At 37.1% G+C, this 72089-nt stretch overlaps 3 protein-coding genes across 21 annotated transcripts in view; 1 reads left to right on the forward strand and 2 right to left on the reverse strand.

Annotated features, from left to right (window-relative positions):
• Positions 1-815: 815 nt before the first annotated feature.
• otud6b (OTU deubiquitinase 6B) lies at positions 816-6989 on the reverse strand. 2 transcript variants are annotated; one of them, NM_200225.1, is given in 7 exon segments: positions 816-1208; positions 1304-1410; positions 1508-1569; positions 3945-4257; positions 4608-4712; positions 4814-4953; positions 6727-6964. In NM_200225.1, coding segments are annotated over 7 exon segments (882 nt in total). In that variant the 5' UTR covers positions 6797-6964; the 3' UTR covers positions 816-1123.
• Positions 6990-7574: 585 nt separating this feature from the next.
• pex1 (peroxisomal biogenesis factor 1) lies at positions 7575-31474 on the forward strand. The gene is given in 24 exon segments (NM_001170835.1): positions 7575-7682; positions 7807-7947; positions 8921-9004; positions 10777-10891; positions 10989-11665; positions 13050-13169; positions 13253-13376; positions 13475-13575; positions 15360-15451; positions 15571-15703; positions 17066-17162; positions 17241-17411; positions 17500-17654; positions 17792-17963; positions 18037-18197; positions 20204-20338; positions 21827-21891; positions 21972-22114; positions 24434-24537; positions 24624-24800; positions 27790-28011; positions 28837-29031; positions 31123-31259; positions 31390-31474. Coding segments are annotated over 24 exon segments (3714 nt in total).
• An 11808-nt stretch (positions 31475-43282) lies between these two features.
• The window catches only part of elmo1 (engulfment and cell motility 1 (ced-12 homolog, C. elegans)), a 178399-nt gene continuing 149592 nt past the window's right edge, over positions 43283-72089 (reverse strand). For 15 of the 18 annotated variants that reach the window (XM_009294313.5, XM_009294310.5, XM_009294311.5 and 12 more), the window contains 6 exons: positions 58228-58391; positions 55732-55844; positions 48667-48774; positions 48496-48578; positions 44556-44633; positions 43288-44441 (listed from right to left, as the gene is read on the reverse strand). In XM_009294313.5, coding sequence (XP_009292588.1) covers positions 44241-44441; positions 44556-44633; positions 48496-48578; positions 48667-48774; positions 55732-55844; positions 58228-58391 — 747 coding nt within the window. In that variant the 3' untranslated portion in view covers positions 43288-44240. 18 annotated transcript variants of the gene reach the window in all.

Raw genomic sequence — 72089 nt, forward strand, 5'->3', positions numbered from 1 at the left:
GTCCTTCTAGTTAATCATTTGGTATCAGAAGTGACTTATATGAAAGACAAAGGCCTCTAGATATGCTTATTTTACTGAAATAAATAGGACTGCATCCATACATCTCTGGAACGACTCAAAAACATATAAATAAAGTTATCTGGAATAGCAAAGAAAGCGTTCTTGCAAGACTCCCAGGGTTAATCAAGATACTTTGGATTCATCTTCAATGCCTCCTCCATCTTACCCCAGACATGCTCAATAATGTTCATTTCTGGTGACTGGGCTGGCCATTCCTGGAGCACCTTGACCTTCTTTGCTTTCAGGAACTTTAATGTGGAGGCTGAAGTATGAGAAGGAGCGCTATCCTGCTGAAGAGTTTGCCCTCTTCTGTGGTTTGTAATGTAATGGGCAGCACAAATGTCTTGATACCTCAGGCTGTTGATGTTAACATCCACTCTGCAGATCTCTCATATGCCTCAATACTGAATGTTACCCCAAACCATGATTTTTCCTTTACCAAACTTGACTGACTTCTATGAGAATCTTGGGTCTATGTGGGTTCCAATAGGTGTTTTGCAGTATTTGTGATGATCGGCATGCAGTTCAACAGATGATTCATCAAGAAATCTACCTTCTGACACTTCCAAATGATCAAGAAGTCAAGTTACTATTTGTTGCTCTTATAACTGGAATCGACGACAAGACTTTTGTCAGGTGCTCTATGTGTAATTTACAATATACACTCTTTAAAATACATCCATGATTTTATCACATCAGTCTGTATTTGTAGGCACATTAGAATAACATTTTCACATCCCAAAAACAAAAGCTTATTATTGATAAAGTTTTTATTCAATGGCCTATGAGCCCGATCCAGCAGCTTTTAGAGCAAATGACTTGCAGATATGTGGTTTTATAAGAACACAAAGCACACAGTTTATTCATGAACAACTCTGTTATATTAAGTTTGTCCACTGCAACTGAAGTGACCAGAGGGGGTTATTTCAGGATCTTCAGTGAGCATCTGACCGAACAACCTCAATTCTGCAGATCCTAGCAAAATGGAATCCAATTCCACACGGCCCATTTCTACAGGCTAATTATGCACAGATGCATAAATTAATGCGTGTCAGTGACCGGGTCAGCCCTCTTCCTCGTTTGCCAAATCTTTCAGAGGCTCCACAGAGTTGTAATGCTCTCCAAGTCCATACGCATGCCGCATATAACTGAAATAGAACAAAGCAGAGGAAATTATATGTACAATATTATTATTATTATCATTATTATTGTTATTTAACTACATAAAAGTTCAGTTATTTACATGAGTGTGATTTTTGGCTTGTCGTATTCTTCACCAATAGTAATACACGGGGAATCTGCCTGGATGACCTCTATGGGTAGCTGGAGGACCTGGGAAAGGGCTTTCAACTAAAAGTATGAAGAAAAGAAATCAGAGAAATAGTCTATTGTAATATGCAACACTTTAATGTTTGTTGTTTGGATGAATCTAAATGATAAATCTTACCTCTAACTGTCCGCCCCATGCAGCGGTGTCTGCAACATCACTGCAGTATTTCTCAAACTCCTCTAAAATTGAAATGAACCCACAGTCACCAACAGAAAATATTTCTCTCGTTCAACAAAAAAGCATTTTGATTTGTGTCCTTCTATATCATTATTATTATTATTATAGTATTCAGCTTAAAGTGCCATTTAAAGGCTAAAGTAGGTTAATTAGGTTAAATAGGCAAGTAGTTATGGTACAAGTCATTGTTCTGTAGAGAATCGAAAAAATATTGCTCAACCCTTTTCGGTACACTCCTTGAACAGAATTATTTTTGGCCCACATCTTGTATTGAGTATGTTGACACAACTCTGATAAATAGTGAGCAATTAAATAAGCAATTAATGTAATAATGATAACCTATGGATAAAAGGTCAACTAGGTGGTTATGATGCCTGTTAAAGTAGCTAATAATATTGACCTTAAAATAAAAATAAAAAAAATGTATTCTAACCGAAATAAAAGAAATAAGACTTTCTCCAGAACAAAAATTATTATAAGAAATACTGTGGAAAAAAAATCCTTGCTCTGTTAAACATCATATGGCAAATCATTAAAAAAAAAAAAAAAAAAAAAAAAAAAAAAAAATATATATATATATATATATATATATATATATATATATATATATATATATATATATATATATATATATATATATATATATTTATTTTTAGGAAATGCATTTGTTTGGCAAAAATAATATTAAATCAAACAGATCTTTTTCAGATTGTTATAATTGTTCAATTATTTTACATATTAGAATGATTTCTAAAAAAAAAAGCTTAATACTAGGATTAGGCATTGGTTGGTAAAAGATTCTGACAGTATAATAACCTTGGATAAAAATATGACGGTTATATGGTATTGTTATTACTGCTCAAAAATATGTTCTTTTAAATTGTCTAAGTAAAAAGCAAAAACTTTTTCCCCTTTTGAACACAATATATTTTTTTTTGAGAAACCTAAAAAATATTTTGGAACAGTAAACATGTCAAGCTAAATAATTCAAAATATCATTGACTTCATTAGTTTCAAAAACACGGATTTCTTTACAATTTAAAACAACATCTTAAGGTATCTTTTCTGCTGGAGATAGCTGTCCTAAAAACACACAAAAAAATTCTTTTAAAATACTTACACCGTAGAATACCTTGAAAACGGTTATCATCCCATGGCTAACTAGGATAATGAATCACTTTTGAAAATATGTACAACAGAAAACAGTTGTTTCAATTTGTAATGACATATATTATTTCTGAATTTTACTTTTACTATTATGCTGCTACTATACAAAACGTCCAATATTGGCGTCCACGTTAAATTAAATAGTACAAACACGACTCATAGACTCATTATAGACCATTTTGAGAAATGTAAACAATAACACTTTACAATAAGGTTGTATTAGTTAATGCATACTAACATGAAAAAACTGTAAACAACACATTTTTTATAGTATTTACTCATGTTAGTTAGTTAAGCAAAATACAGTGGTTCATTGTTAGTTCATGTTATCTCACAATGTATTATCTAATGTTAACAAGAATGAACTTGGATGTTCCAGGAGGGCCGCAGCTCTGCACAGTTTAGTTCCATTCCTGCTTCAACACTCACTTGAAGGCTTCAAACAAGCCTGAAGGACTCAATTTGTTTAACCAGGTGCGTTTCATTAGGGTTGGAACTAAACTGCGCAGAGCTGCGGCTCTCCAGAAACTGGCTATGAAACCTGTTGTTTATGGGCTACACTGAGTAATAAAGTCTTTAATAAAATCAAAAGATTCTGAATATGCCTGTAATCTCTTCTGTGAATCATTGTAAAATGTATGACGTGAGCCACCTTTCCAATGCAAACAACAAACGACAGACAGGAATTCATTCATTTCAAATGCAGAGTAGTCTGAGAGCTGGGCTGAGTGCTGATCATGTCTGAATATGGACAATTCGGATCCGATTTAAGCTGCGGATCGGTTAAAATATTTGAACTTCTGGCACTAGACTGTATGCGACCAGATGTGATGTAATCCAATGTTGTCCAATCAGGTCTGTGTGCATCAGATGAGAATTATTAGTCATTTTTTGTTACTTCTTAACTATAAAAGTCTATATTAAATAACACATTTCTATTCATAAATAAGTATTAAAAAATTTTGTATATTTTTAATTGCCATCTCCACATTCCCTTCAAAATATTTAGTGGGCTATGAACTACTAGTATTCAATCATTCCTTCATTCAACCATGGTGAATGCACTTGCATTTGCACTCTTTTATTTAGGACACTGCAAGAATAAGCTTCTCTTCGATAGTGCACGACAAAACTGAAAATTCTGTGCGACTGACCTAATTCGACAGTCGTCGTATGCAGTGGAAAAGTGGCTTTATGTCGTTGCACTCACCTGCAGTGTACATATCTACTGTATTAGGGTTTGTAAGAAAGGGCATGAAGTCATCTGCATGGCTCCTCATGTACTGAGCAGTTTGATCCCGAAGCTCTTTCAGACCGAGCGCGAGTCCTCTCTCCGTCAGCTGATGCTCCACAGCGCGGTACATACAGTGGCCATCAGAAGAGATCTCCTTAATCTGCAGATGTCTCTCCACCAGCTTCTCACGCAGCTTTAGACCCTCCTGATGACGAGAGCCGCTGAGATTCTCCACCTCTGCCTCCGCAATCCGCATCTCTCGCTCCTTCTCAAGAGCAGCCTTCTTGTCCTGAACAACAACAACATTTAACAACCTACAACAAACTAAAAATCTAATTTCTCTCACTATTTACTCTGCCTCAGGTGATTCCAAACATTTATGAGTTTCTTTATTCAGTTGAACATGAAAGAAGATGTTTAAAAGAAAGCTTAAAAACTGTAAACACTGACTGACATGGTAGGAAAAACAAACACTATGGAAGACAATGGTTACAAGTTTTTAGCATTCCTTAAAATATCTTCCTTAGTGTTCAACAGAAGAAAGAAACATATAGATATAAAGTTAGTATAACTGATGACAAATACAATTCTTTTTTTGTGAACTATCCCTTTAAGTATCTAAAATGAAAATGAACTCACCCGCCTCTTCTGGGCTTTGGATGTCCGACTTTGCTTGCTTGGATCAGATTGTTCCTCATGATTTGCCACACTAATAGAATCCAATGCATCTGAAACCTCTTCCACCTTGGAACAATGTAAGTATGTATGCCATTTATCTTGTTGGCTGCAACGTTTCTATCCAGTTTTTTATGTCTAATAACATTTGTTTTTTTATTTTGACTTACTGAAGAAGTGTTCTGAAGTTTGAGCTCATTTTCATGTTTTTGAGAGAGTTCGGCTTCTAGTTTGGCGATGTCTTCTGTCAGCTGTTTCCTCCTCTTCTTGTCATTTTTGGGAACTGCGTTTTTCATGCTTTGTATTTTTGCTATGGTACAAAAAAATAAAAATACAGAAGAGGATTTGTGCCAAGCAATAATAAAACAACCCTTCTATGCTCTGTCTTGGGTCCTACGCTGTTTCAGCCTCGTTGTAAACTCAGAACTATGGGAGGTAGGACATTCTCTTACCGTGCACCCAAACTTTGGAATGCTCTTCCCACAAACATTAGGAATGCTGGTTCCTTGGACTGTTTTAAGCAGCTACTTAAATTTCATCTTTTTAGGACTGTTTTTAACTTCTGATGTCTTTTTTTTATTCATGCTGTGTTTTTACAGCATTCTTTATTGTTTTATTGTGCTTTGTTTTTTTAATGTTTTGTAAGAACTTTGGGTCTTATAAAAGCGCAATATAAATCTATTTTTATTATTATTATTATTATTATTATTATTAGAAATAATAATGGTAGTATTTTAGGGCTGGACGCTTTGGCCTGAAATCAAAATCTCGATTAATTGATATTTTAAATTGCTTATGATTAATGAAGGATTATTTTATTTATTTATTTATTTATTTATTTATTTAATTTTTTTTTTGCCATCATAGTTCAGACAAGTATTGTACAATAAATTTGCAGTATTATGATTGAGTAAACACACAATATATACTATCTTTGATTATTTATTAAACATCAATGCTGAACAACTGAAATTAAACAAACATTGCCTAAAACGCAGCTCTCTGCGCCTAATCGACGAATCACAAAGCTTGTGCTGCATGTCGTTGTAACGTGTAGTACATTTTTTTGAGAGGTGTGCGGGTATGTGAAGGTTGCATGCATTTGGCAAAGGTATAATATCAGAATGATATAATAAGTATAAATCATAATTCGGTATGGGACGATAACCGTTTTCAAGGTATACCGCGTTTTGGAAAAGTCAAGTTTTTAAAACCCTTCAAAATTTTCTGCATTACCGTTCTTTTTTTTATAAGACAGCAGTATCTTCAGCAGAAAAAACATTCTGTTTTAAATTGTAAAAAAAAAAATCTGTTTTTGAAACAAATAAAAACATTAGAAGTCAATTATTTATTTAGCCATGTTTACTGTTCAAAAATATTTAAAATGTTTCTCAAAACAAAATATAATGTGCTTAAAAGGGAAACAAGTTTTATATATATATATATATATATATATATATATATATATATATATATATATATATATATATATATATATATATATATATATATATATCCCCAGTCTAACGGAAATAAAACAAAATACACTTTTTAGTGATTCTTTTGTTAAACTTTGTCCATGTGTGTCCTTAGATTTCAAATACAATACATATTTTTAAAGACTGTTTTATTAAATAGATTTTTTTCCTTCTGAGCCATAAATTTCCAGTAGCACTTGTAAACAATAAAACACACATTCTATTACTACAGTTTCTATTGTCATAAATAATTTGCCTTGCCTAGTAATTTTATAAAACATTTTTTTTAACTAAAACATGATTTTTTGACTGTTAGCATATTTTCTGAATTATGCAATGACAAAGACAAAAATAATTGTAAACTTTTTTACCCGAGTTCATATATGAGCGCATATTTAATTAAATAAGTCTCCATTAGCATATTTAAACATTTTATAAAACTTGTAAAAGAGAATATCATTGCAAATCCTAATGTGATCAATCAACAGGGGAATTATTAGCCTATTCGCCTGCAGTGCTTAACGCTTATTAAATCCTCTGCAGGGAAATCTCTGTCTAATAAATATTTAATTCTACATATAAAAGTGACTTATAAAAACTCTTACCTTGCAGGTCTTTCTTTTCCTTGCGATGCTGTTTGGCTAACTGCTCCTCTGCTGTCTCCACTTCCTCCATGACTAAATGTGATATATATTCTGAACAACAGCGCAAATAAAGCTAAACGCCAAATACACCATTCACTGATATTTTAACTTATCGCTCAACAAGATTTACAATAGCTTTAGCACGTAATAATCAGTTCAGATCATAATAATCAGTCATGATAAACATACGCATGGATTCAATGGGAGCACAGACATCCGGGAATAAGACATTTCAAAATAGAGGTCTAGAAACCGGGGTAGTTTTCTCTTTGATACTTTGACATAAAGCAATATCTAGTCATTTACAAAATACTAATATAAAATAAAATTGTATTTATACAGTGTCTTAAAAACTATCTTGCTTGATTTATTTAAAGCAAATTATAAACAAGTGTAATTATTTTGAAATAATTTTCAAGCGTCAAGAGGGTAGCCATCACCATTTTTTATGAGCATATTTAGCGCGACTTCTTTCATATATTATCTTTTTGTAAGTAGATCGTTGTGGATTGCAGTTATTAAGTAATGGTGTATTTTTTTTTAGTTTGACAGTTTGGTCATACTGAACTAAAAAACGAGCAGTATTTCCACTTTCTGTTCGTTTCCACAGCGAGATCTGGCAACACTGCCAGACTCAGCTAATCGAAAATGTACAGCGCTTACGATTTATCGACACACTTGTACTTATAATGTCTGACGTACAGTTCATGCTGACACCTCTAGCGTACTGGCTTTAACACCGCCTCAAAATAACGTAGAATAAGGGACAGTTTTTTAGCAGGAGCGAGGTTTCTGCAGCCTCGCAGGCAATGTTGGGAAGCCAGGGGATTCAACCTGTCACGTTAGTCTTTAATAACTCCAAGAACTGTTTTCTTCACCTGTCATCAAACTTCGCTACTCATCTCTGTCTGCATGAGGTTTGTGTTCTGCTAGCAGCATTATAATACATACAAAACATATGCTAGCATTGTCCTGTATGATTGAACTCTGTTATAAGCAAGTGCTAGAAGTTTTTCTTGTCTAACACTATTGTGAATTCAGAACCAGATTTTGGAGCTGTCATGGGGTGTTTCTGCACCGGTGTTCCTCAGCTGGATCAGGTCCAGGTCTTCAGGTCCAGAGGACAGGGTTGAGATCAGCCGACAGCTGGGAGAGAAGCTTGGGCTCAGAGATGGAGAACAGGTTGGTCACTGGCTAAAAGAATGGTCCACCAAAAAGATTATTCTGTCAGAAATGTACACATCTGCATGCATTTCTTTTACCAAACTTAAAAAGAAAAGATTTTTAGGAATGCTGCTAACCAAAAAAAAAAATAAAAATTAGAGCAAGAAGTAAAATGGCAAGTTGTAAAAGTTTGGAACAACACGAATGTGAGTTAAAGAGTTCATTCATTCATTTTCTTTTCAGGTTAGTTCCTTTATTAATCTGAGGTCACCAAAGCGGAATGAACCGCCAACTTATCCAGCATATGTTTTACGCAGCGGATAGTTAAAGAGTTATACAGTATAATCATAATATTCATTTTATTATGTGTTACATATGGTGACAATGTGATTTGTGTGGGTGTCAGTGTTCTCAGCCAGGTGTGTAAATTAAAATATAAATTAAAACTATTTATAATCAGACTAAACAGGCATTAAAATGAACACAAGAATTACAAAATTAAGAAATTAAGAATTAAATTTCTTAATTAAGTTTAACATTTGTATATTAAAAAATGACTATACCTGTATGAGGAAGTCTAGTCATACTCTAGACCTTGATAATTCTCATAAATTATTAAACTGTTATTCCAAAATAAATTGTTAGTAACAAATATATTATGTTTAGATTGAAGATTGAAATATGTTATTGTGTTTAGATTAAATACCATTTTCCTTATTTATTAAATCACAAACAACTGGAAAATAAATTTGAATAATTAAAGTCATATAACACCAGAATTTTCACAGATGGATATACTCTTTTGTATAATGCCAAAGATTAACCCTATAAAAGTCATAACTGTAGCCCTTTAAAGATGTGTATCCTTAACTCTAATCCATTAAATTTTAATCATGATATTTACAAATAAAGTCTCTGGACTCAAAACAAACTCAAAAAGTTTGAGAACCACTGATTGGGATACTTTTAATATGGTTTTGTTGTGTTTTAGGGGTATCTTCGGCCCTGTCTTCAGGTGCAGTCAGTGCAGCAGGTGTCTGTTGAGCCTCTGTCACCGGATGACTGGGAGATCCTGGTAAGTTCATATTGAGTTCACCATGATATATATAATATAATGATCTGATATCTAGAAACTATATTCAGTCTCTAGATGTTCTGAAAGTGATGTGTGCATTTTAATGCATATAACTTGGGCCCTGTTTCTACCTGGTATTAGTATGCTTTCAATTAAACTTTTTAAAGAGACGATTTTTAATACTTGCGTCTATTTTTTCCGGTACACTCTACATTACTGGTCCTATTCTAATTTGATCCCTTGTGAATTTGCTCGCTTGCAGATTTACAGTAGCCACTACATTCATGATCAAGAAATCATGGATATTTCAAATCCAATAAACTGACCCTAAACACTACTGGATTTATTTGGCACAATTCTTCAGTGAATTATTATTCTTGCAGAAAAGTCCACTGCCATCTCACATTCACATTTGGGTCATCTCTAGGATAAAACATAGCTTTTCGGTGACCGTCTAGTCTTGTTCTCATTGATTGTACTGTTTTAAAAGGCAACAGTGGGTTAAATTAGTATTAAACATGGGAAAACATATTTCTAAAAGTGCAGTTGACTTGAAATGTTCACCAAATGTCAGTAACAACTAAGGTAATTTATGCATACAGAAGCAAACAAAAATAATTACTTAAAAAAATAAATTATGTGTAATAAAATCCATTCTACAAGAGACATCTTCATGCTGTTATTACCAACAAAAGCATTTCATACAAAGTATTAAATACATTTCAGTAGTTCAGTACCTTCTCCGCGTGTCATTCAATTGTTATGACATATAACTCATTTTTCAGATTTGTTTCGGTTTGGTTTATTTGCATGTTTGGGTTGTTTGAGTTTTTACTAAATTCAGGGTCAATTTTATTCGCCCTCAGCTTCTTTAGAAATATATTTACCAGGATAAATCATTCATTCATTTTTAGTCCCTTTATTAATTAGGGGATCCTGATCTAATAAGTTGATTAGATATTAATGGATTCTAATAAACTAATAAGTTTTACACAGCAGATGCCCTTCCAGCTGCAACCCAACACTGGGAAACACTCATTCACTCTTACATTCACACACATACAATATGAATAATTTAGCTTGTTCAATTCATCTATAGTGGTGGCGCAGTGAGTAGCACGTTCGCCTGACTGCAAGAAGGTCGCTGGTTCGAGCCTCGACTGGGTCAGTTTTCATTTCTGTGTGGAGTTTGCATGTTCTCCCCGTGTTTGTGTGGGTTTCCTCCGGGTGCTCCGGTTTCCCCAACAGTCCAAAGACATGTGGTACAGGTGAATTGGGTATGCTAAAAAAAAATCACCATAGTGTATGTGTGTGTGTATGAGTGTGTATGAATGTTTCCCAGTGATGCTGAAAGGGCAGCTGGAAGGGCATCCACTGCGTAAAACATATGTTGGATAAGTTGGTGGTTCGTACGGCTGTGGCGATCTCAAATTAATAAAGCGACTAAGCCGAAAAGAAAATGAAGAATGAATGAAGGAATTCACCTATAGTGCATGTTTTTGGACTTGTGGGGGAAACCAGAGAACCCGGTGGAAACAAACGAACACGGGGAGTACATTCAAACTTCACACAGAAATGCCAACTGACCCAGCCGAGGCTCGAACTAGTGACCTTCTTGCTGTGAGGTGATCATGCTACTCAATGCGCTACTGTGCTGCCCAGCATAAATCATGATGTGTTCAATACTTATTTTTCCTCTGTATATCAGATGACAGAGCTAAAATGGAGCATACATTTCTTTTTAGTCTAAAACTGACTGTAATTTATTCCAGGAGCTGCACAGCTTGGCTCTGGAGCAGCGAATCCTGGATCAGATCCGGGTGGTCTTCAGTGATGGTGTTTTTCCTGTTTGGGTGGACCAGCACACTGTCATCTATATCAGAATCGGTCAGCCAGCCAGCCCTTTTTAAACTGTCTTATATGTGGTTTTTGGATATGAATCTGTCCTTTACATTAACAATTCTTTGTTTTTTGTTTGTTTTAGCATCACTAACTCCATCTGTACCATACGGCCGACTGGAGCAGTTCACTGAGCTCATCGTCTCCCCCAAACTACACCCAGGGAGTGAACTACTCCATAAACCTCAATCAGAAGAGCCAAGACAACATCAAAACGTTAATATCACATCGTCTTCCATCTCAAATGCCTCTCAGGATTCACAAAATGATCATCCGGAGAGTTTGAATGAAGGCCATTGGGGAGGTATAGCTGATCTGAAAGGCCTGGTTAGATATCTGTTTACAAGAGGACGCGAGCCTGCAAAGGAGAAAATTGCTGTTCCCACAATTCCTGCCATCCTGAAAGACTGTATCCTCCGAACTTGCGGAAGCCCTCCTAGGTCTGTCAGCCATCATGGCTCGTGTCATGGAGATGTCCATATACTACCATGGAACCTTCAAGAGCAAGAGAACTGGAATCCAGGACAGTCTGCACTAACATATGGCAGACTTTCAAAGATTCTTTCTCCTAAAGAGCTCAGAGAGAAAGTCAAGCAGGCCATGGAGAAGAAGAAAATTAGAGATGCATCCCATAAAGAGAAGGACACGGAGGAGCATATGGAGAATTCTGCTGTGGTCAGGATGCTTTGTCACAATATAAACAGGCTACAGGAGGATCAAAAACTCAATAAATGCGAAGAAATTTACTCTGGAAAGATTTGGGTGAGTTATTCTATTATTATGATTATTATGGAGGAAGTTGTTTATATTAATGACTTCTCAGGAAGGGAACTTTGGCTGGTGAGAAACAGCTTGACCATTTAGAAAACTAGCAACTGAAATAGTTCTTGCATAGCAATATGATTAAAAAATACCCTCCTTCGTAATCGTCTAGCAGTGCTCTGGTGGAACTTTTAAATATTTGAAATTTTAAAACATTAAATAGAAAAACATCTGAACATGATTTATAGATTCAATATGTTTTTATCTAATGTTCACATTTTATTTATTTATTTATTCATTTTCCTTCGGCTTAGTCAGTACCGTGCAGAGGCTTTCCAAGGGACGTGCAGAACTGAAGAGTGGGGCAGAACATGGCAAGAACTAAGTAGCTGGGGGGTGTCTGGTATAGTACGCAATCGCAAACTTTTAATCAGGGGTCACCACAGTGAAATGAACCGCCAACTTGTCCAGCATATGTTCAACACAGCGAATGCCTTTCCAGCTGCAACCCAGCACTGGGAAACATCCATACACACTCATTCACACACATACCCTATGATCAATTTAGTTTATTTAATTCACCTGTACAGTTATTTTAGCTTTAGTTTTTCTTCTTTAAAACAAAAGCTCCAATGAAGAAAAGCAATCAGACAAACACGCAGATCAGTGTAATATCACGGTCATAAATTATGAAACTTATTTTTGCGATTTGCCAAAAAAAAAAGAAGACATACACCTGAGGACAAATAATAGGTTAAAAAGTCCTAAGATTGACGGTTACACACAAGAATAATTATATATCATGTTTAAAACAACAGAGATGCAAGAGATGAGATGGTCTGGCTGAAATAAAGCTTCTCTCGGTTGGATCTGTTAGCTAAGCTACCGCTGACTGCCTAGAGCTTATAGTGCGTCTTTAAAAATGTCAGACTTTCTTTATAAATATGCTGCCGATTTGACTTTAAAATAACTACATTCTCTTTTTAAAAGAATATAAATAAAACTTGATTTTGAGGCATAATAATGAGTATTTTACTAATTTTGCTGATTTTACATTTGCCATTGATCGTCCTCATCTGAGCACATGCAGCACATGTGTGTTGCTGTAGTGTCTACAGATGTTTGGGAGAAGTGCATTTATTTGGAACTGTGATCAAACTGACTGGAGCTACCTGTGTGTTTCAACGAAAATAATGCACACCCTCCAGCCAATCAGAATCAAGCATTTCAAAAGACCATGGAGTAATATTCATAATACCCCTCTCTTAAATAAATGGAGCCAATACAAATAAATAGAAAGAGATGTAATGTACTTGGATAGCCAGTATGATGCCGATATATTGAAATATTGTACATACTAGTATAATTTTTGTTGTTGTTATAGATCCCAAAGATGCTGCAGAGGCGTTTGAAAATAGACCTTCACTCAGCTGTGAGGATTCAGCCTTTGAAATCAATGCCAAGACTAGCTGAAACAGTCATGGTTCAACCATTGCAACCATTGGTAAGTTTTTCTTTCAAACATAAATTAATTATTTAAAAATAAATACTGTATTAAATACTGTTGTTTTTTCTTACTGTCTGCAGGCCGAGAGTGAAAAAGAAGAAGATATTCAAATGGCATTCCTCAATTGGTTGCATGCGCAGAGCCATCAGCCTTTGACCTGCCTGACAGGACGATCTAACATCATTCTCTTACCCTGTGCTGAAGGTGGAAGGAAGAACAATCAGTGATTCTTTCAAAGATATTACAACTCTTTTAATGCCACTACAGTTATTACAGACTAACCGGGAATTCTCTGTTCACAGGAAAGGAAGAGTTTGCCTTGACTGTGCTAAAACCAGAGCAACAGCAAGAGGATGAATTGTTCTTTCTGTCAAACAGTTTACTAAGAAAAACAGACATACAGGTATCAGATCATATACTGTGTATATTAACTTGTAAAATAATATTGTCAATTGTTGTTTTAATGATGTTCAAGCTGATATTGAGTATACACTCACTTTGTCACGCAAAAATATGACTTGAAGGCCTAATAGCATTCATTTTGATACAAAGCTTATTATAATGCTTAAGTTATGAATAGGGGTATAACGTGATTCGTACAGATCACAAATCACATGTTCGGAAGACATGTGACCTGCGGATTAATACTTTTTTTTTTTTTTACTCGTAGATTAATCCTAATTTTGTAACAACCTCTGAGAGATTGCCTCTCACATCATTCAAATCACATGTATGAAAGCATTTAGGCTTTCCTTTAAATATAATGTTGACGGAAAAATTTGTGGTAGGTTATTTTTGGGTTTCATTAAAGGTGTTTTCTGTCACTACATGTTTAGCATCAATGCATCACTGCATTCAGTGTAAACTGCACGATTAATCATTAAAAGTTTAAGATCATAACAACCATGCAACAAATTATAAATGATGGTAATTTGCATATATTTATTAATCCTTCCAATCGCTGCTCTCAAATCTGTGTTTGGAATACACAAAAATTAAGAAAGAGATTCAGTTAGTAGTTTTTTGATTTATTTACAAAGTTGCAAATAGTCAAATAACACAGAAGTACTGGGATAACAATTTAGAGTTTAGATAAAACAACTGATGTTTAAAGGAAAGATTTAAATGACCGTCATGTGCTCAAAAATTAACCCCTTCAGACCCTGCGTCCATTACAATGGACATCAAATGACATCCCATTTTTCTGAAATTTGGAACATAATTCAGGTCTGAAGGGGTTAAAGTTGTAGGTATCAATTACATTATTTACCTAAAAGGTGGCGACAACCTGCCATCAAAAATATGCCACTGAATAATTCTTCAAAAATGATCCATTTAGCAATGAAACATGAAGTTTTGAGTGAATAACTGAATAATTTATTGAAAATGATACTAAAAATAAATATGGGTTGTACAAATGATAATATTAGATTTCTACATTTAGCGTTATCAGCAACAGTAGTACTGAATATTTTACTGATTATTTTTATTCAGCTGATTATTTCTTCATTTTATTTTTAATAAAATTACAACTTCTATGTTCTGTTTGTTAAACCAAAAGTGTCTTGCAGTGCTGTTTTTGTAAAAAATGGAAAGCAAACTACATTTGTCTCCTCCCTTTTTTGGCTGATCTGAAAAAATTGTCTGATCCGTGACAAAAAAAACATAATGTGACTAATTATAAAAACAGGTGTTTTTATATTTATGATACCACAGTACCACTGAAGTAATAAGAGATACATTTTCCCCAAAATCGGCATGTGCACATTTTAGACACAATATCTCTTTCTTTTTTTGGTCAGTAAAAATAGAAACAAAGCCAGAGCAGAATATGTGTGTCTGGATTTAGTCTTGAAACAAATCAACTGAGTCAAATGATGCATTGATCTATTCAAAAAGACTGTTAATTAATTTCTAAATGAATTAGATGCTTCTTATGACTCATTTGACTAAATGATTCAATGAATCATTATTAGAAGAGAAACTTGTTGCCACCTACTGGCAGTTTTAGTGGGTTTTTTTAATCCATGATAATGACAGGAAAAATGTTGATTAGTTATTATTGTGGAAAAATACCTAGAAATATTGAGATCTTTATTGTGAATATTGCCCATCTATAAATGGCATTGTATTTTAAAGATTCATTTTTTTTTTCTCTTGGCTGCTCAACGAACAATCTTTGTTTAGATTGCCAGAGAACCACATAATTCTGACCACAGAGGTTCTGATAATGATACTGAAGATCAGTGTCTTGGCTTTCCCTCTCTCAGCTCTCTTGGGTATGCTCATTTTCTTCTTAAAATCAGGAAGTATCAATGTATCATTATGTAATATATTTAGCTGCACACATGATTGATTTAGCGAGGAGTCTGTGTGGTTGTTGTCTGTGTTTGCTCAGTGGGGTAGAGGACATCAGCAGGTCTGCTTTCCAGCACATCTCTCATGCTCTGTTGGGAGGTTCACTGTCACGTGAGCTCATCTCCACAGGACGGGGACTAAGGGGTGGAGCTCTGCTCATCACAGGTGCAAAGGTAACCTTCAGACACATATGCAGCGCTCTTATCAGATATGGAATACTTTATTTTAGCTTGAGGCAAATGCAGTAATTAATTGCAGGTGTTCTTGATTTCTCAACTTAGAACATTATTTAAGATTAGACTTTAGAGATCTGTCAATGCACATGTTTTAGGTAAATAGACTCTTGAATTGATGTGATGCATTGAAAAATGAATGTTTTCCAGTAATTCCCAACCAATAAAAAGTTATCAAAAAAGACGACACTGTCAGGCGTCAAAACAACGTTGAAATTAGGTCATCAGATGTCTTTAAAAAGATGTTTAGTTGTAAAGTGAAAGTTAAAAGACATATTTTTAGGTTGCATAAACGTTATGTGGAAATTATTCAAATGACCAGGAGTGAACATTATGTGGACATCATTCGAGTGTCTGGGAGCAGACGTTATGCAGATTTTATTTGAGTGACCAAGACCGATTGTTACGCAGACCGTGCCGACTGTGAGCAAGCATTATGTGGACTTTATTGTGTAGTGACCAGGAACAAACTTTTTTCAAGTGACTGGGAATAAATGTTATGGAGACATTATTCAAATGACCTGGAGCAAATTTTATGTGGATGTCTTTCGATTGACCTGGAGTAAACGTTATGTGAACATAAATAGAGGGACCGGCAGCGAACATTATTCAAATGACTAGGAATGAATGTTACACAGTCTTTATTTGAGTGACTGGGAGTGAATGTTTTGCGGACGTCTTTTAAATGACCATGAGTGAATGTTATGTGGATATAATTTGAGTAACTGGGAGTGAACATTTTGTGGGCATTATTTGAGTGGGCAGGAATGAACATTATGTAATTTGAGTTGCCGGGAGCTAATGTTATGTGGACATCATTCAAGTCTCCAGGAGTGAACACTATGTGGGCATCCTCTTAGTGACCAAAAATTAACGAGTAATCGGTCTCAAACGTTATGGGGTGTCCTACGAGTGACCAAAAATGGATGTCCTCCGAGTGACTGGCCTCAAACATTATGGGGGCGTCCTCTGGGTGACCAAAAACTAATGTCCTCAGAGTGATCGGCCTCAAACGTTATGGGGCGTCCTCCGAGTGACCAAAGATTAGCGTCCTCCGAGTGATCGGCCTCAAACATTATGGGGTGTCCTCCAAGTGACCAAAAATGAATGTCCTCTGAGTGACTAGCCTCAAACATTATTTCACTCTAGATCATTACCATAGACAATGCTAAGAGCTTGTTTGATACAAAGCTCAGTTTAAACAGCTCAAACGGTACAATAGTGCTGCTGATGCCACTTGGCTATTTAAGGGCGATGGAAGAGATATAGTGTAAGTGGTAAATCTTTGGCTTTTCTGTGCAGGGCAGTGGAAAGTCTTCTCTGTCCAGAGCATTGTGTAGAAAGGCTAGTGAAGACCTGGATGCCCACATTCAACTTTTGGACTGCAAGACACTGAAAGGTTGCCTGAAAATTTAACATGCCTTTTATAGGTCATATTTCTCGTTTATAATTATTTTTTACTGCATGAATTGTTTAGGTAAGAGAACAGACACAATAAGGCAGAGACTGGAGGACGTTTTTGAGCAGGCAGTTTGGAGGCAGCCCTCAGTGGTCCTGCTGGATGACCTGGATCATGTGGCCGGTGCTGCGACTTCACCTGAACATGAGCACGGACCAGAAGCTGTACTGCGGCAGCACATCTCACAGAGTTAGACCTCATACAGACATGCTTGGCTCTACATGTTTTAATCTATGAGGAACAGGGTGGACATCTTCTCTCTGCATGTTCTCCTCAGGTCTGAAGGATTTGGTGGATGAGATAGTGCTTCGATCCAGTCTCATCGCTCTAATAGTCACAGCACAGACTGAACATGCTCTTCATCCGACTCTAACTGTGGTGCAGGGCTCACATTTCTTCCAGAGCTTCTGCAAGATCCCAACACCAGATCAGGTCAGTTCAGGGAAAGGAAAAAATATTAATCATTGTTTTTCTAATAAATATTATAATTTAAAATGTAATGTGAAAAAATTTACAGACTTGTTTTCAAGGCTTTTAAGGCTTAACATCTTTATGGTTTCTCTTTATAGGCTCAAAGAGTTGAGATTCTGAAGTCTTTGATAGTGAAAAAGAGCTTCCAGGTCTGTCAGACTACTCTTGATCTGGACAGTGTAGCTAAGGAAACAGAGGGATTCATGGCGCGAGACTTGAATCTGCTGCTGGAGAGGGCCATCCATGCCAACACACTACACAACTCTGAAGGCAAGCACTTCATCCGCAAAAGTCTTTCTGTGATGTAGCTTTTTTCTCTAATCTCACTTTTCGGGATCTACAGATTTGAGCTGTAAGGACTTCAGACAGGCTCTCCAGGGCTTCACTCCTCCGTCTCTGTGGGACGCTCAGCTGCAGGCGCCTAGCGGGGCTGGGATGGAGAGGATTGGGGGTCTTCATGAGGCACGTCAGCTCCTGATGGACATCATACTGCTGCCGGCTAAGGTATTATTTTACAAAGAGTCCATTTCTTCAAACTTAAAATTTAAAAAAATTGTTGTTTACGTGCAACAGGTGTGAGTGGAAGAATTTTTCTCAATTCTATATTAAAGTGATATGTGGAATAAAATTATCTTTATAGGAAAAATAAAAAAAGAATTGTAAGATGTTTATTGTGAAACAAACAAAACATTTAAGTTTTTTTTGGATAATTTCACTATTGTACATATCTTCATATTAATATTTTACATTTTTTCTAATTATTATGAATGGTTTCATACAATAATAAAACCAAAAAAAATCTTCCCAGTCACTCTAAATTGATTAATATTAAAATTAGTGATTAAATTGATTAGTCTTTGTAAATTAAGCTGTTCAAGTGGCAAATTAAGCTATTCAAAGAGTCTTTTAATGCTGCAATGTATATTCAACTGTACAGAAAATGCATGATGATGAACTTTCATTAAAGGAATTTGGTTAACTTACAACAAACAAAAGTTACATACAGTACTTTTGACTAAAATTGGTGTAAATAAAAAAAGTGAAAAGTGGCTACTTAAAAAGCTGCACAATCAGCATTGTAAAAAATAAATAAATACACACACATATGTGTGTGTGTGTGTGTGTGTGTGTGTGTGTCTGTGTGTCTGTGTGTCTGTGTGTCTGTGTGTGTCTGTGTGTGTCTGTGGTTGTGTCTTTGTGTGTGTCTGTGTGTGTGTATTTTTTTTTTTTTTTTTTAATGTTGATTGTGCAGCTTAACATAGATATCGTTCTAGTAAATTGAAGGTGCTTCAGTGCAGTTTTCACAGTTGAAGTTCAGTTTAGTTTGGTTCAGTGTAATGTAAATGTCACTGCTGAAAGTCTTTAACCAAGCAAGTCCGTGGCGACAGTGGAGAAGAAACAAACTTTTGAAATCAATTGACCAAAGTGAAAGAAAAAAAATCTTGAGAAAATCCAGCTCAGCTGGGCAAGACCATTTCTCCTCTGGTCAAACGTCTTGTGCAGAGCTGCAGTTTCACTTTTAGTTTTGTTAGAGACTAGAAACGATCATTTAAAGCTAATTTATCTCTATAAAATAACTTACAGTGTGAGAAATAAGTATTGAACATGTCACTATTTTTCTCAGAGAACATATTTCCTAAGGTGCTGTAAGGATGGCTAAATCTCTCCATAACAACCAAAGAAATGCATGTATGAAAAGAAAACAAATCTAATTAGTTTACAAAATAAGTTATGCGTAATGAAATGAAATGACAGGAAAAAAGTATTGAACACTTGAAGAAAGGGAGGTGTAGAAAAGCAGTGAAAGCCCAGACAGCAGCTGAAATTTCTCAGTAGTTCTTCAGCAACCCTCTGCCCTTCGTCAGTGTAAATTAATATTAGCTGCTTCAGTCCAACATCTACATTATCAGGATGATGAAGATGAAACCAGTGTGAACATTTCAGCAAGACAATGATCCAACACACAGCCAAGGAAACTTAAATGCTTTCAGAGAAAGAAAGTCAAACCGTAGAATGGCCCAGCCAATCGCCTGACTTGATTCCAATAGAAAATACAAAATAAAGTTTAGATTTGATAGACAAAACCCACATAACTATCAAAATTTTTACACTGTTGAAGTTAATGTATGTGCAATGCATGTGACTTCATTCTCCATATGAGAAGCAACTTTAAGCTGCCATCAACAACAAAAAAAACTTTTATATAAAGCATTAAATGTGTTTCAGTAGTTCCATACTTTCTCCTTGTGTCATTCCATTGTTATTACACATAAAAAAAAATCTGATTTTTTTGTTGTGTTTTATTTTTATTTTTGTATTGTTTGAGTTTTTACCAAAATCTGGTTTAATTTTATATCAACAGCATTGAATAGAAATTTTCAATATTATTCCTGAAAAAAACTCATAAAACATAAAAGTTTACCATTTTTTTGACTGTTGAATTTCCATCTTATTTCCCTGCTGATGTATTTTTGTAGTAATGGTGTTTTGTGTGGTCATGTTGTGTCCAGTATCCGCTGCTCTTCTCCAGTCTGCCCCTGCGTCAGTGCTCTGGTGTGCTGCTGTATGGAGCTCCTGGGACAGGCAAGACTCTACTGGCTGGAGCTGTGGCCAAAGAGAGCGGCATGAACTTCATTAGCATCAAGGTGAGGGAATGTGTAATGTATGCATGTTGCTATCAAAATATTTAAATTTATTTAAATAAAACATAGATAAACCAATACATGGGTAAACATACACAATTACTAAAAAGATTTCAAGTCAAAATCCAAATTTAAACCCCTTGGAGACAAGGGGCTCTATTTTGACGGTCCATGCGCAGAGTGCAAAATTCAGGGCGCAAACGCTTTCAGGGCGTGTCAGGATGCGTTTTTGCTAATTTAAGGACGGGAAATCTGCCTTGCGCCGCGGCGCATGTTCTAAAAGGGTTGAGTTTATTTTCTTAATGAGTTATAGGTGTGTTTTGAGAATAAACCAATTAGAATCTCCCATTCCCTTTAAGAGCCAGCTGCGTCGCGCCAAGAGAGCATTCGCTATTTACAGGACGCAAAGTAAGTCTAAGTGGAAAAAATGAGCATTTCACAAGCAAACAGTTAACAGTTTTTTTAACAGAAAACTGTTAAACAGAGCATCTACTGCGTGAGAATGAGAGATAATGGATCACTTTCGCTCTTGGATTGGGAAACTTTTACGCACAGACATCAATTAGTCTATAAATAAATACTTTTGTTTAAGCGCAAATATTCGTTTCAAAACTATTTCTAAATTCAGTTCTAATTTCCAGCAAACGAATAAATGAATAATAATAGCAAAATGTGCTCTAAAACCTGAGTTATATCCTAAAACACATGCTGTTTCCCATATGGTCTAAAACATGACAGGTGGGCAAATCTAAGCTTGTTTTTAATAAAACAAATATAAATATGGATATAAAAAAATAATACTGCTAATAATAATAACATTATACAAAAGCAAATTGTTATGAATGAACTGAAAAAGCCTCCCGAGATGAAGAAGACATAAAAGCAGTGTTTTTTCATATTTATGTAGGCTAGAAAATAATATGTTTTGTAATATTTTAATCCTTTATATTTATATTCTATGTCTATTCTTATTATATCCTATATATATATCCTTAATATTTACATTTTTTCATATGTAAAGATATTTGCCTATTGCTCTCTTGTGCGTATTAAGTAGTGCGTAAGCGAGGCCGAGTTTAGACCGGGTTAGTTTTGGTCTAATGAAAAATCTATTATAGATTCTCAAAATAGCAACGCGCCAGCGGTCCGCCTCAGAACGCCTTCCTTTTTAGACCAGAACGCCTATGGGCGCAAGAATGAGCGCTAATGCATTTGCTATTTAAACAGCATAGCGCAACGCCTCAAAACGACTCTTGCGCCAAGCTAAAACTACCAAAAGACTACTGCGCCACGCCTTGCGCCACACTGTATGATAGGGCCCAAGGTATTTAATGTGTGAATATAAAAAAAGTTTTATATCTTTCTTTTCCCCTCCTAGGTATTTTAATCTGTTCATGATGTTTTTCTTTCTAAATATTAGTGGAAGGCACTGTATAATCTAATAAAAACACAATACATATTATTGTGTACATAATATATTATTTTCTCCAGGGTCCCGAACTCCTCAGCAAGTATATCGGAGCCAGTGAGCAGGCAGTGAGAGATGTGTTTCAGAGGTCTGTCAGAATGTACACAGACACTTCTTTTTGAGTTTGAATGAAGAGTCATCACTTTGTGTGGGTTTGTGTTGCTGCAGGGCTCAACAAGCAAAGCCTTGCATCCTGTTTTTTGACGAGTTTGACTCTCTGGCTCCTCGAAGGGGTCATGATAATACTGGGGTCACAGACCGTGTGGTTAATCAGCTGCTCACACAGCTGGATGGAGTGGAAGGACTCACAGGTACAGTACTTCAGGGTCAAATGCTGGATCCCGACATGTGTTTTACAGCAAGAGCTTCTTCCCTTTGAATCTAATACTTTTGCAAATGTATGCACATCAATCTCAACTGGGTGTTCAACCAAACAAAATGGATGCAAATATTTGTCAAAAGACACCAAAAGCTCAAAACCAAAATATCAAATGTATTCACTTTAAGTGTATAACGTTTCGAGTCTGATGAAGAGCAGGTACTCGACATGTTATATACTGTGATAACCGGTGTTAAGGAAAGTTACTTTTGAAAGTAATGCATTACAATATTGAGTTACTCCCCAAAAAAGTAGTTACTAATTGCATTACTTAGTTACTTTTTATGGTAAGTAATTCCTTAGGGTACTTTTAAGCTACTTTTAAGTTACTTTTTCATACCTTGAGGCTTGATCTCTTTCAGAACTTAGGTTTTTTCAACACAGGCTCATTCTGGAAACATAAACCTCTGGACGTTTCTGGAGACTGCGAATTATGTAGCCGGAGATACGTATGGCTGCATTTCATTTTTTAGGCAAACGCTACGGGTGGTATGATGCCGTTCCTTTTCCGCTTACCGTCTGACCTTCGAGTGGAGGGCTTTCCCGCTGCAACTAGTTTGTCCAGTTAGCACGTCGTGTACTTTGGCGGACTTGAGATACAGAGAGGAGCTGACGATGACGGGTTTGAGTTCGGGGAAGAGCGGTTCCTAAAATCATGTAATACAAAAACAGAATCAGCCAGTTCATACCAGGGTGAGAATGTGGTAAAATCCGAGAACGTGGTAAAAATCAGCTTTTCTTTTTTGTAAATTGTTGGTTGGGTTTAGGGAAGTAAGCGGGTGTCAGGTCAATCAGTAAAATTGGTTGGGTTTAGGGAAGGAGGAGGGTGGGTCAGTCGATTGGCCGGTTACACAGTCAATCATTCAGTCAGACAGACGGTCGTTCGACAGCAGCCTCTGGTGGGTTTACGAGAGAACATTGCGCGTGCGAACGCCACTCGCGAGAGACATTTGTGATACGAAAAATCGCATATAGCGGCCTCTCATGGATTCGCTAAAACAAAAACTGCTAAAATACGTACCTCCCTCCACGGGACTACGTTTTCAGAATGAGCCTGGGTTGGGTTTTTTTCTACACCTTCGTTTACCTTTAAAAACAATCTAATTTAAAAAAAGATTAGAATAATGTTACCTTCTGAGAACTTCCTGATGCTATACATGCCGTATATACAGATTAATAAAAGTTGAAAGCAATGAGTTTGCTACAGTAAACTGTTGGTTCAGTAAAATCACTGTCCATTGAGACTATAATCCCCTTTTCATCCATGTGTTCAAAATAGTGTTAATACTTCCATCACAGAAACATAAGGCTCTACCATCTTGGTTTCTACCTGTTTATGCGGGGAGCTCATTCTCTCATTGAGTGTGATTCAACAAGATTACACTATTTTTAATTCAGCAATTAATTTTTTAAAAAGTGAATTAATTAATCTAAAAAGGAACTCGCGTTACATTTAAAAAAAAAAGTTACTCAAATATTAATACTTAATTTTTTAAAGTTGTTCGTTACTTTACTCGTTACTTAAAAGTAATATTATTATGTAACTTGCGTTACATGTAATGCGAACCAGCAACTTTCTTGCTGTGAGGGGATCATGCTACCCACTTTGCAACCGTGACGCTCCTGTGTAAGCATTATTTAAATTAAATTTACCTAGTTATAAGAATACATTTCTAATATTTATTTCTTAATAATTTATGATATGCTGTAATAAATTTGAACATGCATAGTTTTTCTTATTATTTACCACATATACATAGACATTATATGAAACATTAGGAAAATTTACTTGAGTGTGGTATGGTGGCTCAGTGGTTAGCACTGTCGCCTCACAGAAAGAAGGTCACTGTTTCGAGTCGCTGCTGAGCCAGTTGGCATTTCTGTGGGTTTCCTCCAGGTGCTGCGGTTTTCCCCAAGTCCAAAGGCATGCGCTATAGGTTAATTGGATGAACAAAATTGGCCGTAGTGTGTGTGTGTGTGTGTATGGGTGTTTCTCATTACTGGGTTGCAGCTGGAATGGCATCTGCTGCGTAAAACATATAAAACATATGCTGGAATAGTTGGCGGTTCATGATAACTCAGAGGCTAATAGAGAAAATGAATGAATGAATGAAATTTACTTAAAAATCTTGGAAAAGTTATGGAATTTTAGTAGTATAAAAAGTGTATGAACCCTGAATATTTCAAAGACAGACTTGTATTTATGTGATCTGTGAAAGTCACTGTATATATGTTTGTTTGTTTTTTGCAGGGGTGTATGTACTGGCCGCCAGCAGTCGTCCTGACCTGATAGATCCTGCTCTTTTGAGACCCGGACGACTGGACAAGTCTCTCTACTGCCCTCCTCCTGATCGGGTCAGCATGCTAAATCCAGCTCACATCGGTTTAACCTCTTTACTCCTGAAAATCCATTTATATGCAGATGTATATGTGCTCTTTAGGCGGCTCGGCTGGAGATCCTGAGGGCTTTGACTCATTCTGTGCCACTGGCTGCAGATGTGGATTTGGATCAGATTGCTGGAGCAACAGAGCTGTTCACTGGAGCTGATCTGAAGGCCCTTCTCTATAACGCTCAATTAGAGGCCATACACAGCAGCCTGGGGCCCAACCTACTGCATGTGTGTTAAATACAAATTCAGACAAGCACACAACTCTGGCAGCAAGATTAGTTAGTGATCTGTATGGATTTTTCAGTGGCTGGGGCACATGAGTAAAGAACAGCGGTCAAAGGTCAACACTGTTGTTTAAAGGTTTAGAGCATAGGTCTCAATCTTGATTCCTGGAGTGCCGCAGATATGCACATTTTTGCTCCAACCCTATTTAAAAACAGCTGATTCAACTAATCAAGGTGTTTAAGACGACTAACGGTTATTACGCAGGGGTGACTTGGAGGTGGTTGGAGATAAACTATGCAGAGCTGTGGCCCTCCAGGCAGGGCCAGCCCATGGCATAGGCAGTATAGGCAAATGGTAAGGGCGCTGTACATCCAGGGGGCGCCAGAAATGAGCGGGGGTAAGTTGGTTTTGTTTTCAATATTCCTGACACACATTCAGTGATAGATGGCAATAACTCAAAAACCTCTTACCCTAAAAAGATCTAAAGTGTGTTTCCTACAAAAAGACAAAGCTGGTTATGTTTCACAGCTGTCTTTTTCTTTTTTTTTCGCTCGATATTACGAGCTCTGCTCCATTTAGCCTGGGATATGCGTTTAGCCGGGAGAGCTGAGCTCGCGCGGAGTGGAGCTCTCCGTAAGGGACCGTCGGAAAAGTGCATCTTTTTTTTTCGTTTTTTTTTTTTTTTTTTTTTTTTTGCTCTATCCTGCTTGTTTTATTTTAAACACAACTAATTTTCTCCTAAATGAGCACAACAGTTACTAAAGTAGTCAAATGCTTCATTCATTCATTCATTCATTATAGATCGGTGCATTCTTACATTAACACCTCTGAGACCATTGGTTTAGAGTCTACAAGATTTGTTGTAAAGTAGTAAAAGAATGAGTCTTACATTCAATTTTTTCAAATATATAATAAAAATGTGTAGTCTGAAAATAAAAGAAATGCATAACAGTGATGAAATCTAGTCAAAATCTAAAAAATTTAATAGATTTTAAAATGTAATTATTTCTGATGATAAAGCTTACATTTTATCATCATTACACCAGTGTTAAATGTCAGACGATCTTTTAGAAATCATTATCATTTGCAGATTTGATGCTGAAAAACATTTCTGTGAACACTTTAGGTTAAGCAACAATTCACTTTATTAACTACTGGCTTATTTGCTGCCTATTATTAAGATATTAACTGTATATTAGTTGTGGCAAATTATGATTTTATACCTAAACATAACTAGTACCATACTATCTATTAATACACAGCTTATTAGCAGTTTATTGAGCTTATAGTCTTAGTTTATGGTTTGTTAGTAGCATGAATTGTGACTTGAAATAAATAGTTACCACAATTTGTATTATTAGCAGTTTTGAAAACATTTGTACTGCCTTATATGTTTGTGGAAAGAGCTGTATATGATGACCATTCAAAATGTAATTATAATAATTATTTCTAAAAGATTATGTGACACTGATGAGAAATAACTAAAAATTCACCTTTGAATCTCAGGAATAAATTACTTTTTTAAAAACTATAACATAGAAAACAATTATTTTAAATTTAAATAATATTTCAAAATATTAATTAGATTTTAGATTGAATAAATGCAGCCTTACTGAGCAGAAGAGACTTCTTACAGTAGCTTACCGATGACAAACTTTAGAATGGTTTATGAATGATACATATTTTTTCATCCATCAATCACTGTCAAAACTGCCCTTCTTTTATTTCCATCCAATCATCCAATTTTATCCTTCTCTGTATCCCTTTTTATGGCCTAGTTGATAATTCATTCATTCATTCATTTTCTTTGCGGCTGAGTCCCTTTATTAATCTGGGGTCGCCACAGCGAAATGAACGCCAACTTATGTTTTATGGATATGTTTTATGCAGCAGATGCCCTTCCAGCTGCAACCCATCACTGGGAAACACCCATACACACTCATTCACACACATACACTACAGCCAATTGTAGCTTACCTGGTTCACCTATCGCTCATGTCTTTGGACTTGTGGGGGAAACCGGAGCACCCGGAGAAAACCCACACCAACAAGGGGAGAAAATGCCAATTCCACACAGAAATGCCAACTGACCCAGCCGAGGCTCAAACCAGTGACCTTCTTTCTGTGAGGCGATAGTGCTACCCACTGCGCCACTGTGATGCCCCCTAGTTGATAATTAATAAGTATTATAATTTGAATAACTGGCCTGGTTGATGTAAATTTATATGATAGAATATTGATCTAAAAACTACCCTAAAACAGTGGTTCCCCTGCCTGTGACCCCCTTTCCCCCCAGAAAAGATTGTAAGGCCCCCCCTTCACATTTAATTAAGTTAGCAGTAGTTATGACAAAAAAAAAAGATTGATTTTAAACAAACAGTATGTTTGTTACTATATCTAGATATGTTTATGCACAAATTATAGCCTAATGTAAAATATAAAAGCAAAACATCAGTAGGCCATTAGTATTAGGTATACCATGCAGTATTGGGGATGAGTCGTCTGCAAATGTCTTATTAATTTTTGATGGCTCTATGCATTCGTTAGCAAGAACTTTGGCACAAATAATGCACTGTGCTGGGTCAGGGAAACTTTGCTTCGAGAATGTGGAATAAAACCATAGTTCCAGTAACTATCTTGGTATTTCCTGCATACCGTGTTTTCAGTATTGCTAGAGCTGTGACCCAAAAAGTTTGGAGCTTCCTCACCTGGGTCCAGAATGCTTGGGTCATTAGTATCAGCTGCTTTAGGCGAATCAGTGAGACAAATTTGTTCATTTTTTGGTCAGCCAGGGCATTTTTTCAAGGCAACTTGATCGTTCTCCTAATTGTCCTCAGCTAAAACAATTTTAAAATATGACATGACATCCCTTACAGAGCTTGCGGAGGGCTCTCCTATTGAGAACCGCTGCCCTAGAATATTAAATACAAATAATCACATATAAAGCTGAATGATCTTGTGTTTGAATCTGACTCCCTCTGCTGTTGTCTAGGATCTGGGCTCCGGGTCAGACAGTGATGTCAGCCTCTCCTCCCTGATCTTCCTGAACCACAGCAGCGGGTCGGATGACTCCGCTGGAGAGGGAGACGCAGGACTGGAGCACTCCATGGTGCTTTTGGAGCCCAGTGAACTCCCACCTGAGGACCCACGACACAACATCTGGCGCCTTTACTTCGGAAGCTCTTTTGAGTCTGAACTGGACAACCAATCCCTGGTGAAAAGTCATTTATCAATGTTATAATGAATTATTGTTTAGAAACATGCATAAACATGTCTATTCATATGTCTTCTAAAAGGAACACTTCTTTTGAAAATAGACTCATTTTACAAGTATACTAGAGTTGGTTACCATTTTTTAATCCATTCAGTCGAACTCCAGTTCTGTTGGGTGCAGTTTTAGCTTAGCTTAGCATAGATAATTGAATCCGATTAGACCATAAGCATCTCACTCAAAAATAGCAAAAAATGTTTCCATTTAAAAGTTGCTACTTTCTAAAGCTGATATGGCTACAAACTACTGTATACTCTCATTCCAACGTTATAATCAAGAAACAGTGCCTTCAGCAGGGGGAATGAAAATTCCTAGCACCTGAAAATAGCAGTCATGCTATAGCCACAAAGATCCTTTATTATTACACCAGAATGAAAGTATACTTCCTAAACATACCGGCTTAGAAAATAGCAACTTTTCATTTTCTATCAGTCATTTTTGAGATGCTAAGGGCCTAATCTAAAAAAAGTGAACTGTTCCTTCAATACAGGGGTGTCCAAACTTGGTCCTGGAGGGCCGGTGTCCTCCTGAGTTTAGCTCCGACTTGCTTCAACACACCTGCCAGGAAGTTTCTAGTATATCTAGTAAGCTTGATTAGCTGGTTCAGGTGTGTTTGATTAGGGTTGGAGCTAAACTCTCCAGGACACAGGCCCTCCAGTACAGCTTTAATGCAATTGATTGGATTTCATTCCAGCTACTACAGTATGCTGATTCAGCACTTTTTGAGCTGCTATTGAGGCTGTCGCTTTCTGTTTGCTTTGCTCCCAGAATTCTCAGTGCCTGTCTGGACCCAATTCCACCGCCCCCGACCTGACAGGGGCATCGGTGAGGGATCCAAGCTCCTGTCATGCCCCTGTGTTCATGTCCTGTGTGCAGCAGGGCTTCCAGGAACTGAGTCATGAGCAGTCTGAACGCCTCCGAGCAGAAGTCAGCACCGTTAAAAATAGTTACCGCAAAACCACGGTCAGTTGCTGCACTGTCCTCACATCATACGTCCACATAATGATGTAAAATATCTAGTCTTTCTGTTTTTTAAAAATCACTATAACCGTTTATCATCCATCTATTTTCCCCATCCTAATTCTATATACAACTAGTTTTTTTCCCAATCTATCATTCTAAAAGCTTTTGCTTCCCTCTACTCATCAATCCTTCTTGTTTCCTCCATAATAATTCTACTCCGTCTGTCAATCCATCCAAGTTTACTATCACTATATCCATCCATTGCTGGATGCCGTAGTTATTCATCATCCTTCCATTCATCTATTCATGCCGTTTTCCCCATTCATTGCTTTATCTTTTTATTTCTTCATCTATCTCTGTCATTTTATCCATCTATATTTTCCATCCATCAATCTGTCCATACGTCCGTCCGTCTGTCCATCCATCCATCAAGCTCTTTAGTTTATCCATCTATCCAGTTCTCATTTATTTTTATATCTAGTTTTTCTATCTGTCCAACCATCTGATTATTTATCTCTCCATTCCAACACTTACAGCTATCTAACCATCCATCAATCTATATTTTCCATCTGTTCATCATCCATCTGTCCAAGTTACCCACCCAGTTTTTCTATCCATTGCTAAATCCTCTTTTTTTATTTTATTTATTTATTTTTTCATCATGTTCTACTGTCATATATCTTCCCATTCTTCAATCCATCCATTGCCCTGTCCGTTTAGTTTCCATCTTATCCATCCATTCTGCTAGTGCTTTGCTATAGCTCTCCTTTTTTCCATCCATCTATCAGTCTATTTTTTCCATGTCCATTCATCCACCCACCCATCTAGTTTTCCTGTCCATTTTTATATGCCTCTAATTGTTCATCCATTGATCTATCCATCCTGCTTGTCAATCCATCCTCCTGTTCATCCATCACTGTATCTCTTTAGTTTATCCATCCATCCATCCGGTTTTCTCATCCATTTTTATATCTAGTTTTTCTATCCGTCCAACCACCTAGTTATATATCGATCCATTCCAACCCTTAAATTCTCCATCTAACCCTCCATCAATCTATATTTTACATATATCCACGTTATCCACCCAGTTTTTCTATCCTTTGCTAAATCCTCTTATTTATTTATTTTTTCATTTTTCATCATGTTCTACTGTCATATATCTTCCCATCCTTCAATCCATTCATTGCCCTATCCATTTAGTTTCCATCCCATCCATCCATTTTGCTAGTGCTTTGCTATAGCTCTCATTTTTTCCATCCATCTATCAGTCTATTTTTTTTCCATCTGTCCATATTTCCATTCATCCACCTATTTAGATTTCCTATAAATTTTTTTATGCCTCTACTTGTTCATCCATTGTTCTATCCATCATGTTTGTCACTCCATCCTCCTGTTTATCCATCGCTGTATCTCTTTAATTTATCAATCCATCCATCCAACCATCTAGTTTTCTCATCCATTTTTATATCTAGTTTTTCCATCCATCCAACCATCTAGTTATTTATCTATTCATTCCAACACTTAAATTCTCCATCTAACCATCCATCAATCTATATTTTCCATCTATCCACGTTACCCACCCAGTTTTTTCCATTTATTTCTAAATCCTCTTATTTACTTTTTTGATTTTTCATGAAGTTCTACCATCATATATCTTCCCATTCTTCAATCCATCCATTGCCCTATTCGTTTAGTTTCCATCCCATCCATCCATTTTGCTAGTCCTTTTTTTTATAGCTCTCCTTTTTTTCCATCCATCAGTCTATTTTTTTCCATGGTTCCATTCATCCACCCACCCATCTAGTTTTCCTATCCATTTTTATATGCCTCTAGTTTTTCATCCATTTATCTATCCATCATATTTTTCAATCCATCATCCGGTTCATCCAGTGCTGTATCTCCTTAGTTTTCCTTCCATCCATCAATCCATTTTCCTATCCATTGCTGTATCTCTATTCAACCAACTACGGTCTCCATCTATTCAGCAATCCATCCATCTGTTCATCCACCCACCCTGGGGACTGTGTTGGAGAGTCTATAGTCACCATTGCTGCTCATTAGAAAAGATCTTCTGCTTATTTGTGTTGACAGGATGAATCCTCATCATCACTAGTCCAGACCAGCCCCAGTAAACCTGGCTCTCTCATATGCCAAACTCACCTGACCACAGCCTTGGCTAACACCAGAGCATCTGTCAGCAGAGAAGACTGGAAGAGATACACTGAACTGTGAGTATCCCCATATTACACCTTTCACAAACATATTCTTTAACGTATTTGAAATGTACTGTAACCACAATCAAACCACTGCACTGCTAAATCACACATTTGTGTTGTTGTTTTTGTCTCCGTCATGCAGATATGAATCGTTTGGTGCCCCAAAGGAAAGAAAGTCTCAGAGTAATGTTTTATTTAAAGCAGGTCAACGGGTGACCTTGGCTTAATGGGAACTGTGCAGAAATTAACACAGCTCAGGGCATTAGCAGGTATTTTTTCACAGAGATTCTCATGTGATAAAATTACGTTAAGTGCAACAATGTGTCCATGTTAAAAACGTCAGTTTAGTAGCACTGAACAAATAATTTAAAGATAATTTTGAAGTTCATCAAGTGGTGTGTTTGCTAAATTGCTAAGCTGCTGTAGATGATATAAATAAAACAAATGTATATACATTTAATAACTTTTTAATAAATGATAGGATTTCTGGTGCCTGCTTACTTTCTCCATTGTCTCTAATGCACTGCACATCCCTCAAAAAAACAAACTTGGAAATTTTCTAGTTAATGGCTTTTAGTGGCTACTGATTACTGTTGCTTTGTCTCTAGCACAGTGTTTCTCAAAATTTCTCTTCCATTCACAACATCGTGACAAGGTAATAGCTTAGCATTTTGCTTGGGTAATTGGAAACAGGTAGGGTCTGGAAACGTTCCCAATCACTCAAGCAAAATGCTAACTAGCTCGCTAGCTTTTCAGCTAGTTTAACTGTTCAAATGAATTGTGCTTGTCACATTTTTTTTAAAACTCTATTTAGATTTTCATTGAAAAACTTTATACATTTCATACAGTACTGCCTACAATATGCTACTTCATTACAAAGAGATATACCATATGTCAAAATTCTTTTGGAAGTACTTACAGTGAATTTAACTTACTACTGTACATAAAGAAACTCAAAACCCTACCACCAACTCCACCCATCTAACATTGATTAAAATATTTGTGGAAGGTTCATAAAAAATAAAATACAAGGCATATATATATATATATATATATATATATATATATATATATATATATATATATATATATATATATATATATATATATATATATATATATATATATATATATATATAAATAACATTTACAATCATATATGGATCTGGCTGGGACAAAAATTTTAAATTGAAGCATGGTGTACATGGACAATGAAACCTCAAAAGACATAAAACAATTATAAGATGATTATAAAATAAATAATGAAATAAGGTAAATAAATAAATTAGCATACAATTGTCTTGTAAAAGTCCATCAGTTCAGTCTATCTGCAAAAATAATATGAATGGTTCCCAAATCTTGTTAAAAATCGACAATTTGTCATTTAGTGTGAATCTCAGTGTTACATTTCCAAGTTTTCTTGCCCACATTTCAAAGGTGGGAACAGCATCAGATTTCCACTTTTGTAAAACTGATTTTTTTTGCAATACACATACAAAATAGAATGTGTTTGGTTTCTACTGCAAGAACTGTCCTCTGCTCCTAAATGTCCTACTGTCACATTTTAAAAGTGTGACATCAAATAACAACATCATTTTTTAAAGTATAATAAAGTCAATTACAATATTAATGCAATCATGTTTGTATCTGATAACATCACATTAAGAAACTGCTGTAAAAATAGCGTTGACTACAGTAGCGCTTACCTTTTGTTTAGCACTTTCCAATCTGCATGCAAAAGAACAAAGAAAATTGAAGCACATGAAATCTTATTCACTATATATGACTCTAAATAATATCACTACATCAATGGCTCTACGCCTGTTTTGTAGTAAACACTTTTTCTATATGAGGTTATAGGCTTCATGCTTACTTGATAATTCTCAAGCTCAATGTTAGGATGAGTTTTGTATTTTGTTTTCAGTAAACACTGCCAAAAATGCTTTTCTTACTTAGATTTTTTTTGTCTTGTTTTTAACAATAAACTAATTTTCTTGTTTTAAGAAATAATATGCCAGAATTAAGTCAATTTTTTAACACTTTTTCATCCACTCTGGGGTGATTTTGAGTCTAAATTTGGCCATAACTTTCTCTGTTTCAGCTAGCAGAATGATTTTTGGAGACAAATCATATTTTGAGAAAATGCTTAGATTTTTTTTACACTCTGGGCAAATTAACTACCCTTTTGTTATGTTCAGGATGAAACATAAATCATAAATCTGTAAAAATCAATCTCACTTCTGATCAAAACTACTAAATTGCTTTGTAAATTACAGGATTTTAACTGTTTACATGCCAAATTCATAAATGATGTCACTGATTTGCTGAAAAAAAAACACATACAAAATGACATATATTCTATATAAAATATAATTGTGGACTGGACCTTTTTTTATACAAATACCTTATACAAAACTTTTGGACAACATTGCCTTTGTCTTTTATTGATTTTAATTTTTTCTCCCTAATTTTCTGTTGGTGGCTGGTTTTGCCCCATTGACCAATTATAACCCCATTTTTTTGATTGGAAAACCATGACAGCATTTAATCCTGCATTTTTGATTGTTGGTGGTTTTTGGTGGTTTTCCCTGATGGAAGAGGTACAATTTGTAATTTTTACTGTTGAGCATCAGTTGGCACCATGAACCCTTTAGATAGGCCTCTGCAAAAAAAAAAAAAGAAAAAAAAAAAAGGATTACTTTCTGGATTTTATATGGAGTAAAAAAACACATTAAAGTGTGTGTATGTATGTCTGTGAGTGTGTGAGGGTGACCTTTGAGCACTTACCTGAATGTGTCTGAGAAAATCTAAATTTGCAACTACGCTCTCAGAACTACATGGAGTAAATAAAAACAAAGACTGTATTTATGCACCACCAAATGTTTTTATAATGGAAGTCAATGGAGAAAAAATGGCACCAACAGTAAATTACAGAGGAACAAATGAAAATCTTGCAATGCATCAAAGCCAATGTTGTTAGTAATCATTCACATGTGCAAGACTGTGATAAAAGGAAAAAAGGTCCAGTCCACAATTACCTTTTATATTGAAAATATGTCATTTTGTGTTTTTGTGTTTTGTGTTTTTATCACTAAATCAGTGACATCATTTATGAGTTTTGCAATTAAAGAGTTATAATACTGTCATCTTCTAAGCAATTTAGTAGCTTTGATCAGGACTGAGCTTGATTAACAGATTTATGCAAAAAAAATTGAAAAACAAAATATTAATCTGATGCAGTTTTTTTTTTTTTGCAGTAGTTTAATTAAGTGAATGTTTTCATCCCTAACATAAAAGAGAAGTAAATTTGAACAGTGCACAAGGGTTAAGCAAGCACAATAATCGCATGTCAAAATGAAAAACAATATTATTTTGGCATGTTATTCCCTTAAAACAAGACTATATATTTTGCTTGTCTAGTAAATGAGTCTTGATTTAATAAATATTTGGACTAGAGAAGAGACAGAAGTAAGAAAAGCCTTATTTTTGCAATAAAGCAACAGTATTTTTGTTTCATTCCACGTAACAACCTTATCTATTGCAATACTGTATACCCACTACAGTTTTCCTCCCCTCCACAATCAAATATTGGTTCCATTTAATTCTGAAATTAAATCATTCTTGTGGGATATGGTTCAAATTGGCTATTTCTTTATAGTCTGATGTTGGTTTAAGTAAGGCTTACATTTAAATGTGCTGTTAATTGAATGAATGGTCCCGAGAATTAATAGACATGGGCATAAAAATGTCCACACTTGCTCTAGCGTCCTCATCAAAAGATGCATTCCATAACCTGTAGGTGGCAGTATAATCCTATAATCCAAAAGCCAGTTAGCTTGTTGAGAAAGTCCTACAGTACATGGTTACTTCTCGATCTGTATTCAGAAAGACCAACTGTATGTGTCCTCTTTGTAGAAGAGAAGAATCCTCTATTTCATCAGCCTCAAAGGCCTTCGGCTTATTCTGTGGAAAACTGACATCTCCAGACCCCTAGGACCCGAGCTCTCCTAAATTGATTTTTCAATATTCTTTTAGTCTTCAGTGCCACCTGGAGCTACAGCTGTCTCTGCAGCAGTTATCATTCCAGCACTTTCTCAATGTGGTCCTCAAAAGAGCTGAATTTCCTTCTCACACTCTGTTTAATTCTGTTGTAAGACGCACCACAACCTGTACATCTACAGCTTGATGCAGCACTTTCTGCGAAGGTAAATATAGACGGTCTTTGTTCTGACTCCTGCTGTTAGCATTTTATGGGCTTGCGCTAAAGAGCACGGGAGCCCCATTCAACCATATCTCAGCCAAAACAGAGTCAAAACAAGTGACATCATGGGACTAGAATAGAATAAGTAAGCACCGCCACCATGAGAGAGCTAAAGTCTAAAACGGGAGAAGTAAAATTGCTCTAAGCAAGATGTGTCAGTTACTACATATCAGCATCTTTTATTGCGCTCTAGCTAGCATCAGTGTAGATGTGTTTTAAATGTGATTTTAAAGGGTTAGGTCAGCTATAAATGAAAAAAATGCTGCTAATTTATTCACCCTCGGGTCTTTTAAGGTGATTTCTGTCTTTTGTAGGGCTTCTTAGCAGGAATTGCAATTAATAAACTGCCAAGGCAACACCAACCAGCACAAAAATAATGTAAAATAATGAGTAAAATAATGGCTCTACCTGTGGCTCCGTATGATACATTCAGACCTTATATGAAACAAAACGATATTGTGCAAGAAACTTACTGTACATTGTTACTACCTTGATAAATATTAATGTTTTCTTCACTGCGTAGTGTCAGCCTTTGTGTGACTATGTAGCCTGAGTACTACCCCATAAATGAGATGGTATTTAAATTCGGTAATCCTAATTCAAAATGTGTCTTCTGTAACTTAAGAATCGAATCGATTCTTTTTGTCAAATACTGCTCACACAAATGTGTTTTGGTCTGATTTATCCGTCTAATTTTTTATCAAAATGTAAGTTTAACGCTGATTTTTCCATGTGTAATATAATTTGTTACTTTTCTCATGACAAACATAACAGAATTTATGGGCAATTTATTTATTTTATTGGGTAAATAATATATTTTCAAATGTAAATTTTTCTTCATTATACCTAAGTTGCAGAATTTTCTTTGGGACTTAATTTGTTAATTATTACATTACATTTACACAATGTTAACTGCAAAAAAAGTGTTAAAACTGTGAAACTTTATAAGGACTTAGTTAATATTATTTAATTTGATAGTTTGCCTCTGTACCCTGTTTTTTATATTTTTTTTTATTTTTTATTATCATTATTCATTTTACTTGTTTATTATTGTACTTGATGTCATCCATAGTTATGGTCAATATGATTGTATGGTTGAAACACAATAAAATGTAGCCTGAGTAGTACTATATTAAAAAGTATCACGACTCACGAGACAGATCCTCGTTTTCCAGGCTGTCACAGGTCTTTTTTGGAAAAGCTAAAGAATTTGTGAACAAAAAAAAATTTAGTTTAGTTTTATGAGAGCTTTTTAAATGTAATATTTTTTTTATTTACATTTTTTATTACTATTTTTTATTTATTTATTTTTTAATCCTTCCTCAGACAAAAGACTTTGGTTTGAAGAGAACCTTCTTTTCTGTCGAAATATTGTTTTTCATAACCGAAATGGCCTGAAATGCTAATATAGGCTACATTTAAAACTCAGTATGAGAATGAGTCAATTCGGTTATGGAGCGGAGAATAGCATTACATTACACTTTATTTTAATAAACAGAAAAAAAGTTTATTGTTATAGGTTTTTTAAATTATTTTAATAAAGTTTATTGTAACAAACAGAAAAATATAAATCTAAAACATTGGAGACTTACATTGCCATTTAGGCTATACCTGATGCAGTTTAGCTTAAAATTATATTTAAATTTTGTTCGCTTATATAAAAGAGAATTTTGACACTATTTTAATAAATCTAAACGTAAAAATTGTACATTGTAATGGAGACCTAATAAATCGTTCCTTGGGATTTGTTTAGGATCAGTTGAACTAACATAAATGTTTAAAAACAAGACCAACGTACTCTTTTATTCAACACCAACAGTAATCAGTTTTTTTTAACTTTAGCTAAAATAAACATCCAAAATCATGATTTTCTTTTACTTTTACCGTAACAACGTTACCAATTTTATGTAATTCACATAATTTTTAATTTCTTTCTAACTCAGAAGGTTAGAGCATGGTGCTAATCACGCCAAGGTTGCAGGTTCGATCCCTGTAATGGCCACATGAACCTTCAATACTAAATGACGTAGTACTTACAACATTTTGTTAATTAATGTTAAATCACTGCAGTATTAACTACAGTGAACTTATAAACAAAAAAAAAACTTTAGGTATTATTGCAGTAAACATTGGTGTAGCTATTATAATATACCCCATCACTGTGGAAAAACTGTATACTGTATTGGGTAATTTGTTTAGGTTGTATTACTACAGTAACTACAAAAACCAGAACAGTAGAATCGTTCAGAAAACGGAGTTGCAGTGGCTCACGAAATGCATTCTCATATCAACAAGCATGTCTAACAATTATTCATAGATTAGTCCATCTCTTTAGCTGGTTAGCCTTTTAAAAAGAAAATCTTTATCCCAGCTCTCACTCCACAATCTGTTTTCTCTTTTGTCAAAAATAAATAATTCCCCTTTAAATTCTGCTTACAAAACCAACATCCAAGAGACTCTAAAATGTTTCAGATGAGCTTGCTGTATGACACTTTTTTTCAATAAAGCTGCCAATTGAGAGGCTGTGAGTTGGCAAAATAATCTATTAGTTGTCCTCCTCTCACATGCACAGGTGTTTATTTGAGCTTTTCACTTGTCTCTTTTATTCAAAGCCTGTTTACTTTCATGCCACAACAGTACTGTAGACTCATAAAACAGCCTTCATCTATCAGAGAGCAGTGCAATTAATTGTTCCTAGAGTGAGACATTTTAATTTAAGATTTAAGGCAGCAGAGAGAGTATTTCAAATTCCTGAAACATGAATGCTAAAAATGGTTGGTGGGTTATTTACATCTTAAATACAGTGCATCCGGAAGGTATTCATAGCGCTTTATGTTACAGCCTTATTCCAAAATTAATAAAATGAATTTATTTCCTCAACATTCTACACACAATACCCCATGATGACAATAAGAAAAAAGGTTTTTTTTTTTTAATTGTTGCAAATTTATTAAAAATAAAAAACCTGAAAAAATCTCATGTACAGAACCATTCACAGCCTTTGCTCAGTACTTTGTTGATGCACATTTGGCAGCAATTACAGCCTCTAAGTCTTTTTAAATATTACATTCAATTCAATTCAGCTTTATTTGTATAGCGCTTTTACAATGTAGATTGTGTCAAAGCAGCTTCACTTAAATGGTCATAGTAACTGGAACAGTGTAGTTCAGTTTTTTGTGTTTAAGTTCAGTTTAGCTCAGTTCAGTGGGATTTAAAATCATTACTGAGAGTCCAATCACTGAAGAGCAAATTCATCGATGCGTAGATTTACAGATCCTGAACCATGCAAGCCAGTGGCGACAGCGGAGAGGGAAAAAAACCACCAATAGGAGAGTGAAGAAAAAAAACTTTTAAGAGAACCAGACTCAGTTCGGCACGACCGTTTTAATTTCTCCGCTGGCCAGAAGTCTTGTGCAGAGCTGCAGTCTCAGCAGTGGGCTGGAAGCTGGCCGAAGCGAAGACTCGTCTGTCCCTGGAGCGTCACTGGAATCAGTCTCAGGCTCTCTACTTCCCCATGACCAACAGTGCAGCAGCGGCTCAGGATACTGCCTGGTCCCGGATATGGACACCTTGGGATCATTTCGTCGCTGGTCTTGGATCCAATCAGTGACTCCGCATAATCTGAGGGCCTCAGGATGAGTATCCCCAGGTGGAAATGGAGAATAAAGAGAATAATTAGCGTAGCTGCTGTTCATATTGTATATAAACAAGATGTAGAAACTTGTGTGGAAACCCGCTAAGTGATGCATTGAGTGTATGCTTTACTAAACAGAAAGGTCTTTAATCTAGTTTTGAACTGAGAGAGTGTGTCTGAGCCTCGGACATTATCAGGAAGGCTATTCCAGAGTTTAGGAGCCATAAAGGAGAAGGCTCGACCTCCTTTACTCGACTTTGCTATTCTAGGTACTACCAGAAGCCCTGAGTATTGAGAGCGAGTTGGATTGTAGCGAGACAGAAGGTTGGTTAGATAAACCGGAGCTAGAATATTTAGAGCTTTATAGGTGAGAAGTAATATTTTAAATTCAATACAAAACTATGATGCCACAAGCTTCGCCCACCAGTCTTTGGAAATTTTTGCGACGGTGTACAGCCATTTTCAGATCTCTCCAGAGATGTTCAATGGGATTTTAGTCCTTCAGATGCTTTTCTGTGTCTTTTTCAGTGTCTTCTGTCTGTCCACTCTACCATATAGGCCTGATTGGTGGATTGCTGGTTCTTCTCTCTCCACAGAAGAATGCTGGAGCTCAGACAGAGTGATCATCAGGGTATTAAGCACATCCCTGACTAAGGCCCTTCTCCCCTTATAACTCAGCTTTGATGGCCGGCCAGCTCAGAGTCCTGGTGGTTCCCAACATCTTCCACTTATGGATGATGGAGACCACTGTGCTCATTGGAACTTTCAGAGCAGCAGAAGTTTTTCTTTAACCTTCCCCAACCTTGTGCCTTAAGACAATCCTGTCTCTGAGGTTTACAGACAATTTCTTTGTCTTCATGTTGGTTTGCGCTTTGACATACACTGTCAACCCTAGGACCTTATACAGACAGGTGTATGTGTTTTCAAATCATGTCCAATCAACTGAATTTACCACAGGTGAACAATTCAGCTGCTTAAACATTTCAAGAATGATCAGTGGAAACAGAATGTACCTGAGCTCAATTTAGAGCTTCACAGAAAAGGCTGTGAATAATACTGATGTACATGTGATTTTTCAGCTTTTTTATTTTTAATAAATTTGCAACAATTTCAAAAATTCTTTATGGGTATTGTGTGTAGCATTTTGAGGAAATAAATTAATTTAATCCATTTTGGAATAAGACTGTAACATAAATAAATGTGGAAAAAGTAAAGCGCTATCAATACTTTCCGGATGCACTGTATATGCTTCCACATTGGATTATGGGACTTTGATCTTTGCTCCAACAACTTCTGATGTTGAAAAGGTTTAAGTGACATTTTATAGACATTCAGGATTTAAAAGTGTTTTCTTTCTGTTTTGCTTTTAAACATGTATATTAATCTCCATTGAAATGACCACGTGTTCATGCAATATATTTCTGCAAACGACTAAAATGTCAACAGCAAAGCTCAATTTTCAACATTAAAACTCCTCAGATGACATAATTAGGTCTTGTAATGCAACTCAAATGTGTAAAAGCAGACATTTTTATCTCAAGCAAAGACATTTTCTTGCAATAGAATCCAAGACTCGAAATGAATTCTCTCGTGGTATAATGCAAAGGGCATTTCACTGCATCATTTCCACTCACTGACCTGAAACAAAAGCGAGCAAATATCTCTGTTTCTTCAAGCATGTGCCCTCCAGTGATAGTGAAAAGCATTCTTGTCTATACTTAAAGGATGCACTTAAATGGCTATCGATTGAAAAACAATTGCTACAGGGTGCAAATTGCAAAGACTAAAAAAGACTGCTTAGATTGAGGAATAAATCAATTACACTTCACTAAATGAAATAAAAAAGCTGCTTGAAGTTTGTTGAAATTGAAACATCATAAGTTGTAAGATTCAGTGTTGCTAGTAATGCGGAAGTTGCACATTTCAATTAAATTAATCTTTATTTCTATAGCGTTTATACAATGTAGATTGTGTCAAAGTTCTAGTAAATTGAAACTGTGTCAGTCCAATTTTCAGAGTTGAAGTTCAGTTCAGTTCAGTGTGGTTTAATTTTCACTGCTGAAAGTCCAAATGCTGAAGAGCAAATCCATCGATGCTCAGCTCCACCAAACCAAGCAAGTTAGTGGCGAGAAACAAACTTCACCAATTGACGAAAGTGAAAGAAAAAAAGACCTAGAGAGAAACCAGGCTCAGTTGGGCACGACCATTTCTTCTCCAGCAAAAGTTCATGTGCAGAGCTGCAGTCTAGGCGCCAGAGGCTGGAGAATACTGGATGTCCATCTTGGAGAAGCTGCAGGTGGGAGTATAGGGTGGCCCACAGGATCAATCAGTGTGGTCGGTCACTGGGTCATTCAGGAATCAGTCTTAAGCTCTCCGCTTCTCCAAGACCGCCACAGCATCGGCTCAAGATACTGCCTGGTCCAGGATTATCAATACCATGGCATCATTTCTTCACAGGTTGGAATTAATAGTGCTGAATAATTTCTAGAGCCCTCGGGATGAGTATCCCCAGGTAGAAATAGAGAATAAAGAAAATAATTAGCGTAGCTGCTGTTCATAGTTTATTTAAAGTGATCACCGACCACAAGATTGCCACCCTAGCCCAGTTATTACCACACATAGCAGTAAAAAAAACACTTTGGGATGCTTGAAAGTCAACTTAGAATCAAGCATTTATGGCAGAAGGTTGAAATGCCTAGTCATTTATGTTTGTGGGAAGAGAGTGGTAATAGGGCATTGGATTCTGCTTGTCGACAATGGTTTCCTCAAACCGATACTGAATATTTTATGCAAACTATATAATGCAAGGAAATATATAGTTAACATAAAGCAGGGCTTCTCTTATTGTTTCTGGAGGGCCACTGTTAAATTCGAAACGGCATAGTATTTACTATCCCCATCTCAGAGAGATTATGTATCTTACAGCGAGTTTAGACTGCATGATTTTAGTCCTGATTTTGACTCTCCAACAGGTTTTGAGAAATCGCTGACAAATGCCTGAAATCACAGGCAAATCGGTGTGTTCAGGTGAATATCAATCACAGTGTGAACTATCAAATATGCAATCTGAGAGAACTGCAAATGAGTCACCGACACCCGTGAGATATTTGGCTTGCTAAATATCTGGACCTGTCAGCGATTCAAATCATGCAGTGTGAAATGTGTTCTGATTGAAAATAATATCAGCGATTGCCTACAGCCAATGAGAGAGCTGCATCTACTAGTATGGGTATCCACAGGCCAGCGGGAGGTTGGGGGAAAACTAGTGACATGTCATCTGAACAATACTACAAAGGATAAAATGCTAATTCCTTTCAAGGCCAGGTGAGCAAAATAAGTATATTTTCAAGCCCACTAAAGGCTTCTTTCTCATTATGTAGTTAATAATAAAAGATACACTACGTGACATTGCGTTGTTTCCATGTCACTGTTTTTGGTTGTGAGATGTAATTTGTGGATCGAGACGAAGTTGTTGGCGATTTGACCTATTTTCAAGAGTTCACACTTAGATATTGCTTGACAGCTGTAAGCAGGTTTGGCATGCTGTCCCGGGAGAGAACCCTGAGCTCGGAGATAGTTGAGCCCAGGGCTCCCGCCAGGTCCATAGAGCATGTGAGGGGAGTACGAGATCAGGTGGTTCTCGAGAGCTCCCCTTTTTGTAAAGGAGAAAAGGAGGAGAAAGGGGTAGATGGGGGGTTTCTTCGGAAAACGAAGATAAGGGAGTAATGTCTAGCTAGGCTACTTATAGTGGGTTAGGATAGATCTGATTGGCTAACTAATGAGTGTAGATAGGTGGCCAGCTGCTGTCAATTATATCACGTGCTCCTCTCGAAATTAGTTTAAAAACTTCACTTAAAGTCATGCAGTGTGAAGAGGGGGGGGGGTTATTCTGAGAGTTTCTGGGAGAAAGAACAAAACGGTAGATGGGTCTGATATGGGAAAAAGGAAGTGTTGGCAGGTATAGACTACTTTGCAAATCGTGCAGTCTGAACTCAGCATATACCAGCAAAGTTTTAGTCCCAGCCTACTCTATGAGGCCATTAAATCAAGGTCTTCAGAATCACTAGAATCTTCCACACCTGTGTGTTAGAGTTGGATTAGAAACATTATAAGGAAAGGCCATGCAAAGAAAAAAGAACGTTTGATTTATAAACTGTATTGGAATCAATCTTTAATGTAAACAGCAGGATGTTGCATTTTTAAACCTATAACAAACATGAGGGGAGAAAAGGAATAAATCATAACAATAATACCCACAATCTTAAATTAAATTAATCAGGAATATTGGAATGAAATTTGACGGCCCTGAAAAATAAAACTCCTTATTTGACACAGAAATGTATAATACTGACTACTTGGCAGCAATCACGAATATCACAAAAGTTTATACCAGCTTACAAAAACAGAAGCTCAATATTGCTTTGGAATGTTACAGCAGTCTGCCATGAGTCTGGGTGGATGGAAAGTGAAGGGAAAAGAGCTTAATATCTACACGCCTGTGGTATAGTCAGACAATGATAATGTACGCACAAAGCAGGTACGGTTTAAGACAAAAGAGGCAACCTCTTGCATGAAGCTGCCAATTTAACAGTCTACAGTATAAGATGCATGAATGGGATACTTGGGGAAATCATTAAGAACAAACTTGGACGACGCTAGCAATATAGCTGCCCCTTGTTGGGGTGAGAATTACACTATGGTGAGTGCTACATGCCACGATCCCATAGACTTTCTACACACTCCACAGGGAGCGGTCTACTCCAAACCACTAGAAGTTGAGATGGGAGGAACATTTTTTAAAAACATTTTTTAAGCCAGAGCAGGTGGGCTCTTTGAGGAAGGAAAGAGTTTGAAGAGAAATGACTAGGACCTGAGGACCAGTGTGTGGTGTTTCTTCCACCAGAACAGATGGTTCATAGGCCTTGGAAGCCAAGTCTATTAGGTTCAGCAAATCCATTGTGATGAGGCGCACTACAAAGCCAAGTTTTAGCAGAAAAGAGTCGTCCATTTTTTTTTTCTTTAACTTTTTGTAAAAGTCTTTCTTCCAGTATGCGTTTACCACAAAAAAATCAGTCAGTCCAGTGAAAGCCAAAGGGGATTAGTTGCAATCATAAACAAAGTCATAATTGCTTGGCTCTTTGGGGATCGGGGGAGGAACTTCAGGAATCTGGATGTTCTCCAGGTCTAGCAGGCGAAGCTTCATTTCCATGTTGAGAAGAGTGTCCATGTCTGAGCGAGTGAACTCACTGCTCATCTCCTTCCCCAGCAGTGCATTCAGCCCATCTGTCCACACGCAGTACTGAAACATGGCCAGAAAGGACGACATTAAATCATAGCATGCAACAAAGCCCAAATCACACCAAGAGGCTGTAACAGCGACCACTTTGTAGACTGCAGTTGATGGTTTGCTCACCTCATGCTTGTCGGGGGCTATGAAGTTTAGATACTCATCAGACTCGTAGAGGACAGAGAAAGCCAGCTCTAGCACCTCCTAAAGAAGGAAAGAGAATTGACACCGTCTGTCAAATGCTAATGGGGCTGCTGTGTTTGTGGGCCTCCTATTGCGTGACTTTTGCAGTTCTTCTTCGAACATATTACGACAGCAGATGGTCCAATCTGGGGTGTGTGTGTGTGTGTGTGTGTATCTGTGCAAGTGCATATATACAGGATTCTCCTGTCGGGCACCAAAATACAGCAGTAGGATGATCAGCATAGGTAGCGCATTAATGCTGTACAGTAATAAGACACTTGAGTCTCACTGAATCAGCTCTCAAAAGAAAACATGGAGTATTTTAGAGTACCTTTCAGGAAATGTATCCAGTGCTTTGGCAATTGCATTTCATGCACGCAACATTCTTGAACATAAGAGCAAAATTTGACCAATTCTATAAAGAGGACTCAAAACTTCCAAGAGCTAAAATATCCCAGTTAGCTTTGTCAGCGTTCTTGCGTATTACTGAATTTGCCAGGCATAGGAACACTAGGAAAGGCACTGCAAGTATGTCTCAGTCTTTAGCTCAGAGTTTAGCTCCGAACCTAATCAAACACAATTAAGGGTCACAAATAGGGTTGGGTACCGAAACCCGGTGCCATTATGGTACCGGTACCTTTGGAACCAGTATGCAACGGATCAAATCAGCATATGAATTTCGGTGCCTGATTTCGGTGCTGCAACAAGAACGTAAAGCAGGTCGTGCACCAGAGCACCATGAATTCGCAAGTCAGCGGCTGTACGTGGCGCCCAGGCACGACTCATGACTGTTTACATTTCTGCCATGCCACAGAGCGCCATCTGTATAGTCATGTGCGCGCCGTGCCGCGGCTCTGAGCGGCGCATCCGCTGACGCCCTTAAGAAGCACAAAAGGCACACGCAAGTAAGCGTTGTGTCACACTATCCCTAAATGTTTAATTCTAAACAGCTTTGAGGGATACAGATATCTGCGATGCCCAGCGTTTGTTATTTTAGCTTATAAAAGGCAAAGCGCGCAGCACGGCGCATGCGGCGAGCGACTCACTTCATCAACACGCATGAATGAGTTCATTAAATTTGCTTAAACTAAGCATTCTAAAGTATGGCTATATTTTACAAGCAAGGGTTCTGACACACCAACATGCAGCAGATGTTTTACAAAAGTTCCATGTGAGAGGAGAAACACGTCAAACTTATGAAATGTGAGAGCTCATGGAATCAACTTAAAGGTGAGGAATGAACTGTCTTTGACAGCTTGTGATATCATCTGGTACATTATCTGAGTATGTTTACATGGACACCAATACTCTGATTTTAATAAGATTAAGACAATACTCTGATCACGAGTCTACTACGCAAACAGTGATGTTTGATCTTAAAGACACAAACTGCGGAGTAAACATTGAGAATCATGAATGTAACATTCAAAAAGCAACTCATGTAAACACCTGAATCATATTATTGTCTTATTCAGATTAATGCAAATCATTAGATCACTAATGTCCATGTAAAAGTAGTCACAAGCGCCAAACCCCGAAAAAAAGGTGTTCCCTGATTTTGATGACAGCCTTTCCAGAGGTTAGTAGTAAGCTAATGTAACGTGAAATGTTTTTTGGTTCAGGCACTGTCTTGGCATGGTACCATTTTAAAAGTATCGATTTAGCACCGGTATCGAAAAAACCCCAAACGATACCCAACCCTAGTCACAAAGCACCAAAACAATTTTTTTTGAGCAGTTGACAGTCATATTTGTATCCCACACCACTAAAAACACTGTTAGGACACAAATAATTCACAATAAAGTGAAAATTGGTTATTTTAGCGTTATTTCGAGTAAATTTGTTCTTCCGGTTTAAAACTAATTTTTGAAGCTGCGTCATGCCTATTAGGTACTTGAGTGTATTCCAGCGTGTAGACTGGCTGTCTGTACCTGCGAGTTCTTTGTGACGTCTCTGTGTGTGCAGCATTTATTCATGAGAAAGACTTGGTTCAAACCAATCATCGCGCTCTATTGTGTATGAGATGCGACTTAATTAATATGCATGATCGCTTCGAAGACTGTACCTGTTACAGTGTTCAGACGGCAGAGAGACACCACGTTGTGTTGCCAAAACAAGTGGGAGAAGAAGAATTGTTTGGACATACGAGTCGTCAGTGTTGCTTTTATAATTTGCTGCAAGGAAGGTTTTTGTTTTGTTTCCTGCTATAAGAGCGCAGCTGGACTCACGTATCGATTACAGTGCACGCGACGCTCAACAAAAATACGTGTGTAAGGAACAACGGATTTGCTGCTCGTCTCCTTTTAATAAAGACGCGGCTCCAGTTGGTGCTGATTGTCCTGTCTCTACAGATTTGGCAAATGAGCGATCAGTGGTCTTTGTTTGTTTATTCAGATGGCAAAGTTAGACCTTATTCAAATGATTTCTAAGTTACTAAAGTTCACTACTACAATATTATGGGCTGAAAGATCCGCTGTAAATGTGGCTCTCCGAGTATAAACATGTAAACACCGCAAGCAAACTATTACCGTCGTGTAGGATTTTTGCTACCTACCGAGTGCATCTAAGTTGCAGAGAAATGCTGAGGGTGTTTTTCTCTCATTTGCTGTGTATCAAACATTGCATTAAAAATACACGCTTGCAGCAGTTCATCGAATCAAATATCTCGTTTGTCAGGAGGGGCATAAATGAAATTCCTAAATGAAAGAGCCAAACTGCAGTTAAAGTCCACCATTTAATAAGTAATTTGATTACTTATGTCAATGTAAACACAGTCACTGTCTTTCTCCCCTGCCTCTGTGTGTTGTTTTGCCTTTGTGAAAATCAGCGAGTGCCCAAACCAACACTCCCATTTTTATGCAAATTTTTATGCACCTCCCCTCTTTCCCTCCTCCGACACTCCCCCCTAAACAGAGCTAGACACGCCCACTTTCCTGACTTTTTCCAAACTAGAGGTGTGAAATCACCCTGCTGAAACGGGGGTTTCGTGGCCCTTTAAAGATAAAGCTCATTGAAAAACCTCAAAAAAAAAAAAAAAAAAACAGTCAGTGTCATCAAGACTAAAGGCTGATTTATAATTCTGCTTCAAACGCCGGCGTATACTACGGCGCTGACGCATAGCCCTTCGCTGTGGCAGTCACTGACGTGCATCTCTCAAAAAATGTAACTACAAGTCACAACGACGCGTAGCCTAAGCTCTGTGATTGGTCGGCTTGGTAGCGCTGACGAGTCTGGGTGGGACCGAGAGCCGTGCGAATGGCGCGAGCGATTGTTTACAAGTGTGGAGTACCGTGAAGGAGCTCCGGATGGAAAGTTTTGTTTTGTGTTTACCTTTTAGTTAAAGTTGTTGCACGTCCGCCGGTTCCTGCCTCAAAATGAGCGAGTTTGAGCCACTTGTACATCCCGGAAGTGTCCAAGAAACTGCCAACTAGCGTTTCGGAAGTGTTAATGCAGACCGACGGAGACAGCGTGCAGAAGTATAAATGCACAGCTACGCGCGTTGCCTGCGCTGTGAGTTACACCGGTCACCTGACGCAGAAGTATAAATCAGGCTTAAGGGGATCCTTGTGTTTATGTCAGAAAGTTGCCCAGCTATACTTGAAATCCTGTCCTCTAGTTTAATACATTTTATTTAACAGGCAGTCTTTTTTTTAACCGTTGTGGCATAAATTTGACATCGCCTGCTTTGTTCTGTGTGGGAAGTAGAAAGGGTGACTTTGAAACCCAAGTGAGCTGATGTATCATTACTCACAGAGCTACAAGGCATAACTAATGCATCCTTTGTCACCAAGCCACAAACCAGTGCATCAAAGGGAAATTTGATCTTTTGATATTCAAGAGCATTTTTGCTCTCCATCATCAAGCACACACAAAAAGAACTCACCTTGTTCTGCTTCAGAGCTCCCTTTTCCTTCATGTGCGGACAGTCTTTACCAGTGACAACAGCTTTGATATCAGCCACAGGAACTGCCATGAGGAAAAAACAAGAATAAATTCACTCTCTATTAAGTGAATACCACCTCTTCATCATGGCCAGAGGGTAGAAGATACTCACGCTTGTCCTGTAGGGAATCATGGGGTACTTCTCCCTGAGGGCTCTCCTCCAGATCTCCATAGTGGAGAACTTTATGATTAGGCGACAATCGACAGTACCAGAACTTGTCTGCAAAGAAGCAGAGAAGCGGATCAGTCTTTCACAATGTAATCATGACATGTTCAGCGTACAATGCTTAATATTCTTTGGCTTTTCCTTGTGGACTGGGTAAAGCCGTGAATGGCAAATAGTCTTCCAAACCCTTTCCTGCACTTCCTCTGCCACTCTAAAAGCAGACACAAGTGATCACTGCCAGAGCTGCTCACAGATAGACTAGAAGGCCATGGCTGGCACTCAACCCTGGTGCCGCAATCCAAATATTAATAGCTGGGAATAGCAGTTTGGCAGAATATAAAAAAACATTGTGGGATGAAAAAGCATCCTGCAGGGTGGCACTTCACAGGCTAAACACACACACAAAGATCCAGAGACTGCACGTTTTCTATACCTTCAGCTTACCAACAACTCAGCTCAATAGGCTGTTTATCCACTCCTACAAATGTGCGATGAACAACTAGCTGATATTGAAGCCAACAGCCATCTGCGAGCCCATTCTGAGATGTCAGAACAGATATGTGCAGTATGCTTTAATATGCATGCTGTGCCATGAGCCAGATGAAAAAAGGGCTTTATTTGTAGATGGCTTTGCTATGGTTTTGTTCTAATTGACGACACTCAATTCAAGAGACAGAGTGCGGTGCGAATAAGGAAACAAGCATTTTTGTATCGAAATGAGGGATGGGGAATGCAAGTACTGCGTTGGGCTTTCTTTAGTCCTCATGAAAATCCATAGAGAACCAAATGCAACTAGTATGTAGAGCTAAAGATCTTTGGCCAAACCAGATGAAACTCAACGGGATCCGTTGAAGTATGTTTTTAGGTCGAAGCACACACTTCCAATGAGCCTGTGTTGAATGGAAGTTTGAGTTGGAAGGCTGAAAATAATAGGTATTTGTTTTTATTGCAAACCTAGTCTGTTTTTATTTATCGTTACCAAATAAGGCCCAATAAATTGTGGTCACACCTCGAGGTAGCTCTAAACTGCTAATTGGTCAGTTTGAATGTCTCAGATTTGGCTTTTGGCCACATGGTCATATAAAATACAAAGGAAGATTGTAATTGTTGATCTGCCTCTTTTGGGCAGTTTGGCAGAGTGATACGGTAGGTGCGCTTTTATGTCCGTTTCCACTGTCAAAAGGTACCAAAAAGCGAACCGTACCGTTCCACTTTTTAGGCACCCTTTCCAAAGGGTACCAAAAGACGGAGCTAGACTTGCTAGTGTAAGCTATTAGTTTACAGAGAAGCGTCACTAGTGTGCAACAAGGCAGGAGAATGAAAACAAAGGAAGCGCCATTTTTAAATACACAGCATTTACATTACACCGTAATTATATATACATATAATAATAAGCCATGGTCAACCTGAGTTTAAACAACCTTGTCGTCATCTCAATGAACAGCCACAATCCAAAAAGAACAGAATCTGCGTGCGTCCTGCTGTTCTTTACGAGACCGTCTTAAAACGTGAGTGTTTTCACTTTCTCTAGAGAGAATATCTCTGTTTGCTGCGCTTGCCCTGTGTCTATATTCGAAATGACAAATTTAAGCTGATGATAATAACGTGTGTGTGATTATTGAAGTGTTTCCAACATCCTTTCAGAAACGCACAACTGCAACTGCAACTTTCTGTCAAACACCACATCTACCAAAAGGGTACCATTGGTACAATTTGGCAGTGGAAACACAAGCCTGGTGACCCATGTCGTACCAAATCGTACTGTACCAACTGGAAACAAGGCATTTTTCTCTCTGGCTATTGCTTCTGTCTAGCAATGTTGTATATTTTTCTATTTTAAGTGTGCTTATTTACATTGTTGGTATATGATTGTAGAAGGTGGTTTTTACACCTTCATGCTGATAGCATTTCTTTAGTCATTCGGCAATGCTACAGCTTGGACTACCGCAGTAAAAGCTGTCTATCAGCTGCCTTGTTTAGTTGAGCTCTGCAGAACTGCCTTCCAGTTGAATTGCATTCTGCAACACTGCCACTGGTATTGAATTGAATTAATTCAACTCTGGGCAGCAATCGGAATAAGAAAAAACAACACTGCTGTCTTTTGTGAAACTGCTGAATTGTGCCATTTCTAATGAACTGATATCACACTTTTTGGAGACAATTGATTCTATATTGTTGGTGGTTTATTTGAGTATAGCTCCTTTGATTTAATCTGTTTTGTTTAAGGCACTAGAAATAAAAGCTAACCTGACTTGACGAATCTAAAGTGATTTAGAGAATTAAAGACAGAAGGATTTTCGCCATCATTCTGAAAGCTCAGCCTCAGGCAACCTTTGAGATGCTTAAGATTCAAGGTAGGATCGGGACTGTTCATTTTTGTACACTGTGAGGAGAGAGCTCTGCTATAGGTGAACAATAGAGAATACAAATGTCAATGTAGCACCTGTCACAGTGAAAAGCCACAGGTGCACTTCATTCTGTCGTCTGAGAGCAGTCCTTAAAAGCTTGTTGAAAAGGTTAGTTGTGCATGGACAAAAGCAAACGTCTGACATTAGGTTAGCTTGGGATTGAAGATATCTGAATTGTGGTGGCGCCAGTGTGGAAACTCATTGTATAGATTGTATTAGGGAGCAGAACAAACCCGAATGACACAGAGCAAGCTACTGAAATGCCACAGATGCATTCAGTGTCACTCAGACTTGGCTGAAAGGTAATTGACAAGCCAAGGTTACTATAACTATCATAAACTAAACATGCTAAGAATCTACACAGAGTTTATTTGGCAAATGCATTTCCATATCCTATTATTTGCATTAACCTTTGACTAAAACCACCTCAAGTCAGCTTTTTGTTGGTTAAATTTGTGAAAATTTTATTGGAAATGTACATTTTTGTCACTCAATTCCCATGTAGGGATGCACCTCTCCCAATACTTGGATAGGATAATTGTTCGATATCGCAAATTTTTGGCTGGACCGCGTATCGGCCAGCTGGTACCTACCCAAATCCAATCTTGCTAGTGCGATATATTCTGTGTAACTAATAAGCAAACAAAGGCCATAATGGTAACCTATTACAAATACGCTTACTGAATACAAACCTAACAGATCACTCAGATCTTTAGGATCATATAAACTAGAAGTTCCAAGGGTTCAGTCAAAGCAGGGTGAATCTGCCTTCAGCCACTATGCTCCTCGCTGCTGGAATCAGCTTCCAGAAATGATCAGATGTGCTCCAACATTAGGAACATTCAAATCAAGAATGAAAACACATCTGTTTAGCTGTGCCTTTACTGTATGAGCACTGTGCTACGTCCGACAGATCGCACTATTATGTTTTTCATTTTCTTTTTCATTCTTTTATAACCTATTTTAACTCATTTTAATTTGTTTTTATCTGTTTTTAATAATTTTTATTGTCTGCATTTTATGTTCCTAAACTTGTCTTTTTTATTCCTGTTTATGTAAAGCACTTTGAATTGCCACTGTGTATGAAATGTGCTATATAAATAAACTTGCCTTGCCTTGCCTATTATAAGGCACTAGAAAGTTGTCATGTATGCCTACTATATGACATATGTTTTGAAGCCATTCTATAGTTTAATGTGAAGCACAGAAGAATATTCATGTGGATATATTCATGTTCAGTTCAGCACTTCCCTCTGCTGCGCCTGTCAAGTATTCTTTATTCATTCCCAATCAAACTGTGTCGAGTTCATGACAACACGAAAAACTTTCTCCAAGACTATTTGTTCTGATTAGTTTAAATAATCAGTGGAGAAATGCATTAAATGGGTTAATTTTGACCTGCAACAAGGAGTTCATTCTACACACTACGGATTATTCCGAGTTTATTTTTCCGAGGAGAAGACTTTAAGTGCTGCAAATAGTTTGTAAAGCCTGACTCATTGTGGTCAAAGTAGTTAATAAATGAACAAAAGTGAAACTGACGTGAGCAGTATGGATTGTCATTAACAGAAAATTATTTAGCCTAATATAGGCTACTCTGAAATTGTGAATATTTCACTGTAATCTTATTTGGTTTTTTTTTGTTTAGTTTTTTTATTTATTATTATTATTTTTTATTTATTTTTTTAAATTAATTTTTTTTTATAATTATTTTTTCGGGGTTTTCACCTTTATTTTGACAGGACAGTAGAGAGACTTGACAGAAAAGCATGGGGAGCAGAGAGAGGGGAAGGATCGGCATAGGACCGCGAGGGGGAATCGAACCCGGGTCGCCGCGAGCACCGGAGTGCATATGTCGACGCACTAACCACTACACCACTGAAGCATATAAGCGAACATTGTTTCGAACTTCACCTCAAATTTGTTCTAGTTGTTTATTTTGTTGATAACTAACCAACTAAAATACATTAAAATTAAGATACAAATTATAACAAACAAAATTTGTTCCAAAAAGCAAAATTCAGACAAAAAAATATTTTTTTCAGACAAAAAGAGATGAAAAATGAACAGCTGCAGTTTACAGCAAGCACCATGTTTTTAGTTAGATTGTTTCATCTGTCATATACAGTAGGCCGATAGGTCTGTTTTTTTTTTTTTTTTTTTTACTTAAGGAGATATATTATTTAAGGTTCATCACCAAAACTATAGAAACTGTATAATGCTTAAAATATTTTTTAAAAAGTGGCACAGCATCGGATCTGTATCGGTTGATACTCAGAATTTTGGTATCGGGACGAATCAGTTCTAAAAAAAAAATGATATTGGTGCATTCTTATTCCCATGCAATACTTCAAAATGTGCATTAACACACACTAGAGATTGAAACACAGCTAGCATTCAGCAGTTTCACAAACAACAGCAATATTAGGTAACACTTTGCATGAAGCGGTGTTCATAAGGCCTTTCTTATATTGATTTTATGCATGCTTATGACAACTGTCATTAAGTGTCATTATCTCAGTCATGTCATTTAAATGCAAAGATGACTTTATTTGAGATTCTTTTGACAACCTGACAAACAAATACATCATAACCTTTCTTTGTCATGACAACTTGACATTACCAGGGTAAGATAACTTGTCATAAACCAGTCATAAACATGACTGTCACAAGGCCATAATGACTGTGTCATGAATTTTAAAACAACGCCATTAATATTTTTCAGTACAGTACAAATGGAATTTTTCAATAAATATTTTATTTTTAATGAGAAATTTTAATTCAATTCAGTTCAATGCACTGAAAAAAAAAGTGATCAGAAAAATAAGCAATGCATAATTGTAATGGCTTCAAGACAATCCCGTTTATGACAAGTTTTGTTGTGATGACAAAGACAGATTGTGTTGAATTTGTCAAGTTGTCATTAAGACATCTCAAACAATGTGAACTGTGCATTTAATACCACAACTGAGCTAATGACACAATGACAGTTGTCATAAGCATGCATAAAATCTTCATATTCATGATGGGTCATGTCATTATTACAAAGGTGCCATAACAGTCCTAAAAATACCCCCTCAAGTAGTGTTCCCATTTTTAAAATAAATAAAAACAATTGGCATTTCCACTTTATTCTCAAGACCTTTCAAAATGTACGTCAACACAGACTACAAGTATTCAGCAGTTTCACAAAAGACAGCACTGTTGTTTTAAATGCACCCAGTCTGTGTGAGTATTTGTTTACCGACACCACTGACATCTTTCTTGTCCTCTTCTGAAGTGTGCCTTTTACTGCTAACCTCTGCCAGGCTGCTTCTCATCCACAGACAGAACATTACAATTTACATGGACCTTCACTGGCCACATTGCTGTTGTTTTATTTCAGCAATCTCTTAGTCCAGTAACTGTAATGTTAGAATATCATGTGCATGGAAGCTTTCCCAACTATCGTACAGAAACACACTCTGAAAGTTACACGTCCTATGAATATTTTTATGAGCGCTATTATTAAACCGTCAGCATGATTTAGCAAATGTGAAAAATAGCCTTGTCTTGTGCTGAGAGAGCGGAAGTGTGGAGCTAATATCAGTGGTGGGGGACTGATAAAGCTTACAGCGCAGATTGGAGACTTAAAGGATCGTCAAATATATAATTTAGCTTTTTTTTTTCACAGGCTGGTTGAAGAGGAGGGCTGTCTGTAGAGCTCAGAGGGAGGCTTTATCAGTTAGTCTGGATAATTTAACACTCTTCACACTTCACCACAGGATTAGATCATTCTGGAGACTAGACACCTTGTCTGTCTCTTGCTATGTATCCGTCTGCCTGCCTCTCCTTTTCTCCTCAGTATCTCTGTCATTCTCTGAAGGTCCACATTTTTTTCCAGTAGATCTCCTGCTCTCACTTTATTGTTATATCTTTTATATAATCATCATTAACCCATTATTGACTTCTCATGAACTCCGTCTAGTGCGTTTACACTGAATAGCAATAGAAAAGTGTTCTGTTAACATCAACAGTTTAAACACAGGAGTTCCTGAGTAGTTATAGATGAGTTAATGATGATGTGCCCCTTCAAGTAAAGTCATGACATAACTATACATTAACAGCTCATGAGTTCATGTTGGTTACATTTAGCTTAAAATTTAATTAATTTATACATTAATAAACAACATATACTAACAAGTAATTAAGTTAGTTGTTATTCACACATGAACTCTTGTGAATCATATTGTAGTTTAGGTGCATTGACTCATCATTAATTCATAATAAAGTAGTGTTTAGTTTATAAATTAATACATCATTATTCATGTACTTTTTGCATTGTTATTGCAAAGTGTTACCATTTGTTTTCTTTGTATGGATGGGTTACACTGATATATCTGTGATTGTGGGTTAATGAATGTGGACTGGGCTACTGACATGCACAGAAACTTGGAGAGTTGGGGGGAAAAAAAAGAGACCGCTTTTACCACTCCAAGCTTTGTTACAGCACTTTGTTGCATTATGACATAGCATCGAGTCCCTGGAGCCAGAATAAAAAGGTAAAAAGGGCAACAAAAAGGCCTTCCTGAACCTTGTGCTTTTGTGCGTGCTTGATTCTTACCCTGTCTCCTTCTGCTGCTGATCTTCCTGAAGCAGGTGCCCTCGCACAGGCGATTGAGACGCTGCTGTTTGATCAACTCCATGATCTCTGGCTGGATTTTCTCCCTAAGCTCCCTGGAGAAACATCAGAGGATCACACAACTGAAGTTTAAAGGACTGATCTGGCTTACACTGAGAAAGTGTTTACACAGAAAAAGACTCAAAACATAACCGCCACATTGGGGCTTTATACATTCCTTTTGTATCACAAGTCTTTTATCCTATGGTTTTGCTAATGCTACTGCCCATTATTGCCACTGCATTTAACTGATTAATATGTAAAGCACTTTTATGATACTGATTAGTCATTTACAGGTTTAATTTACAGCATGTTATATATCCATCAAGTAATTTGCAAAAAAAAAAATCTGTATTTTGCATACATTCTGTGGTAATTATGTCAGAAATTACAAATGACTTTTCTCAAGAACAAAAGTATGTTAAAGTAGATACTAAGATATTTATCAAACCATGACTGAACCATGTTACATATTTTTGCACTAATATAACATTCTTCTCTAATATTTCTTTTACATATTTAAAGGAACATTTCACTTAAAACAACAACAACAAAAGTTGAGTTTTACTTTTTTTTTCAGTTGATCTTCAGGTCTGACAGGAGCACTTTGAGACATTGGGCTCTATTTTAATGATCTATGCACAGAGTCTAAAGCACAATGTGCAAAAGCATTAAGGGCGTGTCCGAATCCACTTTTGCTATTTTAAGGATGGAAAAATGTGCTTTGTGCCCTGGCAAATGGTCTAACATGGTTGTGCTTATTTTCTAAACGAGTTATGGGTGTGTTTTGAGCATAACCTGCATTAAACCAGTCTAATCTCCCATTCCCTTTAAAAGTCAGTTGGGTCACGTCATGGCGCATTTGCTGTTTACATGGCAGACTTTTTAAGAGGAAAAACTAAACGCTTCACTATCGAAAATACAGTTAAATTGACCATCTGCAGCGCGAGGATAAAGACTGAGTGTTCTCCATTCAGCCTCTTTACTTTCTCTTTACTCTTTTCTTTACTCCTTTACTTTCCTGGATAAGGAAACAGTGTTGTATGCACTCCACTAAAGACATCCATTAGCCTACATATTTAATTTTGTTTATTAAGCACAAAGATTTGTTTCAAAACTATTTCTAAATTCAAACAAAATAACAAATAAAATAAAAACAAATAAATGAACAATAATAACGAAGTGTGGTCAAATATGGTGATGCAGATGTCTCCAAAATCAAACAGGTAGACAAATCTAAACTTGTTTTTATTAAAACAAATATAAATATGCATATAATAAATAAGCCTGGAAATAAAAACAACGTTTTACAAATACAATAAATAAACTGAAAAAAGGCATGGAAACATCACAACAAATTGGAATGAGAAATTACGTTACATCAGACCCAACTAGAACATAAAAAAAACATCTAACACTATAAAAACTTTTATAATTTTATTTTATAAAAAAGCTTTTATAATTTTATAAATATATATATATAAAAATATATTCATATAAAATATAACCTAATAATTTTTTTGAATCATAGAAGGGAATAAATTAATACTTAAATGCCTATTAGTTATAACATTAACAATTTGTGTTGGTTAAAATATGTATTTATTATTACTTACCAGCCATAAATAATATTTAAAATATGGTCCTATTCAAAAGTCTTATAATGACAGGATAAAAATATCACACAATGATTTGCTCCTAAGGCTTCTGTACCGCCTGCCTGATGGCATGAGCGTGAGCAGATTATGGCCAGGCTGGGTTGGATCTCTTAAAATGCTATTTGACCAAGACAAACGTTGTTGATACATTTCCTCAATAGATGTCACTTTGACTCCAACAGACCTTTCAGTTAAACTTATTTTGTTTTTAATGGTGTTCTTGTCTTATCTGTATGTCATTATCTAAACTTTTTTTTTTGAATAACATTTTTGAATTAGATGCTAATGGTCTAATCCAAATCAATGACCTATGCTAAGCTAAGCTAAGCTAAGCTAAAATGCTCCCGCTAGACCTGGATATAGGTTGAATGGATTCAAAAATGATAAAACTCTACTGTTTACCTCTATGGGACTTGTAAAATGAGCCTATTTTCAAAAAAAAAAGTGGAGTGTTCCTTTAACAAGCTCTGGAAGTTCAGCACGGACATTTCCATTTCACTGTTATTACATGTGGATGTTACAGAATGTTCTCCCAGATTGTACATTCCAGCTCAAATGAAACAACTGTAATGCAGCAGGTAATTCATTTAATGGAGTCTCCTCTTATAGTTTAATGAGTTATGAACTAATGCCGTATACATTCCTATTATTGCCATTGCAATTTAATTTAAAGGCTTGTTTTCAATCAGGACTGGAACCCAGGTGCAGTACACATGGAGCAAACCTGGCTGAGTCTGATTGAGGGAAATAATCAATACGAGAAGAGCTTCCAGAGACTCACAAAATGGGCCGGGATTGGAAATCCTCCTGGTTCATCCTCTCAGACTGGCGCAATTTGAGGATCTCAGTGTAGCTCAGATTTTGCAGACGACTTTTAAACTGATCCAGAGAGTTAGGCTTGATGGTGAGCGCTCGAGTGATCTGTTCCTTCACCACCTGCATCACCTATAACACAAGCATACACATTTGATCATTTAGGTTATACTTTACATATTCTGGAAGGCAAACTTTTCATTATTAGTATCATTATATCTTAAAGGTTTATTAGTATAGCATTTTAATACCGATCTGATCTTGTAAAGAATACTGCACGTAGTCAGTATAATTGACATAAAAGGACAAACATTTCTCATAATCATGATCTTAATAATCTAATGCAAAAACAACATGCAGGTAGTGCAGGGCTCGAAATTAACTTTTTTACTTGGTAGCACCGGTGCTCCCAACTTTAAAAATTTAGGAGCACCAGAAAAAATTTAGGAGCACCAGAAAAAATTTAGGAGCACCCGCCAAAAATGATTAAGCACCGCTGCAAATTGTATTTTAAGGGACTTATTGTATTTTAAAACAACATCAATTAGGACTAACAAAAACCAGAAACAACTATCTAACTAATGCTGTGATGACATTGATATTTGTGTGCAATAATTCCAAAATGAATGTCGAATAAATATAAAATATTAATGATGAGGAAAATGACAATAATAGTAACAATGAATTACATTTGTCATTATCATGCTGCCTTGAATGTGCTTGAATGCAAGTTTTCTGCTATAAAAAGTCTGTTACTTTATGAAAAACAAATGTATAGTTTGCATCAAACAAAAATTAAGCATTGCAGTAAGAAATATTTATTTTGTACTGCTGTTTATATATGCATGTCAGTTAAATAAATAATATTTCTGCTACAAAATAAACAAAAGATTATAATAAATAATTAAATTTAAGGATGAAAGCTGCAAAACAGTCATCAGTAACTAAATAAATAAATATATACATCTCAAGAAAGAATAGACAAAAGAAAGTAAGTAAAGTCTCACTTCTATCACTCTTTAAAAGTTTTGGTTTCAGTTTGTGTCAATTTAAATGTTCAGTCTGAGCTGATTTTCATTTTTCTGTGTTAGTTGAAAAGCAGGCGAGTCAGCCGACCCAAAGAGCGATTCAGCACGTTTTTAGAAAAATTCAAAACAGGTCGCACTACAACCATTATCTGCAGTCGCACTAATGCTCCCATATATATTATGAGGTCGCATAGATTAATTTTCGGGCGCATATGCGACCAAAATGGTCGCAATTTCGAGCCCTGTAGTGTACATGCTAAGTATGCACATATATACACATATATACACTAGATATTGCATACAGACCCAGAACTGCACTAGTCGAGACTAAAGCCAGACTGAAGATGCTGGACTTTAGCACTGTGTATGGATGTAGAGAAGAGCAGACAAAGAAAACAAAGCAAAAAGGCAAAACATTTCATAGGTAAGATTTCGTTTTTTACGTTTTTGTATGTTACAAACTTTTGTGCTCAACAAATATTGATGATAATACAGTCCCTTACTGCATTCACCATAAGGTAAAGTAGCACCAACTAGCACTAAATACTAGGCTTATGCTAGTTTTGTTGAATAAAATAAGCAAACAATGAAAAAGAAATATGAGAACAAGATGATGCGTTGCCAGAAACTTGTATTATTGTCAGCTAAGTGAATGAGTTGTTCATAACGAAGATTCATTCACAAACAAATCGCTCCCTTCGTCAGAATAAGAAGTGAAAGCGGGAAGCGGGGTTGTTTTAGGACACGGATTAGATCAAGTTTAACAGGGAGTGTGGATAGTACATTTCCATACACACAAACACACACTCTGTCAGGAATGCCCGTGCGGTCACTTATCCATGAATGTAGAAAAGTGATGTAAAATTATCATTTTCATCGTTTAAAAAAAAAATTTGCATACTGACCACCAGGAAACCTCCTAATCACGTGTATATTTGTATATCTCTGGCTTTGGATGGCCAAAGTTTTCCACTGCAGCTTGGTCCCCCATTCATTTCACAGGAGTGCTACCTTGTACTAAAATGGTGGCTCTATTGATGCATTCTTTCCAATAGACAACAACAGGGTAGGCGACATTTAATGTAAATATCTGCGCCTATGGATTCCATGCTATCTTTTGCCGGTTCGTTGTAGCTGTTAGGTTGACTCGCAGCACTTCAACAAACGTTTTTTGTTTTTCGCTTGAAAAGCCATGCTAACGTGACATGATGGGGGGTTGCAGCATCGACGATTACATATTTGGATTAGATTTTTTATTTACAATCTAAATTGTGACACCCTTATGAATTATGTAGCAATTTATTGACTTTATCACAAACATGCACTGTTTTCACAGCGAGCTGAACAAACCATTTATTCCCGGTAGTTTTCCGCACGTCCTGTCTTGTTGATATGATTATACGCATTACTAGGAGACATGTTAATACGTGACTGTAAATCAATCCAGGTGGTCATGAAAACCTCACTCCTACATTAAGTTGCGGTCGGCCTCAAAATGGGATAGATCTGGATCCTATTTTAGCGTCAGGAAATCCAAAAATAAAAAAAAACAGACTTGTGTTTCTAACACCCCTAAATGACTCTGGACACAATACACCGACACACAGTTCTGTCCAAACAGCTTACAAAAGAGGATTTTCATCATGGATGCCCTTTAAATATTTCTGCTAATTATTCCATCCCCAAGGTGCACAGAAAAAAATGCAGCTGCCATTGGCAAGTTCATCGAAGCAGTTCAGACAGAATTCTGCTATTTCAGTGCTAACAGGCTAACATTAGCAGTTTCCTAATACACAATTAATGAAGTGATGCAATGCAGTTAATGCCTCAAAAGTCACTTCCCTAATGACAGAAATGGGTTTGCATCCAATTGCCACAATACATACGCACATTTATGTGTAAAACATAAAGTCTAAAGTACACAAGTTTTTTGCCTGCAGGTACTGCTTCCACAACAGAAGAACACACACAAAACTAGCCTTAGCTCTTCATGTGAACACATTGGGAGGTAAGCCAAACAAACATAAAGAATTGACAGCCAGCATTGGACTATGACTTAAGGTTTCACCCACACTTCAGCACAAGCAGACAGCTTTCCTTCATCCTCGGATACAGAAACGCCCAGCTGCAGTGATGCCTGAATAATGCACACCTCGAAATCAAAAACAGAGGGTAGGTGTATGCACCAAGCCTTGGGCTACAGATCATATGCTGTGATTAGCTGGGGAGCACTGCCAAGAAAAAAAAAATCGGGAAGCTGGAACTGAGTCCAGTTGCTATTCACGCATGCACCCCTCCCAGTCATCCAGAGAAGCAGGTGCCGCTGGCTTGCACTTCAGGATTAGATGAGCTTTAATTAGTGATAAGACTGGGCCAAGGTCAGAGCCCCCCTCTCAAATCACTAGGCTGATATGCCCGTACTTGAAGAATGAGGGGAAAAATAAACCAAGACGGCTCCATTCAAATAACAGGGCTGTGTTTAAAGGGGAGGTGTGGAGGTTTGACAGCTGCAGGTGGGGGGACAAAGACGCGAACGTCTCCACTTGAAACAATCCCTTATGGCGGGGGAAGCAATTTTCCGAGCACATTAGCAGATTTTTCACGGTTCAAAATTAATTAATCCAAAGCGCTTTCTCACTTCCTTTCTATCAGCCTCCTTAAATCAAGTCGTGATGGCTGAAATAGATGCAGACCTTTTATTCGTGAGGATGAGGTGAACTGTGGAATTTCAGCTGCCGATGTGGTGGGTGGTGATATTTGTGAATAAAGCGGAAATGGAGCTTTTTTTAGACAAGTGTGTCACAGCCTCGGTAAGAAGTGTGCGAGTCTTTGACTGCCCTGCCATGCTTATTGTCTTTCTCTCGCCTCTCCAGAGCTTCTAAATGCACAGAACACACTCGCCCACTGAGTGTCAGCCTGCGGATAATACAGAATGACAAACAGAGGAGTGAATGTGTGTGCGTTTGTGCACTAAGACCAAAGCTGTTATTCTGTATATTTTATGATTTGTCCTGATAAATAAGAGCTATGATTAAGCTCTCAAAAGCACCTGCATTATGTAATGCATTTGAATGTCAAAGCTACAATGCTATTAAACAAATCTATTGCTTCTCCTAGGCACAACAAATGAGGGACTCATCTTAATATTAAAGTGTTTCTGAATCATCTTTGGAAAGTGAGTGGGCTTTGGGATCAAGCCAAAGCCATTAAAGGCCATGAGGAGAGTTAGCAAATATATTATAAAATAGCAGAAAATTAGCTTTTGTATAGCATCGTGCTGAATTACACTTGGGAAACAAATCTGAGACAAATTTCAGGGCCCTCACAGTACTGTTAAAGATATTTATATACAGTCATAATTTTTATAGGTGATAAACTGATTGCTAAACAGCTGAATAAAAGAAGATTCACAGTGCAAAACTAAGTTATCCATTGGAACCCAATCCAAACAAATAGCTGCCAAACACAAACAAACCCAACTGTGATTAACTAGACTGTCAAATGCATCAAGCAGACTAATGGTGAAGTATGTAAATAAGGTTTCTTTTCTTTTTAGCTACATTGCTGCGCACAGTGTACATCAAAACAATGAATGAACAATTTGTAGCGGCTTTCCAATGCCGCTATTGTTGGTAGAGTGAGCAAGTTTTTAACGCGTAAAAGTCAGAGTCCGTAAGCAAATAGATGTAAATAAAAACATATTTATTGTCAAATCAACTTCCAATTAACAGAATTACTCAATCACTTTTCTTTAACTATAAGCACACTTCTCTGTTACCTTCAATTACGAGATGACACGTTCAAGACGATACGAGACGATACAATACGGTCAAAAACTGTGTGCTTCCTACCAACACGGTCTTACTCCATGCAGTGAAGCCACAGTTATATATTCTCCTACTGACACCTTGTGGCCAATAGCCAAAATACAATGTATGGCTCCTACACAATTATTAACAGGACGAAACGATAAAAGGAAAACTATGAAAAAGTATTCCAAAAATTAAAGTTATTCATCATGTTTGGCATGCCAAGGATATAACAAGAATGCTAATTAGCGTAGCCTTTAGCATTATTTGCTAGTGTACCACTTGAGGCTAGAGGTGTACGGCTCTTTCTAGATGGCCTAATTAAAGGTGCTGTATGTAAGTTTTTGACTCTTCTAAAGCATAAAAATAACAGCATATATTTGCAGATATCAAAGAAACATGCTAAGTGGACATTCTTGTTTATCTGAAATACAATGCTGACGTCAGATATTCAGCTTTGAAGATGGGTTTTCCATGCCGGACTGAAACCTCCGGTGGACAGTAACAGAATTCTAAATGAGACGCAGATTCAGAGTTCCACATGAGGTTATTGATTAGGATATAATATAAATATTACGAGCGTAAACATTGGGTGAGTAGGTTACATTTTAACCCTGTGTCCTAACAACACGCTACGTGATGAGATTTACAGTGATGAGCAATTTGGCTGACAAAACATGACAGAAATTTAAATACAGCCATTCAGAAATCACAGAATAGTGCACTCACTGCACTCCAACAAAATGGGAAGGTTTATAATCTAATAAATACTTTTTAAACCTCTTTAACATTATTAAATGTAGATGCTGAATCACTCATAAGTGTTGGTTTGCAGTTCACAAGTTAAATTTCAAAGGGTTTATTTTATTTTCTTTATTTATCTGAGGTGAACTATCTGCTGCTGCTTTTAGTATATAGCAATAAATGTCATACAAAATGGCATTCAAACTCACAATGCCAGCATTTTACACTGAATAAAGCACATGAGGTGCACATAAGGTGAACATTGTCAGTTTTCTGTTGTTCAGCTGCAAAAAATAGAAACTATTTCTAAATTATAAATGTCAGCTGTTGGTTAGGACAAAAACTCATTTTTAATATGAAAATATCCCTTCTATTACATGCTGTTGCTTTTATTTAGAAATCGGTTTAAATCAGCCTTAAATCAGCAGTTAGGCTTGATAGTCAGGCACACTGTTGGTCCTCAATCTGGCAACCCCTAAGAATGCAACACCTAGTTCTATCACTGGGAGTCAAACTTACATACTACACTTTTAAACTTAATCTTAACCAGCACCAACAGAAACAATTTGGTTCTAATAATTGCACCATAAGATTAGAGATCAAGACATTAGCCTAAAAAACAAAAATAAAATAAAGATGTAATTTTACCGCAAAGACGTTTGTCGTGTCTATATGAACACAGAGCAAAAATGAAATATGCATAAACCTAATGATATGGGTGAGTGCTGTTCCATATACAGTATGACCTTTGAGAAGTACATTACCTCTTGCAGTATTTAGTAGTCTACTGGTAGCTTTTACAGCAACTTTTGCAGCTACAGCAGTTTGCCAAATCAAAGCACGCCTCCAATCAGGATGGCAAGATTTATCACTCCCATCCCATTTTAATTGCAACTTCGCACAGCAATCCATCATAAATTCATATTTATGTCTCTCTGCTTTACACACCAGCACATTATTAATATTGATATTTGTTTCCTAACCATAATTATGCAAAGGCCATTATTCAGTTACATCAGTTTTTTTTAAATATGGATTTAGGAAGATAAATCACATTCAACTTTATAAAAGCTGCTTTGCTGCAAACAAAGCCTGGGAGTGGATTTTCTTTATTTATGATCCTGACATTTTCATGCAATTTGAAGGATATGATACACAAGAACTGCTTGTATAAGATAAAAATATTCTGTGCGTGTTTAAAGTGAATTTCCTTTCACAATACTATGAACAAACTTTAAAATCTCTATATCTCTTTCTTAACTTCCAACAATACGTACATTATTTAATAGGTTGGCCCACACGGAATCTGCGTGCGCAGAAATCTACACATTTTTAGCCCATCGAGTCTATTTATTTACTTGTGTAAACTTGTATTTATTCAGTTTTTCAATTAATTTCAGTAATATTATTAAATAACATAAAAATGTTAATTTAATTTATTTACAATACAGTGTGTGAAATAATATGTTCTGTCTTTTAGTAGATATGCTATATGAGTGACTTGCTTTGTTTACAACATAAGTGGATGTCCTTTAAATGGATTTGCATTGTAAACATAAATAAAGGTAAAGAAGCTTTGTTTTTCATATATTAAGTTTTTAGTTATGATTCTGACAAAATAATTCTGCATAAATCCGCAGATTTTTTACAAAATTCTCACTAGAAATAGCAAAAAATGGCTGCAGATTAAGTCTGGCCTTACTAATTCAGGGTATGGGCAGGAATCCTATTTCATCACCTTTTTAAGACTTTTGTAAGACCCTCTCAGAATATTTTAAGACCTCGTCGCCACTTAAAGTTCTAATCAGTATCAAACCTTTTACTTAATAGACAGTTAAATAAACCAATGGAGCACAACCATGCAACAGATCTCAGATAAGCTCGGAAGAAACGAAGCTTAAAAGAATAAATTATGGGGTGGTTTCAGTGACAGGCTTCAGCCTCTGTTTAAACTCGTCTTTCTCCAACCAGGAGTATTCAAACTAACATTTTACCATTTTGCCGTCTGTTTCGCTCTATGTTTTCGCTACATGTGTAGAGCTTCATCCAGACTAAGGAGCTTGGCCGGATGCACCCCGGCCCAAACCAATCGTGTAGATCAAGCACGCCATTGTTAATATTAGGAGGAAAATAAATATACTTATGCTTTTTAAAAGAGTCAAACACTATAAACAACGCTTGAATAAAATTTAAGACCTCATTAAAATGCAATTAAGACCTTTTAATACCTTTTAACGGCCTTAAATTTCTCATAATTAATTTATCAACTTTAAGACCCCACGGACACCCTTTAATAGTGTTGTCACATTCGATACTGAAAATCGATACTGAAAATTCAGTTGTTACGATACTGGAATTTGATACCAATTGGTACTGAAAATTTAAAAACATCCATTTCCTGTAAACATTTGAGCGCTGTTGAGCACATTCTTTAACACCGCTGATATGCCATTGTGTTTACGTGCTCAACAGAAATGACTGATTGGCCTTAAAGGTTGTCGGTTCAGTGAACTCACCGCTGTTTACTGAGTGTAAACACAGATTTCAACGTCATGTCGATCAGCTGGTTTGCCTATAAGCTGACATACGAGCGATCGACTGAAGAATCACAGCTTTAAAACGCTCCAGTGTCCCTGTATCTGTGGTTATACTCCGTAAACAGCGGTGAGTTTGGTGAACTGATGACCTTCATGGCCAATCACAGTCATTTCTGTTGAGCACCTGTTCACAATGGCAAATCAGAGCAGTTTAAAAACATCCTCATCAGGGCTCAAATGTTAGTAGGAAATGGACGTTTGTAAAATTTCAGTATCAATAAGTACCGAATTCCAGTATAGTGACAACCCTCTTATCTAATACATAAACATTTTAACATTAAAATACATACAGAGTAATTGAGATGCACTTACAATCTTAAATGCACTTCGTAATCTAAAGTAATCTTGAATGCTTGAATGTGGCAATAAATGTCACAGATATGCTATTTAAAGTAGAGTGTTTTAACATCAAATAAAGCATATGCTAGTTAGGACAAAAGCTGTTTAACATGGCATGGCAAAGATGCATTGTATTGTGTGTCAGAGCATTGCGTCTGGTTGTTAGGATCAAACCCAAATCCTGCTTATTGTCACGGTTCTCCCAAGACAAAACTGCTTAAACTGACAAAGTCAAATTAACACAAATTTTTTCCACAGCTACAGCAGCCATTTAAGACTCGTCTATCACCCAAACGCTGTTTAGATAATAAAAACTCATAAAGAAACAGAAAACAAATTCGCAGTACAGGCTAAGAAGCATATCTTGCGCATGTCTCTGTCATCCCTCTTCACATTTATTCTGCTTGTTATGGTCCATGGACCCAACGGGGTAATCAGGCACGAAAAAGAAATGGGGCATTTATCCATTCCACAACTGACATGCTAATTATGCCATTTCCTCCCCTTAACGATTTTCATAACAGTTAATAATGATTCACATCAAAGAAATGGGCATTGCTTCAAAGAAAACAAATAGATATCATTAAGAGGGAAAAATATTTGCTGGAAACACTGACCGCAAAGACCATGTGATGCATTTAGATGCAGTACAGTCTGGAATGATTATTTTTTTTCATAAATGCTGGGAATAAGCCGAGTAGTCAATCATAAAACACCTGTGCATGCATATGCATGCCAGGAGAGAGACCTGCAGTCTTTCATGCAGTAGGTTGCTGGGGGTGAATTCAGCCAAAAGGTGAAGAGCTGAAATAGTAAATTATGTGTGAAAAGATAGCAGGTCTATCAAATCTCGTCCAGTGTTTTTTTAAAAAAAAATCTCACAGTTACATTGAAAAACTTGTACTGTTAGCTAGAACAGTTTGCTGGGACATTGCTAAAGTGTTGAGAAGGATTAGGCCTGGCAGAGAACAGAGAGAATATGTGCTTGCCCATACAACCTGCAGTCATCTGAGCGATGACATCTGTCAGGCTTGAGTGCTTTGTTTTTCCTAAAACTGATCGTCTTGTTGAGCCTTTATAAAACAGTACATTGTTACTGTGTAGTCAGTGTTTTAGGGCACATTTTAAATGTGTAGTCCCCCTTATTGTAGTTAGGCTAAAAACTAACTAACTGCAAAGATGTCCAAAGCCCTGCTCACACTGTGGGATTTCAGCCACGATGTGGTTGAATGAGATTCATTTGGGAAATCCTAAAAGATTCCTGAAATCATAGGCTAAAATGTGTGATCTTTGATTGTTGGTTTGACATGTTCACAGACAGCCGCTTAATGGCTTTTGCAATCAGATTTTTCTTCCGATGAAGTTCTGGCAGTGTCAGAAGATTTCAGAGACTTTCCTGCAGTCTGACAACAGCTGTGATGAACGTTAATCCAAGAACCAATAGGAGGGCAAAATCTGATGACGCGATCTGTACAACAATTTAAATAACCGCGGGGAAATAGTTAAACAGTTTTTGTGCTTCCTGGTTTTACTATTGAGACATGCTTTGTGCAAAATCGCTGCTACAGATTGTTTACATTTGCTGGGAAAATAATGTCATAACATGTTCATGTAAAACAGTTACGGATGGATGGCGTCAAACTCCAGATGAGTATTCTTCTGTGTTTGGTGCGTCTTCATTGTCTTTAAGTCTGACATTATGACATGGCTGTGTGAAATGGGGTCCATGTTCACGCAGTCTGACATGCTACAATCATTTAGGATTAATAAAAATCACAGTGTAAGGCAGCATTTAGTATATCATATTGTATCTGGTTTGGACAATTTTGGGCTCAAACTCCAAAGCTTCTGACTGGAAGAGTTGCTTAAAGACAAAACTTCCTAATTGATTCACTTTCACACACTTCTTTTCCAAAACTGTATGGCAAATTGTTTGAGTAAAAGGATGACCAAACAAACACTCATAGAAAGACACTCACAATTACCATCTCAAAACAGTCTTAACACATAGTACCTTCAAACAAACATAAAATTATGAAAAACACCCCTAAAATTTCCCAGGCCATCCAAGCTAGACCCCTATTAAGGCCCCGTTTACACTAATGCGTTTTAGTTTGAAAACGCATAAGTTTTGCTACGGTTACGCCATCCGTCCACACTACGCCAGAGTTCTCGAGCGCCGAAAACGGAGCGTTTCAAAAACGCTGGAGAGGCCGTTTTCATTCTGAAACGCTGCTGCTCCGTCTCAGTGTGGATGATGAAAAACGGAGACATCTGAAAACGGAGGCGGGGCTGCATACATTCGCCTCTCTGATTGGGGCTTTTCCTGAATATTAAGTAGCCTACACACACAGTTCAATCCTGCATTCTCTCCGTGTAAGTTCAGACTTCGCAAGTTTGATCAAGGCTGCAGTCTCTTCTTCTCAGTTTGATATGGTAAACAGACTATACCAAGGACACGAGTAAATCTTTAAAGGGAACAGTGTACTTTATAACTTCATTCACATCACTCTGGCAACGTTGTTTCACTTTCTAAACAATAAAATGTAAACATGATTTAAGGAACTGCCTATTTTCATTTTAATATTAACAACTTAGAGAGCAGAAATGTTGAGGCGTCGTGCTGCATATATGAGCGTCATCTTCACTGTGTGGATATTTATAACAAAACGGAGCCGATAACAACTGTCTCCTTTCAATTTCAGTGAAAATACGAAACACACCCTCTCTTTTGCTGAATATCAGTTTTAATAATCGATAATGGCCATTATAAAATTATAACATACAATAAGTTTATACATTATAGAAAATAAAGGCAAGCGATCAGTCAATATACAGAATAGGCTACGTGGTTACATTAATCAACAACTTATCTTTGCGCTTAGCCAAAACACGTTACCTGAGAAAAAGTAATAGATTCCAATGACCAAAGTCAGGGAATATGTCATTAGATAAAGACAACAAGATGAATGAAATATCCCGTTTAATAAATCTAGTGAGATTAGATCCAGCGGGAGATGCTTGATGAAGAGTCCGACTAGCACAGCTCTCATCTGGGTAGATGGGCTGCAGCGCTTGCCCGAGAGTGTGTGTGTGGTCACGTGATGTGCGTTTTCCGCGTTTTGGTGTGGACGGAGAGCAGTTCAGAAACGCTGGGTAAAACGCAAGTGTGGACGCGGATCGTTTTCATTCTAAAACGCCGTTTTAAAACTAACACGCACTAGTGTAAACGGGGCCTAAGAGTATTCCAACATATGGTCAAGTTGCAAGTAATCTGGAGTGAATTCTGGCTTTAGTTCCTTTCTCAAGCTAACTTCCATTACCCTCAAAAAGGTCAAAAACACACCAATAAAAATAGGTTCCAAAGCAGGTGGAAGTCAATTCTTTTGGGTTCTATCGACACATTCACTCCACAGAGAAGAGCAGAAATGAGTAACTCTTTCACCATGGGCCAGCATGAAGCTTGTTGAAAGCATGCAACGAATTAAGGTCACTTAAGGTCTCAGGAGACTCATACAGTAGCATCTTCAAGTGTAAGAATGTACAAGCAAAACAAAGACAGAAAGAAAGGAGAAAAGCAAGGGGGGTAAAACAGAAGGGAATGGAAGCAAACAAATACTAATAGGAATAAAGGTATAATGAACGGTATAAAGAAGTTAATAAGGAAGGTTGGACGAAAGGAAGGGGTGACGAGGTAGAAAACAGTGGAACAAAAATAGAAGAGGAAAGAAGGAAGAAAACGGTGATGAATGGAGCGAAGAAACAATGATCATTCAAAAGCAAAATCTGTCTCTGCAAAGGGAAGTAGGGAATTGTGGACCAGAGGCTTGGGTGCGGATGCTGAGCACGACCAAACAACACCTCGAGACATCATTCACTTTATGAGATCTTGCAGATTTATGCTGTGGAAAAAACGATCTGCGATATTACCGCGATCAATCAACGTTAGGAGCTAGCTGACAGCCCATCACGCAATTCAGAAGTGCTTGGAGATTTTTTTTTATTGTCTTTTTGATCATCCACGAAAGGTCAATCCTGTGAACATCAAGCCCACAAAGAATGCACAAAGGACAAGGCTGTATACAAAAGAGATTAACCTCAATACAAGATGAAAAAGCAGCAGTGTTGATCTCACCATGTGCACGTGGGATGCATGCACAAATGCAAACACCAATGCAAGCAACTAGAGGTCAATGTGCCACGGAGAGCGGACTGATGGAGAATGACACATTAAAGCGCTCATTCATAATAAGTGCCCAAGGAGGGGCCAGGCTACGGAGGAGAGCGCAGGTTGTAGCGCTCGCTCTGGATCGCTTCCTCTTTAAACCGCGAGCTGAAATCTGCCTCTAACCTGATTACTACAAGCAGCTTCACACAAAGCCTGCCCATCTGTGCGTCTGCTTCATCTCCCGTCTCCCCTCAGCATCCAGACAAAATTGCAAATGATCCTTTTCATCTTTGCTGTTCAGTCATTTCCCCCAAAGTGATCTCTTTAGCGCTACTCACATGCCATTGTCAGCTCCATGATTGGGAGCACAGCTCCACGTTGGTCCAACCCAGTGTTGCAAAGGAAAAACCCTGACCATGTGCAGGGACGATCCAGAAAGAAGATAAACACAGTCGGCAGATGGTTCCTGGGTTGCTATTACATGTGTATTTGCTGCTGAGCAAAATGCAGCAAGCTTTAGCCAAGGCTTGCTTTCTTCTGGACGCTCATGCCCATCAGCACTCTGAAGTCTGAAAGCATCTCCAAGCAGCTCAGTTTATGTCCATTTCAGCGCTTACGCCTGATTGGCCAGACGCCACAGCTGCTTCAGCCAATGGTGCGGTGACTGTACAGATCACGTGGTTTGTATATAAGGGAGAGGGAGAGACTGGGAGGGGGAGGGGTGAGGGTTGTGCTTGCTTAAACAGAGTCACTACATCACTACTACTGCACTTGGATGCACCGAAGTGGCCATTTTAAGTCAGGTGTCGTAGCTGCCTCCGTCAGAGCTGATTGGGTGGAGAAGACAGCTGTTTATGAACCAAAACACACACGCACACAATAGCTGGAGCAGGGCGAAGCAGGAGCGGGAGTAATTATAATGTGGTTGCCATGGAAACAAGCAAACCATTGCCCGTCAGATTTTTTTTCTGTTTGCCCCTAAAGCATCAGCAAGAGTAGACTTGCCTCCCACTTCCCATCTCCACACACACACATATACACAGATGGACGGACAATATTTACAGGATGCGACAGGCCTATCATGAAGGGAGAGAAAGAGAGAGACAGTGGGGGAGGAGAAAATAAAGTGCGTATAAAAATTAGAT

The sequence above is a fragment of the Danio rerio genome, chromosome 19 (assembly GCF_049306965.1).
Source record: "Danio rerio strain Tuebingen ecotype United States chromosome 19, GRCz12tu, whole genome shotgun sequence".
NCBI lineage: Eukaryota > Metazoa > Chordata > Actinopteri > Cypriniformes > Danionidae > Danio > Danio rerio.